Below are 71,807 nucleotides of genomic sequence, written 5' to 3' on the forward strand. Positions count from 1 at the left end.
CGGAACACATTTGCAAATTCTACACTAAAGGAATATGCAAATGTGGAAAATTAGGAGCAAAATGCCATTTTCTGCATCCTCGAAAATGCAGGAACATGTTGGCGAGGGGTACATGCCGTTTTGGAACAGGGTGTAGATACTTCCACCCTAAATTATGTCAATTTTCAATTAGGGACAAGAAATGCTACAATCTTCAGTGTCCGGAATTCCATGTGAGAGGTACACAGTGTTATAGACGGGAAGATCAATATGACACTATTGGAAACATTTTAGAGGAAGGCAGAAACAGAGTAGTAAATATAAGAGAGAGGAACAGTCAGATGGAACCACTACAGGATTACAAAGGGGAAGGGAGATACCCACAAGACTGGAATACAAATTATCAACACGCACAAAGGTACTACACCACACACCACCCGTCCTACTACCAAAACTGGACGAAATCACTTCCAAAACAACACACCCTGGAGGAAAACACAGTGGCCTCCTTACCAGAGCCTCAGATATTAACACTAAGTAAGGCTTCCAGCACTTCCACTAACACGATAACATCATTTATATTTGCCAACATCCAGGGTATAAAAACACGCAAATCCAACAAAGTCCACTTTATAGATGGTCTCCTTCATGAGGCAAATGCAGTGTTTGCAGCCCTAACGAAACCCACACAAAGGACTACCATGATGGTGAAATATGGATCTCAGAGTACAATCTTTTCAGATGTGATAGGAAACACCGGCTTCAGGGTGGGGTCAGCCTCTACATCAAAGACACACTCATCTGTACTGAGCTGCTAAACACCTTAAATGATATGGTGGAAGTGCTGATAATCAAAATAGAGATCCTAAATGTAGTTATTGTCCTTGTATATAAGTCACCGGAGGCAAACCCTCGGCAGTTTAAAGACCAACTAATGTAAATAGAACACTGCTTGGAAAGCCTCACAAATCCAGCTCCGAACATCATCCTGCTTGGGGACTTCAACCTACGGCACCTGAAATGGAAGCACCTGGCTAATACAGTAATATCAGAAAGAATACCAGGAAGTAGCTTAAATGAACAGGCACATGCAAATGACCTGCTACGGATGTGCGACAGGTTTGCCTTAAACCAGCAAATAGTAGAACCAACTAGGAAGGAGAACACGCTGGACCTCATTTTCACTAATAATGATGAATTGATCAGGAACATAATGATTACAAATACCTGTTACTCAGATCACAACTTAATTGGAGTTATGACAAGCATGGGGAGTAGACCTTCAAAACCAGTCCCGATTCCCTGAGGAGGAGATTTCAGCAAATTCAACTTCAATAATAAACAGATAAACTGGGAGCAAATAATCCAGGACTTCACAGAAATAAACTGGGAAGAATAGCTAGAAAATGCAAACCTGAACCAGTGCCTGGAAAAAATAAGCTCAGTAGCACTAGAAATATGTTCAAACCGCATACCCCTAAGAAAAATGAGGAGATGCAGATTGGAACGGGAACGTCGTTCCTTATATAGGCGAAGAAAATGAACCGGAGAACAACTTGAGAGTCGCACCCTATCTCAAGAACGGCGAAGAAGGTTAGGTAGAGAAATAGAAACAATTGAACGCAAGCTACAAGAATCATACAAAACCCAGGAGAGGCAAAGAGAGCACACGGCCATCAGTGAAATAGAGAGAAATCGGAAATATTTTTTCTCCCATGCAAAATCAAGATCAAAAACCACATCTAGTATCAGGCCCCTGCGAAAGGGAGATGGAACTTTCACCGATGACAACAAAGAAATGAGCGAGCTACTGAGGAAGCAGTACGACTCTGTTTTCAGCGAGCCATTAAGCACACTAAAGATTGATAGCCCCAATGAATTTTTCGTGGATATGATACCAACATCAAATCATATATCAGACGTCACCCTATCCCCACTGGATTTTGAAGAAGCCATAAACAGTATGCCTATGCACTCTACACCAGGCCTGAATTCTTGGAACTTCATATTAATCAAGAACTGTAAAAAACACTATCGCAGGCCCTCCACATTCTGTGGAGACAAAGCCTAGATACTGGCGTTATCCCTGATATACTAAAATCAGCAGAGATAGCACCACTTCATAAAGGAGGAAATAAAGCAGAGGCAAAAAATTACAGACCGATAGCACTAACATCGCACATTATAAAAGTTTTTGAGAGAGTGCTAAGAAGTAAGATCACAAAATACATGGAATCACAGCATCTCCATAACCCCGGACAACATGGTTTCAGAACAGGGCGCTCTTGCCTGTCACAGTTGCTGGACCACTATGATATGGCATTAGATGCTATGGAAGACAAACAAAACGCTGATGAAATTTACACAGATTTCGCAAAAGCTTTTGATAAATGTGACCATGGTGTTATTGCACATAAAATGCGTTCAAAAGGAATTACCGGAAAAATAGGCAGATGGATCTACAATTTCCTGACCAACAGAACCCAATGTGTAATAGTCAACAAAATAAAATCCAGCCCATCAACCGTGAAGAGCTCAGTCCCCCAGGGTACTGTGCTTGCTCCAGTACTTTTTCTCCTCATATCGGACATAGACAAGAACACAACCTATAGCACTGTATCATCCTTTGCAGATGACACTAGGATCTTCATGAGAGTAGGCAACATAGACGACACGGCAAACCTCCAGTCAGATGTAGATCAGGTCTTTCAATGGGCTACAGAAAATAATATGGTGTTTAACGAAGATAAGTTCCAGCTCATGCGCTATGGAAAAAATGAAAATATAAAAACGGAAACCACGTACAAAACTCAGTCAAATCATAACATAGAACGAAAAGGCATTGTAAAGGATCTGGGTGTACTCATGTCGGAAGACCTTACCTTTAAAGAACACAATAAAGTAGCCGTCAAAACTGCAAGAAAAATGACAGGTTGGATAACAAGAACTTTTCACACTAGAGATGCTATACCGATGATGACACTTTTCAAAATGCTTGTGCTCTCTAGAGTGGAGTACTGCTGCACAATGACAGCCCCTTTCAAAGCTGGAGAAATTGCTGACCTGGAGAGCGTGCAGAGATCCTTTACTGCTAGAATCCACTCGGTAAAACTTCTAAACTATTGGGACCGACTAAAGAGTCTAAATCTGTACTCCCTTGAGCGCAGGCGGGAGAGATACATAATAATTTACACATGGAAAATATTAGAGGGGCTGGTCCCAAACCTGCACACAGAAATAACATCACATGAGACCAGAAGACATGGTAGGATGTGCAGAATACCCCCGTTGAAGAGCAGAGGTGCAACAGGTACTCTGAGAGAGAACTCTATCAACATCAGAGGCCCGAAACTGTTCAACTCGCTTCCGCTACACATAAGGGGCATAACTTGCAATCCCCTCACAGTGTTCAAGAGAGAACTGGATAAGCACCTCCAAAGGATACCTGATCAACCAGGCTGTGACTCATACGTCAGGCTGTGAGCAGCCGCGTCCAACAGCCTGGTTGATCAGTCCAGCAACCAGGAGGCCTGGTCGACGACCGGGCCGCGGGGACGCTAAACCCCGGAAGCACCTCAAGGTAACCTCAAGGTAAGGTACCTCCTGCGTGACCCGGGTTATGCCTCTATTAAAGATCCATCTTTCTTCAGTTTTGGGTCTTCGTCTCCATACTGGGTTCATTATGAAGTTCCGGAGTTGTCCTGGCTAACGGACTGCCCTATGTTTTCGCTGGATGCTTGGGACATCTTCTGTCGTACCTGTACACTTGAGTGGCGTGAGGTGTTGACTGTGTTCCAGGTTTACCTGCGGGTGATTTTGCACACCTTAATGAGTGCCTTTTCGCTCCGGCTCTTCTGCGGGATGTTGGCGTGGTCTTTAGCTTCATGTGCAAGTCCCCTTGCACATGAAGACTTGCGCACACGGGTCTCAATGGTTTCGGTCCTTCGTTCCTTTTCCTTCCTTGAGCTGTCTTCGGATTGCCTTATGGAGGATGTAGAGGTGCTTGGGGCCTTTCTGGGTCTAGCGCCTTTGCCTCACTGCTCGTGCATCGTTTGCACTTTTGAGGCTGTTTGCGCTGATCCTGCGTGATGCGCTGTTGTGGTTTCTCGCTGCACGCCTCACGTGTCGGCAGGTGGTGCTCGCTTCCTCCTTGGAATCTGCTTGGGCCCTGGCTCTTAGATTGTCTTTGCCCTTCTGTCCGTTGTTGTTTGCTGCTTCTGCAGTCGAACAGTATATGCAGGCGGCCTCTTCCAGCTGCCGCCCGATGTCCGATCTGTTGGTTCTCCGGCGGTCGAGGGTGGGTTCCTTCTGGAAGGGTCATGCAGGGCCTGCGGTTCCGCCCATCGAGGTGGGCCACAGGTGGCACTTTGAGAACCGGAGCACCCTTTGGTCCCGTCTGTGTGTGGTCGGTGCACAGAGCGAGCACTGTGCACAGGCCCAGTTCTCGTAAGGGGCACCGGCCCTTTCGCAATTCGCCCTATTGACGGTGCGATGGGGGGGCGGGAGGCTTGCTCTGTTCGCTCATGCCTAGTCCCACAATTTGTGGGCTTTTTGGGTCGTTTCTCGCAGCCTTTGGTGGCATTGGGTGGCTCCTCCTCCTTTGGGGGGGGGGGCTCGAGGCTGATAAGGCAGGCTTCTTTTCATGTGCTCTGTCAGGTCGTCTTGGAGTGGGTGCACTTGGGCGTGGTCGAAACGTCGTTGTCCCTCAGGTGGGCTTCCCGCTAGTTTCCAATTCCGAAACAGGACTGTGCGGACCTGCGGTTCATTTTGAACTTGTCCCGTGTGAACCCCTGGGCTTTTTGCCCCTCCTTTCAGAGGACCACTCTGTCCCAGGTCCGGCTTCTGTTGGAGCTGGGTACTTGAATGGTGTCCCTGGAGCTCAAGGACGCATATTGGCATGTCCTGATTCATCCCGGGTTCAGGGACCAGGCTCGGTTTTGTTATGGGGTATCAGAGTTACAGCTTTCATTGTCTCCTGTCCAGGATGAACCTGGCACCTCGCGTGTTCACACGTCTTACCCGGGTCGTGGTGGCCCATCTGCGTCTGTTAGGTGTTCGGGTATTAGCTTACCTCGATGACTGACTGGTTTGGGCTTCCAGTCGGTCCGTGTGTCTTCTTGCGAGGGGTTTAGTGCTTTCCCAGCTAGCGGAGTTCGGGTTCCTGGTGAACTGGCGGAAGTCGCATTTGGTTCCTTCCCAGGTTCGGACTTGGCTGGGCCTTGTGTGGGACTCTCGTACCGCTTCCTTGTCTCTTCCTCTGGAGTCTTTCATTTGGCTGCTGTCCTGCATGCGCTTCTTTCTGGGGGCTCCTGGGTCACCTGGGCTCAAGGGTCTGTGCGGGAGCCTGAACATTGTGATGATGGTCTACCCGCCGGGTCGGGTTTGGCTTCATCATCTGTTCTGGTTCCTTCGGGAACATTCCCTCTGCCTCTCTCGCGATCACTGGGTTCGACTCTCCGGGGACCTTACGTCGGCTGCTGCGTCGCCCTCTTCCTCTTCGGGTTTTACAGGGTTCAGTGCCTTGGCGCCTACCCGAACCCTCGCTCGATACGTTCATGAACGCGTTGTCTCTGGGCTGGGGCTTTGTGACCTGTGCTCACCAGGCCGGCCAAGGGCTGTGGGGTCCGTCCTTCCGTCGGGCCTACAGCACAGTGTGGGAGTTTGCGGTGGTGGGGTCCGTCCTTCTGTTTGGCCCACAGTACAGTGCGGGAGTTCGCGACAGTGGGGTCTGTTTTTTCATCGGGCCCACAGCACGGTACGTAGTTCACGGCTGTGTGGTTTGTGCTTCGGAGGGTTTGGGTCACCCGTGGGTCAACGATCAGGCTCTATTCAGACTGCTGTCGGTGCTTCGTTGCCTGAACCAAGGGGGGTTCGATGCGGTCTTTGGCACTTTGGGCTTCAGGTGACTTGCCTGCTGAGTTCTCGGGGTTTGTCTTTTTCTGCGGTTCACGTCCGGGGGGGTGGGCCAACATCCTGGCGGACGTCCTGTCCCTGTTCGTTTCCCTGTCCACAGAATGGACAGTCGATGCCGACTTACTCAGTTGGTTATGCCAGGCGTTTGGCCAGACCTCTTCACGTCAGCACGGTCGAGGCATCTTCCGGTATATGTGGCGCTTTTCCCCGACCGCGAGGCTTTCGGGATCGATGCCTTTCGGCAGGACTGGTTGAGGTGGGGTTTCCTGTACCTCTTTCCCTGGTTCAGCTGATGCTCCAGGTCCTGGCTCGCTTGGAGACTTACCCAGGGCGAGTAGTCCTGTCGGCCCCGTGATGGCCGGCCCAGCTATGGTTTGAAGCGCTGCTTGCCCAGTGTCCTAACCCAGAGGTTTTTCCGCAGCTCCGCCTCTTTGAGAAACTCGCCCCAGTCCGTTATGAGACTGGTTCGTTCTTCTCTTTGAGTCTTTGCGTTTGGCATTTTTTACTCGAGTTTATCACCATTTGTATGGTGATCAGGTGGCTTCATTGTTGGTATCCCACTGACGGGCTTCGTCTCGGCGGCAGTATGAAGTTTCCTGATGGTCCTTCGGTTTCTTTTTGACTCTTCGTCGTCGTACTTCACTTTCGGTTAGGGTGGTGTTTTCCTTTCTCTCGTGGTTGTTCCTGGACAGTCATCTTATGCCGAATACTGTCACTTCGTATCGTGCGGCACTGGCAGAGCCGCTTCAGCTGTCTTTTGGTATAGCTGTTACTTCTGCAATGTTTTGTGAGTTGTCTCGTGCGTTGTTTTATCTCCGGCCCGCTCATGTACCGCCTGAGCCATCCTGGTCTTTATAGAGTGCTCGCCTACCTCTCTTCTCCTCGGTTTGTTGTGGCCCCTTCAGTTCAGGATTGTTTTTCAAAGGCTCTTTTCCTGTTGGCATTGGCCTCTGAGGGTTGGGTTGGGGAGCTTCATACTCTCCTCCGGCACAAGGGTTTCTGCTCTCTCAGTCATGGAGATAGGTTTGTTTGTTTGCAGCCTTCTCCTTCTTTTCTGGGGAAGAATGAGACAGCTGCTCTCTGGAGGGGTCCTTGGGTTGTTGATGCTTGGTTGGTCTGACTGGGGGTGCATCATGTGTTGTGTCCGGTTGCAGCCCTCTGCCGTTATTTGCCCACCACGGCTTCTGTGTCCAGCGACGTGCTTTGGGTTAATCCAGGTTCCCTTCTTTCCTGTTTACGGGTCGTCCGTAGGGTTATTAAGGCTAGCCAGCCTGTGGTCTATCCCCATCCGCATGGCGTTTGTAAGTTCACTGCTCTTACTGCTGTCTTTTGGAATATGTCCTGGGCTGATATTCAGGCATGGGGTTTTTGGCGGTCGAACAGGGTCCTGGCTGCATGCTACCTCGTTAACGTTCCTGGGTCTTGTTGGGTCTGTGTCGCTTTCGGTTAGTGGCTGCAGCCCGTCTCGACTTCGAGTTGAGGTTTGGAACACGGACCACCTCCCGGGTCCTCTTCTTATCTTAGTCTTTGATGAAGTAGCTCTGGGGAGCCATAAGGGCTTCACCCAGAAAACCAGCGTTGAATGTAATGAAACTCCGTTTTCTGGGTGAATCCCCGAGGCTGTCCGGCAACCCTCCCTCCCTCCAGTCGGCGGTTTTCGCGTCTTTTGATATCCAGCCTTGGAACTGAGGTGTGGATCGCCGGTGCGGAAGTCTTGGGACCCCCCCTTTTCCCCCTCCCGGGGAGGGGAGAACTGTGCAGACATGAGGGGCAGTTTGTGTGACGTCATGCTCATTTGCTCGTTTTCAATTGAGGGAGTTCTGTCCACTTGCTCTATTATTTTCATTGGTTTCTCCAGAATAGCGGTTTGTTTTGAGGCACTTACCTTTCTGAGTGCCTGTCCAGGTTGATGGCAGATATAGAATGCTCCAAAATCACATATGCATTTCTATGCGCAATAGGACATTGGAGTATTTCTATAGCCTGGATATCTCAGCCTGGATAGCTCCGGGGAGGCTCCAAGACTCGCCCAGAAAATGGTGTTTCATTACATTGATTACTGGTTTTTAAGAAAACTCTACTGTATATGTTACTGATTATTATAAAATTTGTATTATAGTCCATATTGATCAAAATTACTCATGCAAGTGCTCGTTTGATAACTTGGATCAAGCAACTTGTTTCTTGAATTACCTTTGCTACTGTTTGTTCCTTCTATAATTTTTCTTGCTCTGTATATTTAACATTTACTAACTGACATTTGCCTGTAGCAGTTAGTAAATGCAATTTTTATTTTATTTACTGATAAGAATTGTCATTTTTATTCTTCAGAATACAAGAAATTTATTTTCTCTGCAGATACATTTGACAGTGTGGGTCGATATCTAGATCAAGCAGAAACGCCAATGTTCCAGGCAGACGAGGCTAAAATGTGCCTAATCGGTCTTGCAAGAGATATTCGTGGATTAGCTTCTTCATTTAGTTCAAAGCCATCCTACATGATGCTGTTTGACTGGTTGTATCCTTTAAAAAAGTCAACAACAAGAAGTTTATTATATAACCCCAGTAGGGAGACACTTTATAACGTAGTTGTGTTTATTTACTTTATACTTTCTATTGAATTTGAGTCGTATCTTTCCCTGGTAGGTTTTAGAACCCGTTCAAATTGTTGGTAGGAAGAGTTGCCTCTTCACTGTTGACACCCAATAAGTATTAATGCACTTATTTAAAATGCAACTACAGGGATCCTTTGTTGACTAGGTAAGGTGCAATTCATTGAGGTAGTTTAGAGATACAAATTGAGTATTTCAGAATTGTTTAGCCCTGCGGTCACCATGTGTGGATCGCCTTGGGTAATGTGTTCATCATCTTATGATGATTTACCTTTTGCATCAATAGCTTCAACAGCTTACTGGTGTTTCCCAACAGACTTGGAATTATTTAGTAGGGCACATTTTGTCTTCTGGTCCCCAATCTTACAGATGCAGCACTTTCCTGGGTTAACTTTAATTTCGATATTCTTTTTACTTTTGCATTCAGATAACTTGCTTTTCAATATATTTCATATTTCATATGGTCTATAAACAAAAAATATTTTGTTTTGGTCTTGACTCCTATCACATTATTATTATTTTATTTTATTTTATTTTATTTTATTTTATTTTATTTTATTTTATTTATTTATATACAAGAAGGTACATTGGGTTTGTGAGAATACATAGCATAGTACAGTATTTACACTCTTGTAAAGCCACTAGTACGCGCAGCGTTTCAAGCAGGTCCTTAATCTAACAGATAATTTTAAGTAGGTAAATTCTAGCAGAATTAATAAAATGATAACAAATACATTGAAAGAAAAAAAATGAGATGAGAGAGATTAGTAAGTATATTAAAAGCACATTGGTATATTAAAGCTCTGATTGATTACATTGACAGCTTGATTGGTAATTTAAACAAGATTAATAGACACCATACAGCAGATTGACAGCACATATAAGAAGACAGCAATGATCACAATGAAAACATGAAAGATATTATGACGGGAAATGGGAACAAACCCATTATTTGTATTAGTGCAGGGGGTAATGATGTTGGGCGAGTTAGGAGTGAGGAACTAATACAGAGATTCTGGACAGCCATTGAATTAGTTAGGAACAAGGGAGGAATCCCGATCATATGTGGCATTCTTCCAAGAAAGGGAGTGGGAAATGAATGGATGTCGAGGGAACTTGGTGTCAATTGCCGGCTGGAAAGATATTGCAAATCTAATGCAATATCTTTCATAGACAACTGGGGACACTTCTATGGAAGAAATGAAATGTATGGTTGGGATGGGGTGCATCTATCGAGGGCTGGGGTTGTTGCTGTTGCAAACTCGTTGGAACCAGTGGTTAGAGGCGTTTGTTTGGGTTTAAACTGTTAGTAGATAGTGGTATGGGAATTGATTTGGAGGAAGGAGGTAATAAAAGTATGTGTTTGAGGGAGAAAGGAATTGGCAAAATGATCAGGGAAATTGAAAGACCTCAAAATAACAATTCACTTATGGTATATTACACTAACAGTAGAAGTCTAAGAAATAAAATAAACGATTTAAATGCTCTTGTCTGCACAGAAAAAATAGATATTATCGCTCTAACCGAAACGTGGATGAATGTAGAAAATAGAGAACTATTAGCTGAATATTAAATAAATGGATTTTAACTATTTCACACAGATAGATATATTAGACGAGGAGGGGGAGTAGCCATATATGTTAGGGACAATTTGAAATGTAGTCTCAAAGAGGGAATCAAAACTGAGCCACACACAGAAACTATTTGGATAGAATTAAACGGAAAAGCAAATAATAGTATAATAGGAGTTATATATAGGCCACCAAATTTAGACAGAATTGAAGCAAAGCATCTATGGGATGAAATATCTAGAGCATCTAGATCTAACAGTATTTATGTCATGGGAGACTTTAATTTTAGTGCAATAAACTGGTTGAACAAAACAGGGAATAATGAAGCAGAAGATTTTCTAGAATTAATTGACGATTGCTTTCTTACGCAACACATAAAGGAACAAACGTGGGAAAATAATATTTTAGATTTACTGTTAACTAACAGGGAAACACAAATTAAGGGCATCGAAATAGGGAGTGAGCTAGGGAACAGTGATCATAAAGAAATCAGATTTAGCATAGAATGGAATAGATCTGTAGGAGAAAATTTTGTTAAAGTACCTAATTTTCGAAAAGCTAATTTCAATAACCTAAGAAATTTATTGGGTCAAATAGATTGGAAAGTCTTGGGTATGGGGTGTGGGCCGGTCTTGGAGTTAGACGTGAACCCAGCGATAGGTGACGTAAAAGGGGTTTTCGATGTGGACTCAAAATATAACCTATTTAAAAATATTCTAAGCGAAGCCCAGGAACGTAGTATACCATATAAATTGAATAGATCAAATACTAATGATCCAAAGTGGATAACAAAGGATCTGAAGAACCTTATAGGTAAAAAGAGAGCGTGGTACAAAAGGATTAAGAATGGGGAAGTCATTTTAGAACAGGAATTCGTACAACTGGTTAGAAATACTAAAAAAGAGATAAGGAAAGCAAAAAGAAACTATGAAGTTCGCATAGCAAAGCAAGCAAAGACAAATCCTAAAGGTTTTTTCCAGTTATACCGGACAAAGATTAGGGAAAGGATAGGTCCATTAAAAACTGAGACAGGTCAAATAACAGATAATGATGAAGAGATTAGTAGTATTTTTAATAAATATTTTATATCTGTATTTACTAAAGAGGAGCTTAACAATATGCCTTCAGCTGAACAAGTCTATGTGGGTGGGGACGAGGACAGGTTGACTAGTTTAGCAGTTAGCAGGGAGGATGTAATTAAACAAATAGTTAAACTCAAACCAAACAAATCCCCAGGGCCGGATGAAGTGTTTGCCAGGGTGCTTAAAGAATGCAAAGAGGAGCTTTCCGAGCCACTGTCTACCATATTTAATAAATCAATAGAGTTAGGCAGAGTTATGGAAAGTTGCTAATGTGATACCAATTTTTAAGAAAGGAGATAGATCACTTGCGTCAAACTATCGACCATTTAGCCTAATGTCTATTGTGGGAAAGTTACTTGAATCGATAATTGCAAATAAAATTCGTCTTCATCTTGAAAAACACAAATTAATAAATGAGTCGCAACATGGTCTTACAAATGGCCGTTCATGTTTAACAAATTTGCTATCTTTTTATTCCAGCATAGTTGAGGCAGTTGATAGTGGTAAGGATTGTGATATCGTGTACCTTGACTTTAGCAAAGCTTTTGATACAGTGCCACATGAAAGACTGATTAAAAAAATAGAGGCTCATGGTATTGGAGGTGCTATATTAAGTTGGATTAGGGCATGGCTATTCCAAAGGAAACAGAGAGTTAGTATAAATGGGGTTAAGTCAGAGTGGGAAAATGTTGTAAGTGGAGTGCCTCAGAACTCTGTCTTGGGACCTCTGTTGTTTATAATATATATCAATGATTTAGATTCAGGTTTGAGTAGCAACATTTACAAATTTGCCGATGATACAAAAATCGGCAGGGAAATTAACATGGAAGAAGACTCACTATCACCTCACTATCACCTTCCTCTGTGGGTAGTTAGCTCCGGGGAGCCGATGGGGCTTCCCCCAGAAAACCAGTGTTGAATGTAATGAAACGCCATTTTCTGGATGAGACCCGGAGGCTCCCTGGCAACCCTCCCTCCCTCCAGTCGGCGGTTTTTCGCGTGTTTTGACATCCAGCCTCAGAACTGATGGGTGGATAGCCGGCGTGGGAGGTCTGGAGCTCCCCCTTCCCTCGTGGGGGGGGGAGCTTCGCAGACAGCGGCGCGGTGACGTATGACGTCATACTAGTTTGCTTGTTTTCTGTTGAGGAGTTCTATTCACTAGTTCAGGTTTAGTTAGCAATTTTCACCAGAATAGGGGTTTGTTTTGGAATGCTTACCTTTCTGGACGCTTGACCCGGTCGATGGCAGACATAGAATGCTTCCTACCACACGGGGGTTTCTATAGGCCATTGCTCCCCTTGCCTCTCTGAGGGGGCCAGGTTCTGGCCATGGTCCCCAGTAGGCCCTAGAACTCCATACACATGACTGATGCCAAAGTCTGACATTAGCATATCAGCCTGGTAAAGCTCTGGGGAGCCTCCGGGTCTCACCCAGAAAATGGTGTTTCATTTCATTCAAATCTGGTTTTTTAGTTCATTATTAACAGTATTTAGTGTATGTGGGTTGGGGTTAGAGTAGATGAGGGTAGTATCATCAGCAAACAAAATAGGTTTCAGAATGTTAGAGACATTAGGCAGATCATTGATGTACTGTATATAAGAAATAGGAGAGGTCCCAAAATGCTGCCCTGTGGCACTCCAACGGTTATTGGTAGAGTGGAAGAGGTTATATTATTGATGGCTACACATTGGTGTCTATCACTAAGATAGGATTGGATATAGTCCAGTGTATGGCCTCGGATTCCATAATGATGGAGTTTATGTAAGAGGTAATTGTGATTAACAGTATCAAAGGCCTTTCTCAGGTCAATGAAGAGCCCAATCGGAAACTCATTTTTGTCAAGGGCTGAGTAAATTATATCAAGGAGACTAATAATTGCATCGTTGGTACTCTTTTGGGAGCGGAAGCCAAACTGACAGGGGCTAAGAATGTCGAATTTTACGAGGTAGGAGTAGAGCTGCTTACAGATAATTTTTTCAAATATTTTTGATAGTATGGGTAGGGTTGATATTGGTCTATAATTGTCTATGTCTGCCGGATTACCTCCTTTATGAACTGGCATTACTCTTGCTTTTTTAAGGATATCAGGGAAGGTATGACACTCAAGGGATTTGTTGAACAGCAGAGCTATAGGTGGGGCAAGGGCATGGGAGGAGCTCTTGTATACAATGGATGGTATTTTAATGATGTACCCAGCTTTGGTTTTTAGTGAGTGTATGATGGACACAATATCTGTCGGGTTGTCTGGTGAAAGGAGAAGATAGTTTGGATAGCTGCCTGAGAGATATGTGTTGATATGTGTCTGAGGGATTTTACTGGCAAGGTTAGCACCAACCGATGAAAAGAAGCTATTAAATTCATTAGCCATTTCTAAATCAGATGACGGTGTAAGGCCATCCTTAGAGAGTGTTATCTGGTTGTGGGAGTGTTGTTTAGTTCCTAGGATATTAGAGATGGTTTTCCATGTGCTTTTCATGTTGCCTCTTGCTTCTTTGAATCTAGTCTCATAATATGAAAGTTTTGCTTTTCTTATGATACTGGTAAGCACTGATGAGTACCTCTTAACTACTTCCTTTGTAACTAGGCCAATCCTAAATTTCTTTTCATATTCATGTTTTTTGTTGATTGATTTGATTATGCCACTTGTGAGCCACGGGTTATTTTTTCTTTTATCAGTTACTTGTTTGGTAAGGAGGGGGCAGTGTGTGTTGTAGAGGCTTAGAGTTTTGGAGAGAAAGAGGTTAGTTAATGAGTTTATATCCTGTGTATTATTAAATTCAGATTCCCAGTTAATATTGTGAAGTGCATTAGAAAGATTGCCTAAAGCTGATTCACTGTGTAGCCTGAATGAGAGTTTTTTGCTTTCTGGTGGTGCTGTGTCCATGTTTGCTATGAGGAAGGTAGGATAGTGGTCAGTTGTTCTGTCATAGATTACCCCAGATGTAAGGGGAGCTGTTATATTAGTCCATAGGTGATCCAGGGTAGTGGCAGATGTTTGAGTGACTCGGGTGGGCTTGGTGATTGTGGTGATTAGCATACAGGAGTGCATGCTGTTACGGAAATGGTCAACTTGAGGGTTGTTTTGAAGACCCAGGTCAATATTGAAATCACCTCCCAGAATGATGTGATTTTTGTTGAGATTGTTATTTATGATAAGATTCCTTACATTGTCTGAGAATAAAGCTATGTTGGTATTAGGAAATCTATAGATGGCACCGATAGTCAGAGAGGATTTAAGGGATTTACTGGAGAACTTGGCAAAGGTATATTCACAATAGTCGCCTCTATCACTGATGACACTATTGCAGATGAAGGTATCTTTGTAATATATTGCTGTACCACCACCTTTTTTATTAGGCCTGCAGTTATGAATGGCTTTATAACCAGCTAAATTGTAGAGTTGGGTATAGTCATTACTTAGCCAGGTTTCTGTTAAAATGATGAAAGATAATTTAGTACCTAGAGCTGTGAGTAGTGCATTTATATCATCAAAATGTTCACCAAGTGACCTAACATTTTGGTTGTAAACTGATAAGCAAGTGCTATTTAGGAGTTTGTTTTTTGCAAGATTTGCTGTGTAATACCTGCAATAATGATGATCAATGTGCTGATTTGTGTGGGTATGGGACAGAAGATTTCGATCAGGATCAATATCAGTAAGCATATAGATAAGATAATGTCACGATACAATAAGATAAGCAATTACAGGAACAGTTAAATACTAAAACTGCTGTAAATAGAAAGTAATTGTAGCAAAACACAACAATAAATGTAGGTACACAAAAAATAGAAATAATTAGAAGTAGAGTAAAGATCCCCGTAGATAGCCAGGAAGGATACAGTAGTTAGGTTAAGAGAGAAGAAAAAGACAGTAGACTGACAAGAATAATATATAGCAAAAAATAAAGAGACAAATAATAATCGTAAAGTAAAGATAATCTTAAAAATCAAATATTTAATATAGCTTAGTTGTGAACCTATAATTAGTATGAACTTAAGAAAAAAAAATGAGCTCAGTAATTAATTACAATAAATGATGTATAAATCAAATTACAATTAAATTTAACAATTAAAAACAAAAACAAAAATAACAGGGTAAGATTATATTTATGAGCCAGATTTTACTAAGACACTGAGGTAAATGCTTACATAAATACAAAGTCTGCTATAATTAGAGAATAATTATAGCAAAACACAACAATAAATGCAAGTAAACAAAAGAATTGAAACAATTAGAAGTAGAATAAAGGTCACTAGATAGCCATGGAGGATACACAAGTTTGGTGGAGAGAACAAAAAATCAGTAGAGACTGTCAAGATGAATATATAAAAAATTTGACAAATGATAATTGTAAAGTAAAATAATCTTAAAGATAATAAATTTTATTTAGCTTAGTTTTTTAACCTATAATTAGTATGAACCTAATTAAGAGAACAAAATGAGATGAATAGTTAATTTCAATAAATGACATAAATCAGAACAATTAAATTTAAAATTTAAAAAAGAATAAGCTAAGATTAGATTTAAGAGTAAAATTTTACAATTATACTGAGGTAGATGCTTGCATAAGTGCATGGAGACTTGACTGATTACTGAGAAATTATATGAATGAGAGAACATTAGGTAAATGGTAAGGCAGAGACAACACCTTGGACAAAGTTAGATTAAGTTAGGTTAGACTCAGGCACTCAAAGAGATATTTAAGTATTGGTATTGGTCGGGTTCAGGTTTTCAGATATACCACAATCACTAAAGAAGGATAGTAGTTGTTGGTCACACTATTTCATATCTTTTTCCTGCACTTTCCTTCATTGCAATGATCGTTCCATTCCTAGTGTAGCACTGCTTGATAAGACCAGGGTTTTGTTTGCGAATTGTACGCAGCCTGAAGAGGAGGGATCCACGCTGCTTTGTAAGGCACTCATTTATATAGAGGTTGGTTTTATGCTTAGCAGCTGATTGTATGAGGTCGAACTTAACAGAGGGATTTGCAAGTTTGATGAGCATTCTCCTACTGCTACGGGAACTGTTTTTATCTATCCTGATATCTGATTTGATATCAACATTGACTTTGATCTTTGAATTGATTAAGCTGTGGGCTATGTTACAACAATTCTCACCTTGTTGTTCATCAGGTAGATCAGTAGAGCTAATTATCAGGGAGTCATGAAGTTGTTGCTGCTCTTGGTCATCTTCGGAAGCCGCCTGGTGAATCTGAAGGAGATTGATCTGTTTTTCCAGCTTTTGAAGAAAGTCACTTTGAGCTGAGTGGGTTTCCTCAGCCTGAATCTTTTGTATTTGATCCCTTGCGTCATTTGTAACAGTTTATAAGTTGAGAATTTCTTGGTTGTTGTTCGTCGACGATTCAAGGAGGCAGTCTATGGTTTGTTGTTGTCGGGTGACTGGCTTGGAGGGCCAAAATTGCTTCAGATTGCAGGAGCACAAGGTTGTGCAGTTTCTGCAGCCATGGGTTACTCCTCAGAGGTTTGAAGTTTAGACAGGGAGCCATAGATTGAATGAATTCTAGAGCTTGAGATTCGAGTTGAGTTGAAGGGGGGGAGTGAGGAGGGGGAGCGGATGCTGTGTTTACCAACATCGGCGAGGATTGCAGCGTTGCCAGTGTTCGATTCAGATCTGTAGGAGTTATGGATGAAGAGCGAGAGGCACCCCTACCTTGCTTGTTGCTATGTTTGGGGATGTTTTCGGCGATAGATTCTTGGTAGTGTTTCTAGAGGTAGATACTTGGAGAATTATGGTGGGGATAGGCATAGTGAACGCTTGGCAGAAGTGTCGTCGATAGACAGGCGAAAATTGGTTAATTTTGGTTGATTACTGTTGAGGTTCACTGTGAGTTATGGCATATTAAGTCTCCATGCACTTAACTCATGCTGGGCAGCAGTTAGGCCATGCAGCGTTGAGTGGAGACGAAATTACCACAAACTTTTTGCATCAGTGCCAGTGCTGGTATTCTAATGAATACTAGTAAGAATGTAAACCATTCACTACCCAGGCCAGATTGAGGATAGACAATTTTCTGGGGGGGAGCCCCTTTGGCTCCCCGGAGCTTATCCAGGCTGATATGCTAATGTCAGACTTTGGTATCAGTCATGTGTATGGAGTTCTGAGGGCCTACCGGGGACCACGAGCCAGAACCTGGGACAACAACGGGTCAACTGTACAGCCTCTGGGACCCTCACCCTCGACCGTGCGATAAGTACTGACCATACAGTAGGACAAATAAACATTTATGTTATTACAAATATACGATATACATATAATATTATAAATATATAGATATATACAACAATACAAGGCAGAATGGGAGTAAACAAATAAATTTGTGGCCACTGTAACAACTCCTTAAAGTCGAAGGCAACGGGAATTGAATGTTATATCTGTAAGAATAGATTTCATTCGGCTTGTACAGGAGTGAGTAGCACCACAGGACTGAGAGCTGGCCGCTTGCTCTGGGTGTGTAAAATTGACCTGCCAGCTTGGAATATCCTAAAAAACCTTCTAGATAACATGATGCATGACTGGAAAACATTGTTCATTGAAAGCCTACTAGCCATCCAGAAAGAGTGGGAAAGGAACAACAATAAATCTAATATACCAGGGGCAGAGGCTATAGTCAGGGATGAAACTGAAGCAGAAACTCAGGAAGTTGCGAATTCTGACTCAGTATGCCCGGATGTAGATGACAGTAAACTAGAAAGTGTTACAGACAGCACTGACAGCTCGATAGATACAGACACTACAATGGTCCCCGATAGAGCGAGTCAGACCAGAAGGACAGACTTATGCAAAGGGCATATGCAGACATAGATATGCTGGTAATAAGAAAGGATTAGAATGCAGTTACCAACATCCCAAAAAATGTTTAAATATGCTTAGGAAAGGTGAGTGTCGATTTGGCTGACTTTCAAATCCAGGGATCCCATCACAATGGTTGTACTCTTCAAGTCACTTGTGTTGTCCCGTGTTGAGTACTGCTCAGTACTCACTTCCCCCTTCAGAGCAGGAGAGATTGCTGAAATAGAGGGAATACAGAGAACATATACGGCACGCATAGACGCGATAAAGCACCTAAATTATTGGGATCGTCTCAAAGCTCTTCAAATGTACTCACTAGAAAGGAGATGAGAGTGATATCAAATAATATACACATTGGAAGATACTGGAGGGCCAAGTACCAAATCTACACAGTAAAATAACAACGTACTGGAGTGAATGATATGGAAGAAAATGCAGAATAGAACCAGTGAAGAGTAGGGGTGCCATAGGCACAATCAGAGAACATTGTATAAACATCAGAGGTCCACGGTTGTTCAACACCCTCCCAGCGAGCATAAGAAATATTGCCGGAACAACAGTGGACATCTTCAAGAGGAAACTAGATTGTTTCCTCCAAGAAGTGCCGGACCAACCGGGCTGTGGTGGATATGTGGGCCTGCGGGTCGCTCGAGGCAACAGCCTAGTGGACCAAACTCTCACAAGTAAGTCAAGCCTGGCCTTGGGCCGGGCTTGGGGGGTAGAAGAACTCCCAGAACCCCATCAACTAGGTATCAACCTGGTTTAACCAGGCACCCAGAAAGGTAAGCATCCCAAAACAAACCCCTATTCTGGTGAAAATATTGCTACCAAAAACCGAACAAGTGGATAGAACTTCCCTAAAAGAAACGAGCAAACGAGCATGACGTCACACATCACCTCGCCGCTGCCTGCGCAGCTTCCCCATTCCCGGGAGGAGGAAGGGGAAGCCCCAGACCTCTCATGCCGGCTATCCACCCTTCAGTTCTGAGGCTGATGCTATAGGCAACGGTCGTGTGCTCTGGCATCAGTGGTTGTTTCAGCACTGTACCTAGTATGTTGTGACTGTCATCTAGGTGGTGCGTGTGCTGGGAGTGATTCCCCAGTACTCGGGCTGCATGCGCCTAGGGTTTCCTTCCCTAGGTGCCCTGTAAGTACTGCCCTTGGGGCTTGGGGCTACCTTCCCCAAGTTCCTTGGGTTCTGCCTCTGCTAGGCCATTTACTGCTTGGCTTTCGGCCGCCCTTTGTGTGCTGGGGTGTTTTATCTCCCTTGATCGTCTTAGGGTGAGAGGCAGTTTTCCGCTGGCTGGGGCGCAGGGTACTGTGCAGCTTGTTTTCACTAATCATAGCAGCTGGCTCTGTTCTGCCTGGGTACGTTGTCCTCTTGCGGGGTTTTCTTTTTGTTTTTGTTTATTTGCCGGTTGGGGGGTCTGCCTTGGTTCTTGCCCCCTGTGTACTAAGTATTCTTCCTTCTTCCGGTGGTTTCCCTGCTAGGTCCCCATGAGTGTACACGTCCCGGGGGTTCAGTTCTTCTAAGGTTGTTTGATAGACTTTGGGCACCGGTTAGCAGTACCCTGCCTAGGATTACCTGGGCGAGTTCCGTAACACTCAGGACCCTGGGAATCCCCTAAGGGGCCACTTGGGTTTGTTGGATGTGACCCCGGAGCCTCCCCCCCCTTGCTTTGTGCGAGTTCGAGGGTCGCTCTGTCCCCTTGTCTCAGGGTGAGTCCTACTGTCTTTGCCTCCATCTGCTGTCTGTGGGGTCAGCGGCACCTTTGGCTCGGAGTCCTTCGAGTGTTGTTAGTTTGTGACTCGGTTACCCTGTCTTATGCGGACTATGCGGGGTATAGGCAGTACTGGCATTGCATGTTGCGTTTCGCTAGTGGCAATGCACTAGATAGTTTGCTCCCTGGAAGCCCCGAGGCTGCCCCGTTTTGGTTGGTGTGACGGGGCTTGGGGGTGTTGGTTGCTTCAGTTTTGTTTCCATCCGCGCCCGCTTGCTCTTTCCCCTGTTGTGGTCTTGAGACTCTGGTGGTCTTAGGGAATTCCCCTTCCGGGGTAGTGACGGGGGCATTTGAGCCTGTTCCTCCAGCCGTGTTGTATGAGTCTGCCAGTGGGCTCCCCTTCCTTAGTACTTGTCCGACTCCCCTGACTTTTCTTGTGAGGCTGAGGCTTTGGGGGAACAGCTGAATCCCGGGACCTGCCTTGTGGGTTTTTGGGCCTGGTGAGGGGTTGACGTTGGACCATGCCTGAGTTTTTCTACTCTCTAGGTCTTGCGGTTACTAGGAGTGGGGTTTTTCTTCCCCCTCTCTGTACATGTTTTTGGGAGTCTGCCCCTCCCCAGGATCAGTTCCTTGTCCCTTGGATCTGTCGGGTCCATCCTGTCGGTGGGTACGTTTCTCCACCTCCACCCTTCTTCTTGAGACTGGCCTTCACCGTCATGTTCCCCTCTTTTCGACGTGTCACACAACTCGGTGTTGTTGGCGTGGCTTGTTGGGACATGACCAGTGGCTGTGTGTGTTATTGGTCGTGTCTCTTTCATTCCAGTTTGCTACTTGCCTTCTTCATTCCTCATCTTCCTTCTGCGCTCTTGTCCCTGGCCGTTGGTGCTGGGGTTTTTCTTCTGGTCTTTTTCTTGTGGTTTTTCGTTTTCTCATTTTATCCTACACATTGTTGTGTGATTTGTTTGTGCTTTTTTGGCTTTCCTATTGCCAGGTTTGGGTTCCTGGTTTCCTGGCTTACCCAGCCTGTTGCCATTTTCACGGTCTCTCTGTGTTCCTTCTCTAGAGTCTCGCATCGGGACTGCCATCTCTGATCTCCTGGCGAGCTCGCAGGCATTGGGATGTTTTTCTGTACGGCGGACGTTCCATCTCCTCTTTTGCCGGCTTGGGTTTTTCGGCTCTGCTGGCTCCGTGGTCGCACCTGAGATCTTCCCGCGGCTCCGCCTCTTCCTAGGCTCGATTAGCCCATGGCGGGGCTGGTTCGGTACTGCCTCATGTCTCTCGCCTTCTGTTGGTGGTCGGGTGGCTTCGTTGATGGTGTCCCACCTGCGTGCTTCTTCTTGGTCGCAGTGTGGTTTTTTTTGGCGGTCATTCCTTATCCTTTTGTCCATCCTCTGGTAGCTGCATTTGTTGGCGTGGTCTTGTCCTTCTCCTGTGGAGATTTGGGGCCGTCATTTTGCCCCATACTGTCGCCTCATATCGTGCGGTGCTGGCGGAGCCGCTTTGGCTTGCTTTTGGTATTGATGTTTCTTCTGTGCCGTTTGGCAAGCTGTCTCGTGCATTGTTTCACCTCCGGCCGGCTCATGCGCTGCGTGAGCCGTCCTGGTCATTGGACAGAGTGCTCTCTTTTCTTTCTTCTCTTTGGTTTGTTGTGGCCCCTTTGGTTCAGGATTGTTTCTCTGAGGCTCTTTTTCTGTTGGCATTGGCCTCTGGGGGTCAGGTTGGGGAGCTTCGTGTTCTCCGCCGGCTCAGGGGTTTCTGCTCTTTCGGTCTTTGTGTTGGTTTTGTTTGTCTGCAGCCATCTCCTCCTTTTCTGGTGAAGAATGAGACTGCTGCTTTCCGGAGGGGTCCAACACAGGGCTTAGTCGGGCCTGTGTCGTTTTGGGTCGGCGGTTGCAGCCAGTTGTTTTGACTTCAAGTAGTGGAGAGAGCAACGACCACCTCCCGGTAAGTCCCAAAGTTTTTCCCCTATGGGTAGTTAACTCCAGGGAGCCAAAGGGGCTCCTCCCAGAAAACCAGCGTTGAAGGTAATGAGATGCAATTTTCTGCATGAGACCTGGAGGCTCCCTGGCAACCCTCCCTCCCTCCGGTCGGCATTTTTTTGCGTGTTTTGACATCCAGCCTCAGAACTGAAGGGTGGATAGCCGGCGCGAGGGGTCTGGGGCTCCCCCTTCTGGGGAGAGGGGAGCTGCCCAGACAGCGGTGCTGCAACGTGTGACGTCATGATTGTTTGCTCGTTTCTTTTAGGAGAGTTTTATCTACTTGTTTGGCTTTTGGTAGCAATATTTTCACCAGAATTAGGGGTTTGTTTTGGGATGCTAACCTCTCTGGGTGCCTGACTCAGTTGATGGCAGACATAGAAGGCTTCCAACCCCATTGGGGTTTCTATAGGTCATTGCTCCTCGTGCCTCTCTGAGGGGGCCAGGATCTGGCTTGTGGTCCCCGGTAGGCCTAAGAACTCAATACACAAGACTGATGCCAAAGTCTGACAATAGCAATATCAGCCTGGATAGCTCCAGGGAGCCTCCTAGTCTCACCCAGAAAATGGCGTTTCATTACATTCAACGCTGGTTTTTTTCATTTCCAATGAGAAAATAATGCTCTTTCATATTTACCATTGATCATTTTAACACTCATAATGGTGATTGAGTCTTGAACAGTACATTAGTTAATTATTCTTGGTGGATTTTAGATGTGCCTCATAAAATTATATTATCATATATATCACCATGAAAATGTGTGTGTCTGCCAAGGCAAAACTACTGTTAAAAGGGCAAATGTTGGTGTGAACTTTTCACAATATTGAAACTATTCTTTCTGCTCAACTATAATAAGTGAGTTATAATAATATGTTTTTGGTGTGCGTTTATATAATTGTATATACAATAATGTGTGTATTTTTCAAATGTTTTAAATATAGATAGGTTATTGTTGAACAATTTTAATAGTTGAATGATGAAAAATTAATAATGTGCATTGTAGTGCTACCAAAGTTCATATAGGTTCTTGAACCTATGTGAATTTATAGGTTCAAGGTTTGAACTTATAGATTCAAGGTTATAGGTTTGTAATCTTTCCCCTCCCCTCCATGCTTGTCTTAATCCATTCTCTAAGTGCTAATATAATTATTATAGTCTCCTTGACTAGCTTGTAGATACCCAAAATATACTGGTATTCTCGTGAAAGGGGTGGAAATTTGGAGTCATGACCCTCAGGTCACCACGCCCATTCTCAAACTCTATGAAGAGTTGGTTCAGAATAAATCTCAGAGACTTCAGTTTGGTGTCTCATCAACCAGTGGTATCCTGCTTTTCCGAGAGACGAGCAAAGTCATCTGTACCTATGGTAAGCTATCTAACGTATAATGTATGGAATACTTTGTTGCATGTCTTATACAATATATTATTGTGTGTGTGTGTAATTACCTAAGTTTAATTACCTAAGTGTAGTTACAGGATGAGAGCTACGCTCGTGGTGTCCCGTCTTCCCAGCACTCTTTGTCATACAGTATATCGCTTTGAAACTACTGACGGTCTTGGCCTCCACCACCTTCTCACCTAACTTGTTCCAACCGTCTACCACTGTTTGCGAAAGTAAATTTTCTTATACAGTGGTACCTCGCATAATGATGCCCAAAAGACGAACATTTTGGGTAACGAATGGCCCGATCGGCGTCAAATCGTCTTGTATGGGAACGCTGGTTTGAGTAACGTCAACACCACATGGTGGGGTCGCGCTGCTTCTTGCACATTCTTAGACGCCTCCGACGATGCACATAAATTATGTTGTTCTTGTTTAAAGATGCTAATGATGCTGGGATATAAAGGGGTGACTGCTGAGATGTTGCAAAGTATTGATGTTTTTGTAGAAAAAAAGAAATGAAATTTCTGATATATAACAAATGTCAAAAAGGTTCGTTCGGTGTTTGGCAGGTAGGCTGCTCCATTATAACAATCTTTCTTTGTTTCAAATGTGTTCCATTTGTTTTGTATTTGTCATTTATGTCTCAATAATGGAGCAGCCTACCTTACATACACTCAACAAACCATTAGGATATTTTCCTTTCTTCAAATGTGTTCGATATTTATTTTTCATTTGTCTTATAGCAAAAGGTTTGTTCACTGGTCGGCAGGTAGGCTGCTTCATGTTTCTTACATAAAAAAAAATTAAAGAATTTTGAAAACAAGAATAAATGTCAAAATGGTTTGTTCGGTGGTAGGCTGCTTCATGTTTCTTAACCTTTAACTGCTCAGCCTATAAATATGACACCCCCACCCCCAGTGCACAGGAAATAAATTCTCTTGAAAAAATTCTTATGTTTTTAAAGTGTCAAAAACCCCAGTATGGGTATATCAAAAAAATTTCGAACTTGTACTTACTTTGGCTGCTATGCGGTCCGTAAGTTGGCGCGTGACGTCATCATTCCCCGTTCACCCGTGCAGTAAGCTCCCAGGGCCGGTGGGCGCTCGGGGCGGGGCGCGAGTTGCCGCGAATATATTTTTGTTCATTTTTTGCGCACAGTTACAAATACATTGTTTTTACGTGCTAATCCTATGTATAATGAACACGTACACTATATTATGGCAGTAATACATCCGTACTGTCTAAGGACACTGTGTTACGTGCATGACACTTGTGTACACATATGTATCACATATTTACCATGTATCATGCTAATTTATTTATATATACATTCTATTTACAGACTATACACTGTCACACTATATACATTCACCATCAACACAGTCAGAACACCGCGAGTGTGAGCAGCCACACTCAGCCAGCCCTCCCTCACTCCTCCAACATCTTACTTGCCAACATTCCTCCTCCCACCATACTGTTATTGTATTTATTACATGATTTACACATGTTATATATACCTATCTACATGTTTTATTTACCAGAACTATGCAAGTAAGCCGGTATTGTGTCCAAGCAGTACAATGGCCACCATACACTGCATGACAAATCACACAGCAGACAGCAGACGACGCTACGATTACGACGTCACGTCCCTCACCAAAATAGCTCCTCACAACATACTCCTGGTGCTATTATTACACTATTCACACACACTGTATATACCCATGTACATGTGTGTTCCCCATAGCGAACCAGGAAGCTAGTACGGTGAGCAAAACAAGAGTGGCTGCCACACAGTGAGGCTACCTCAATTCTCTCCCTTCCTCCCTCCCTTACCAAAATTCCTCCTTCCTACGCACAATGCTCATTATAACCACAATCCCCTGTGTAAATGAATAATTGACCACAAGTTTATTTTGAAAAGGAACCTAAAAAGTCGTTTGAAGGTTCCTAGATGGACGAAATAATGCTGTGGTGCTGTGGCTAGCGCTGTGAACATCGTGAACAGCATTGAATCACTGATATTTGAACACTGTACCCAGTCATTATCACACTCGGGCTCTTCTATAATACTATCATGGCTAAATAAAACAGATTATATATATATTTTGACAATATTAGGCGATGCTGTGGTCACACACTGAACAGCAGTGCTGTGCGCTCATGCTGCGAGCACCAGCCTTGGTTGCTCACTCACTACTGAGGCTCTGACACCCGGCAATGTGGACCATGATTTTTTTTTAAGATGACGTCTGTTTACAAGAGCCTTGAGAAGCTGATGTGAACCCCATGTAGCCGGGGAGTTTTGAATGGAACGTGAAAAATAAAAACATCCGGAGGCGCGTTGCGCACCCGAAGCCTGGGCCAGCAGGTGCCTTGCGCAGTTAAAGGGTTAAATAAAAAAAAACGAAAAATAAAAGAACTTGAAACAATTTGAAAAATGAACAAATGCCATAAAGGTTCGTTCAGTGTTTGTCGGGTAGGCTGCTCCATATTGAGAAGTGACAAATACAAAACAAATGGAACACATTTGAAACAAAGAAAAATTGTCATAATGGAGCAGCCTACCCGACAAACACTGAACGAAGCTTTTGCTATAACAAATAAGAAAGTAGGGCTGCTGGCTGGGTTAGTAGTGCGTGAGCAACCATTTGTGGCACACGTGCCTCTGGCTCCCAAACACATGTCCGACACCGTGTTGAAAGATTGCGCTCAGTCGGTGAAATTCAGACTTTATTGTTTGAAGAACATAAGGGTCATAATATTGGTGAAGTTAGATGCAATAAGGACTTAACACAATGGTCGGATGCAAGTGATACAGCACCTATGAGATTGATACAGCGAGCGTATCCAGTTGTAGCTCTGAGCCCCACCCTTGCCATCTCCAATTTATATAGATGATACATAGATGAATCGTTTTCTGCGTTCCAGTGATGATGCATCTGATACAAGTAGCATAGATGAACAGTGTTAGCGGCTTCCATGGTGGTGTTTTCTATAAATATTTTCAAGAATACCTGAATCTCTTCCTGACTGACGGACACTCTTTGAGGCTGGCTGAATCTCTTCCTGTGTGGGACCTTACAAAGCGATCTTTTCAAGACTACCTTACAAATTGAGCTTTTCCTATAATCGTTTCAATACTACCTTATGCTTTACAAGCTTGGCTACATACCACTTACAAGTACTAAAGCCAAGGGTGCACGCGAGTGCGTTATTTGCAAGCACACAGAACGATGAAACAGGAAGCAAAAATCTATCTGTAGCTGGTGCAAGGAGAGCAAAGTCGTACTGTGTACCATGGACTATTTCGTTGATTATTATGCACCTCCAAAGTACTGAGTGTGTAATACAGTGTGTTACTGTGTAAATAGTATGTGAAACTGTACATTTTGTAATTGTAGTGAATTTTTACCACGTAATATTGTGACAATAAACATTTATTGTGGACACATTACTGACACATGTATCACAGTTCCATGGAAAATTATGAACATTCTACTTTATACAAATTGTAAAGGTCATAAATATGCATCATATACGATAAAAGAAACAAATAAAACCGCATTGGAAATACAAAGAAAAAAATATTTGAAAATATATTTGTGGCAACACGCGGTGCTTGAATGGCCTGAGCGACCGTGTCTGGGAGCTTCACACACGGGCGACCAGCCCCTGATGACGTCACAGCACACCTTGTCCACGTCCTCACAGCCAAAGTAAGTAGAATTTGGTAATAATTTTACATGACATGTTCAGGGAAGGTAATTTATCATTTTACAAAGAAAAAAGATTTTTAGGGAACATTTGATGTCAAGCACTGGGGGAATTTCACAATAAGCACAGTGCATCACAGTGGTTACATGGGGACATTCGTTTTGTATGACGTCCGTTTCACATGACGAACATGGAACGGATTAAATTCGTTATTCGAGGTACCACTGTATTTCTTCGGCAGCTGTGTTTAGCTAGTTTAAATCTATGTCCTCTTGTTCTTAAAATTCCAGGTCTCAGGAAATCTTCCCTGTACAGGTTGCTGAGCCTATTGGGTTCTATCATATCTACACTTGAAACTGTGTATGGAGTCAGCCTCCACCACATCACTGCCTAATGCATTCCATTTGTCAACCACTCTGACACTAAAAAAGTTCTTTCTAATATCTCTGTGGCTTATTTGGGCACTCAGTTTCCACCTGTGTCCCCTAGTGCGTGTGCCCCTTGTGTTAAATAGCCCTGTCGATTTCCTTGAGAATCTTGAATGTGGTGATCATGTCCCCCCCTAACTCTTCTGTCTTCCAACGAAGTGAGGCTTAATTCCCATAGTCTCTCCTCGTAGCTCATACCTCTCAGCTCGGGTACTAGTCTGGTGGCAAACCTTTGAACCTTTTCCAGTTTAGTCTTATGCTTGACTAGATATGGACTTCATGCTGGAGCTGCATACTCCAGGATTGGTCTGACATATGTGGTATATAATGTTCTGAAAGATTCCTTACACAAGTTTCTAAAGGCCATTCTTATGTTAGGCAACCTGGCATATGCTGCTGATGTTATCCTCTTGATATGAGCTTCAGGGGACAGGTCTGGTGTGATATCAACCCAAGGTCTTTCTCTCTCTCTCTCTGACTCTTGAAGTATTTCATCTCCCAAATGATACCTTGTATCTGGTCTCCTCCTTCCTACCCCTATCTTCATTACATTACATTTGCTTGGGTTAAACTCTAACAACCATTTGTTTGATCATTCCTGCAGATTGGTCAGGTCTTCTTGAAGCCTCAAGCTGTCCTCCTCTTGTCTTAATCCGTCTCATAATTTTGGTGTCGTCAGCAAACATTGAGAGGAATGAGTCTATACCCTCTGGGAGATCATTTACGTATATTAGAAACAGGATAGGTCCGAGTACAGAGCCCTGTGGGACTCCACTGGTGACTTCATGCCAATCTGAGGTCTCACCCCCACTGTAACTCTCTGCTTCCTATTGCTTAGGTACTCCCTTATCCACTGGAGCGCCCTACCAGTTACTCCTTCCTGTTTCTCCAGCATATGCATCAGCCTTTTATGGGGTACTGTGTCAAAGGCTTTCCAACAGTCCAAAAAAATGCAGTCCGCCCATCCTTCTCTTTCTTGCTTAATCTTTGTCACCTGATCGTAGACTATTAAGCCTGTAAGGCAAGATTTACCCTCCCTGAACCCTTGTTGGTGGGTTATCACGAAGTTGCTTCTCTCCAGATGTGTTACTAGGTTTTTTCTCACAATCTTCTCCATCACCTTGCATGGTATACAAGTTAAGGACACTGGCAATATATAATGCCCAATATACATATAGCATATACGTATATACTGTCTGATATACGTATAGCAACTGGTTCTGTTCCCCTGGAGACATTGTGCTTCTGTGGGTTTTTTTTGTTTTGTTTTGTTTTGCCTGGTGTGGGGTCAGCCTGGTGTGGCTGTAGGAATACTTGTATGATTTTGGAGGCCCTCCGCCAGGTCCCCGTGATTGCACGCATTACAGGAGTTCAACTTTTAGTTTGTTTGCTTGTTAGCTTTAGGATAACTGGTTAGCAGTACCTTGCCTGGGCTGGCTGCAACCTGCGACCCAAAGGTTGCGACCCTTTTCCTTCTTCCCACAGAAAACCAGCGTTCCAGGGCTCGGGTCTCCCAGGTCGTCTATAAGGTTATTAAGTCTAGCCAGCCTGTGGTTTATTCTCGTGCCCATGACGTTAGGAAGTTTGCTGCATTGGCTGCCGTGTTTGGCAACATGTCCTGGACTGATATTGAGGCGTGGGGATTTTGGAGGTCGAACAGGGTCCTGACTGCCCGTTATTTGGTAAATGTTCCTGCTCCTGGTTGTTCCTGTGTTGCTTTGGACTGCAGGGTTATCTTGAGATGATTTCAGGGCTTAGCATTCCTGCGGCCTGGTCCTCGACTAGGCTTCCTTTTTTGTTACACACCCCTCAAGAAGCAGTTCGTAGCAGCTGTCTAACTCCCAGGTACCTATTTACTGCTAGGTAACAGGGGCATCAGGGTGGAATAATTTTTTGCCCATTTGATTCTGCCTGCATTGGGGATCGAACCCGGAACCTCAGGACTACGAATCTGATGTGCTGTCCACTTAGCTGTCAGGTGCCCTTGGTGCAGCCAGTTGTCTCGACTTCATGTTGAGGAGTGTGTGGTGGCTTCTGTGGGTTGCCTCCTTGGTAATTCCCTCTTTTTTCCTTTGGGTATGTAGCTCCAGAGTGCTGTAGGGGCTTCCCACAGAAAACCAGTGTTGAATGTAATGAAACTCCATTTTTTGGGTGAGCCCCAGAGGCTCCCTGGCAACCCTCCTTCCCTCCGGTCGGAGATTTTTCGTGTGTTTCGATGCTTAGCTTCCAAACTGGAGTGCTAGGTAGCTGGCGCGGGGAGAGAGAGCTGTACGGATGAGCGGCGCTGCAGTATTGTATGATGTGTGCTTGTTTCTTTAGGTTCTGGGGAGTTCTGCCTCTCATTTCTGTTTTTGTTGTAATTTTCTCACCATGTTGGGTTGGTTTTGTTGTGCCTACCTTTCTGAGTTCCTAACCCTGGTCAATGGCAGATAAGGAAACACCAACCACAGAGGGGTTTTCCAGGTCATTGCTCCCTGAAACATCTCTGATGGGACCAGGTTTTGGCTCGTGATCCCCAGTAGGCTGACCCCCATTGGCTAATGCCCATGTCTAATATATCACACATTAGCCCGATAGCCAGGGAGCCTCTAGGACGCACTCAGAAAATGACGTTTCATTACATTCAATACTTTTTCTGGGGGAGCCCCGTCGGCTCCCCGGTGCTATCCAGGCTGAATGGATATGTACAACTTTCTGGCATCAGTCAAAGTGCTAGAAGTTCTTGCCTACCGGGGACCACGAGCCAGACCTGGCCCCCTCAGAGAGGCATGAGGAGCAATGGCCTATAGAAACCCCCTTGTGATTGGGAGCATTCTATGTCTGCCATCGACCGGACAGGCACCCAGAAAGGTAGGCGCCCCAAAACAAACCCCTATTCTGGTGAAATTATTGCTACCGAAAGCCGAACGAGTGGACAGAACTCCCCAAACAAAATTATCAAACTAGCATGACGTCATCACGTCGCCGCGCCACCGTCTGCGCAACCCCCCCCCCCCTCCTCCCCGAGAGGGGGAAGGGGGAGCCCCAGACCCTCCACCAGCGATCCAACTGGCAGTTCTTGGCTGATGGAATTGCTGGCTGGTCTAGTGCCTCTGGCTCCAGTTTTTGTTTCAGTTCTGTGCCTTGTGGTGTGGACTGTCTCTACCGGTGGGGTGTGAGCCAGGAGTAAGATTCCACAGTACTCGGCTGCATGTGCCTAGGGCTATCTTCCCTAGGTGCCCTGTAAGTACTGCCCTTGGGGCCACCTTCCACAAGTCTGCCTTGTGGAAGGGTTCTGGGTTCTGTCTCCGCTGTGTCCTTTACTGCTCGGTTCTGGGCCGCTCTTGGAGTCGGCTGGGGTTTTGTTGCCCTGGTTTGTCTCTGGGTAGGTGGTAGTTTTCGTCACTGGTAGGAGCGCGGGGTACTGTACAGCTAATTTCACCATTAACAGCGGCCGGCTCTGTTGCGCCTGGGTACGTTGTCCTCTTGCGGGGTTTTTCTTTTGTTTTTGCCTGGTGGGGGTCTGCTTTTACTATGGTCCCCCTTTCCTGTTCTAGATGAATTTCTTTCGAATTCTTCTGTTGGCGGTACTCCCCGCTTGGCCCCCGTGAGTGGACACGTCCTGGGGGTTCAGCTTTAGCAGTTTGTTGGTAGATTTGGGCGCCGGTTCACGGTACCCTGCCTGGGCTTCCCTTAGCGTGTACCCAAGGCTAAGGGCCCTGGGAAACCCCACGGGGGCTCCGTGGTCCCCTAGATGTGTCCCCGGAGTCCCCCTCGCATCCTGCGAGTTTGAAGGTTGATCTGTCCCCTTGTCTCCGGGTGACACTCACCTGTTGTGCCTCCGCCATGCTGCCTTTTGGGTCTTGTTCTTGTGACCCGGAGTCGTCCGATGTTTGTTGTCGGTACGCTCTCCTTCACCCAGGCCACTGATCTTGATAATCGGGTGCAGGCGGCTGCGGCGTTGCTTGCTGGGTGTGTGTTGCTGCAACGCTCTTGGTTTGCGGCCCCGGATGCCCCGAGGCTGCCCCGTTTTGGTGGTTGGGGTCTGGACTTGGGGGTGGGGGTCGCTTCGGCTTTGGCTCCTTCCGCTTCTTGTTCCTCCCCTTCTGTTCTACTCACTTCCTCCCTTGCTTCCTGCTCCGAACCTTAGGAGGGTTTCGGGGTTGGGGTGGGGTCTGGTTGGGTTGAGACTCTGGCGGTCTCGGGGGTTTTCCTCTTCCGGGGTGGCGGCGGAGGCATTCGAGTCGGTTCCTCCAGCCGTGCCGTATGGGTCTGACCAGTGGGCTTCCTTCATTAGTGTTTGCACGGCTGCCCCGACTTTTCCTTGTTAAGCTGGGGCTTTGGGGGTGCGGCTCGGCCCTGGGTCATGCCGTAGAGGTTCCGGGGTTAGGGAGGGGTTACCTGAGGGGCCTCGGCCCCGTTTGCCCCTCTTGGGTTCTTGTACCTTTGGTGTGGGGCTGGCAGTTCCTCAGAGTGGGGTTGTTCCTTCCCTGTGTTCCTGTTGTTTCAGGTATACCCCTCCCTGGGTTCGTTTCCGTGTTCCTTCGGGTTCGTCGGTCCCGTCGTTCATGGGGGTGTGTTTCACCCCATTTTCCTTACCCTTTTCGCACTTATGTCGTGATGCTGTTCACGAAAAAAAAAATAAAGTGTTCAGGTAAGGTACATCCATACAAGGTGTGTAACAAACATTGATGGATTTCTATCTTGGCCTAGTACGCAGGGCCTCAACCGTTTCGTATCATTGTATCTGCAAGTTCCTTGGTCAGGGGTGCTTGTCAGGGTTCTAAATAAATGATAAATATAAATGTTTATTTAGGTAAGGTACGTACGTCCAAGAGATTTTACAAAGAATGATGGATTTATAGATAGGGCTAGTACATACATTGCCTATAGCCACTATTATGCAAAGTGTTTCGGGCATTCGTTTCGGGCAAAGCGTTCTCGTTGGTTCACGAGTCTCTTCGCACCTTTCAATATTATTGGAACGTCTGTTGATTTTCGATGTGGTTTCCATCGGGTCTTTTGTCGGCCTTGTTGGTTCCCTTCCACATCTGTTTTCTTTTGCTTCGTTTTCGCGTCGTCTCTACTTCCAGTTTCGGCGTTCTTTGTCTTCGTTCCGCACACCTTCCTGGTGTTTGTACGATGTCTGTACGTTGTGTGTACGATTTGTGTGTCCGCCTGGTGTACGAGCCACGCCTCCCTGTGGACGGGTGGTGCGTTTCGTACCTCGTGTGCTGGGGCCGCGGTGTGCGTTTTGTTTACGGGTGGTATGCTCGTGTGTTCGCGCCGTTTCTCGTGGTTTTCTACGGCTTCTTGCTCGTTTCTCCCTCCGGTCGTGGCCCTCTGGATGCTGAGGGTGTTTTGAATTTGTCGGGGGATGTCACTTTGTTCTCCCTTTGTCCTGCTTCGTCTTCTGCAGGGCGCGCACCTCTGGCCGTATTCTCCTTCGACCTCGCATTTTATTCAGGTAAGGGTACATACTATGCCTACTGCCTCGAGTATGCATGGCTTTCGGGCACGCCTTTAGCGCTGCTCCTGGTGTGTTACTTGGCTCGCCTGTGTTGTGGCACGGTTGTGTGTCTGCTCTGCAGGTGAGGTTGTCTTGTCTGGCGCTTCTGTCGGCCTAGTGCTGGTTCTCACTTTTGGTGGGGTGCTTGCCTAGTAGTGCTTGCGGGGGTTGAGCTCTGGCTCTTGGGCCCCGCCTCTCCTGTCAGTTGACGGTTGCGCAGTTTCCTGAGCCTTCTGGGCTCTGTCTTCTTGTTTGCTCCTGTGGGTGGTGTCTGCCTCCTCCACATGGCATTTTGGTGCTTTTGGCTTCCTTTCCCTCTGCCATTACTCGGGTTCTTTTTAGTGTCTGTGGCTCCTTTGGGTGCTCACTACCTCCGGTGTCCCTTGTGCTTACCTGCATTTGGACATAAGCACAATGGCCCTGTGGAGGGCCTCTTGGCCCGTGCGAGGCAGCTACTAATTTAAATTAAATTTTGCTCCGAGGGGCGAGTTTCTTGGGCTGCGCCACTCATCTTGTGAGTAGACACACCAACATAGCAGCATGTACAACACTCCCCGATAGGAGGAATACCTGCTGGGTTGTTCATCCTGTCACTTGTACCCAGACACAGCTGGGATTTGCGTAACTGTCTCCAGTGAACAGCTCCTCAAACAAGAAGATTATCATACATTCCCACTCACTTACATGTCCAACCCGCCCTTGCACCAATAGTGGGGCCCCACCACCACGTTACGTGGTACTTGGTTCCGCACATCACCGGGCCTGTTACTGTGCCGGTCATTCCTCCGGTCTTTCCTGATTCTGAGCTTATCCCTTTTATGCCCATTGTTTCGTGCCCACAATGTGCCGCACGGGTGGCATGTGCCACTATCCCAGTTTCTATTGTTTCGTGGAGATTGGTCAATAAACACAAACACTAAGGGACTACTTATCTTTTGTTGCATATACAGTAGTTGTGGGTGATCATTGGCGGGCAATGGTGTTGGTTGGGTGCACTGAGTGTCGGTACGGTGTCTCGCATGTCTGTTCTAGACCACACTTGCCGGTAGACTAGTTATTAATCGCTACTCTGCTGGTTATATGCTTGGGCGCCGCCTCAGTTCCCCACAGGTTGGCAAGACTTTTTGTTGGACGTACGGAACGGTTTGAGTTCCGTCGTTGGTACTTTGTGGAGCTTTGCTTCTCTCGTTAGGCTCATGCGTTTTGAGCGAGTATCTTCTTGGGATCCTCTACTCCTTCTGCCACCCTTGTTCACTGTTCCATCCTTGTTTACTCTTCCCCGCTTGGCGGGATTGCGTCGATGGCTCCTGACTGGGGTGTTGGGTGTGGTGTTTGGTCACCTTGCGTGCGTCTTTAGTGCTTTTTGTCCATCTTTTGTTCTTTGTTGTCCTGTGGGGCTCTGCCCCACATTTCGGTGCTTTTGTTTTCGTTGTAGACCCCTGGGTCTTTTCCCTGTCTGGACACTTACCTTGCCTATCTTCGGTGCCTGACTGCACCCTCACATAGCTGAGGGAGAATCTTCTCAAGAACCTCAAGATAACCCTGCTGTCCGTAAGGTCCCTCAGGTATGTACGCGCTCCTCTACACATTTTGTGGTTGGTCGTGTGCATTACTTCCCGGCCGCTCCTTGAGCCGTATTCGTGGTTTTCCTTACCTAATGCAGTTTTCCTCCCCCATGCTACACTTTCTGGGGGGAGCCCCGTCGGCTCCCCGGAGCTATCCCAGGCTGATATGCTAATGTCAGACTTTGGCATCAGTCATGTGTATGGAGTTCTTAGGCCTACCGGGGACCACGGCCAGAACCGGGCCCCCTCAGAGAGGCAAGGGGAGCAATGGCCTATAGAAGCCCCCGTGTAGTTGGAAGCATTCTATGTCTGCCATCGACCGGAACAGGCACCCAGAAAGGTAAGCGCCCCAAAACAAACCCCTATTCTGGTTAAAATTGCTACCTAAAACCGAACTAGTGGATAGAACTCCCCAACCGAAAACAAGCAAACTAGTGTGACGTCACACACTGCCGCGCCGCTGTCTGCGCAGCTCCCCCTCCCCGGGAGGGGGAAGGGGGAGCCCCAGACCCCCCGCGCCGGCTACCCACACCTCAGTTCTTGAGGCTGATGCTATAGGCGATGGTCGTGTGCTCTGGCTCCGGTGTCGCTACTGCACTGTGCTTTGCGTGTGGTGTTAGTTTTGTGGGTGCGAGAGCCAGGAGTTATCTTCAGTACTCGGCTGCATGCGCCTAGGGCTGCCTTCCCTAGGTGCCCTGTAAGTACTGCCCTTGGGGCTTGGGGCCACCTTCCACAGGCTCCTCGGGGTCTGCCTCTGCTGGTCCGTTTTACCTTTCGGTTTTTCGGCCGCCTGTTGGGCTCTTGGGTGTTCTGTTCTCCCTTGTTACCGGCAGGTAAGAGGCAGTTTGCACTGGTAGGGGCGCAGGGTGCTGCTCAGCTTGTATTTCCCGACATCGCGGCCGGCTCTGTTCCTTGGGGTTCGCTGTCCTCTTGCGGGGTTTTGTTTTTCTTTTTGTTTTTGCCTGGTGGGGGTTCTGTCATTTTATTCAGTTTGTTTTTGCCCTTCCACTGTTCTCCTCGGTGGCGCCCCCTGCTAGGTCCCCGTGAGTGTACACGTCCCTGGGGTTCAGCTTTAGAAGTTTGCTTGGTAGTTTTGGGCGCCGGTTTGCAGCACCCTGCCTGGGACTACCTGAGCGCGAGTCCTCTTAAAGTAAACGCTCAGGACCCTGGGAATCCCCTAGGGGGCGCGTGGGTCCGATGGATGTGACCCCGGAGTCCCCACTCGCTGTGTGCGAGTTTGAGGGTTGCTCGGTCCCCTTGTCTCAGGGTGACCCTCATTGTTTTTGCCTCTGCCACGCTGCCTGTTGGGTCGGTGATACTTTCGACCCTGAGTCCTGTGAGTGTTGCTGCTTGCTTGTGACTCAATTTACCCAATCCTCTGATGATTCTATTCAGGTACGGGCGGCACGTGCGTTGCAGTCTAGGTTTCGTCTGTTGCAACGCGCTCGGTTGGTTGCTTCCCCGGATGCCCCGGGGCTGCCCCGCTTTGCTTTTCGAGACCTGGACTTGGGGGTGGGGGTCGCTTCGATCCTGGTTCAGTCCGCACCTCCTCGTCCTTCCCCTTCTGTTCGTTCTGGTCCCCCGCCCCTGCTTCCGGCCCCGAAGCGTCTGAGGGTTTCGGGGTCGGAGCAGGGGTTACTTGATCTCGAGACTCGGGCAGCTTCGGGGGTTGCCCCTTCCGGGGGGGCGGCAGAGGCATTCGAGTCTTGTCTCCCGGCCGAAGCTTCAGGGTCTGACCAGTGAGCCCCCCTTCCTCCAGCTTTTCCGGCTGCTCCGTCCTTGTCTTGTGGGGTCGGGGCTTGGGGAGAGGACTCGGCCTCGGGTCCTGTGGTGACGGACCTCGAGGCTGGGGAGGGGCTGACTTGGGGGCCTTGGGCCCCGCTGGACCCCGCCTGGGTTTTTCTTCCCACTGAGCGGGGCTTATTGTTACAAGGAGTGGGGTTTTCTTTTCCCCCCTCTGCGTACAAGTTGGATTTGGTGTCGGCCCCTCCCCGGGTTCGGTTCCGTGTTCCCCCGGGTACGTCGGTTCCGTCCTTCCGGAGGTTTTCGGCTTATCGCATCCAACCTGGTGTGGTGCGAGCGGCCTTTGCAGCTTACCTCCTGCGTGACCCGGATTATGCCTCGGAAATGGATCCGTCCACGTTCAGGTTTGGGACTTCGTTCCCTTTCTGGCTCCGTTACGAGGTTCCGGAGTCGTCCTGGCTAGCAGACTGCCCCTTGTTTGGTCTGGATTCCTGGCATTCCTTCTGTCGTTCCCGCACGCTGGAGTGGCGGGAAGCTTCCACAGTGCTTCAGGTTTTCCTGGGGGGTGAACTTGAGTATCTGAATGAGTGCTTGTTTGCCCCTGATCTTCCCCGCGATGTGGGCGTTATTCGGCTCCATGTGCAGGTTCCCTCCCTTTCGGCGGCGCTCGTGGCGGAGGACTTGCGCGGCCGGGGCCTTTTGTGTTCGGCCTTGCGGTTCTTTTCCCTCCTGGAGCTGTCTTCGGATTGGCTCGTGGAGGATGTGGGGACGCTTGGGTCCGTCCCGGGGTCCGGCACCTTGTCCTCGGCTGCGCGTTCGTCGGCTGCCTTGTTGAAGCTGTTCACGCCGATTTTGCGGGATGCGGTTTTCCCTGTTCTATGCTTCCCGTCTCGCGTGTCGGCAGGCGGTGCTGGGTTCCTCCGTGGAATCTGCTTGGGCTCTGGCTCTTAGGCGTTCTTCACCTTTTTGCCCTCTCCTGTTTGGGGAGTCGGCCGTGGCGCAGTTTATTCAGGCTGCGTCGGCGGCTTGTCGTCCGATGTCGGACTTGTTGGTTTTCCGGGGGTCCCAGGGTGGGTCTTCCCGGAAAGGTCGTGCCAGGGCTCGGGGTTCCTCTCGTCGTGGTAGGCCTCTGGTGTCAGGTTTGGGGTCGGCTCCTCCTGCGGACCCTCCCTCATCTGGTCGGCGCGGTGTTCGCGCTGTGCGGGGCTCTGGGTCTCGTAAGGGTCGCCGGCCCTTTCGTGGTTTGCCCCCTTGACAGGGCAATGGGGGGGCGGCTTGCGCTGTTCGCCCGCGCCTGGTCCCACGATTCGTGGGCCTTTCGGGTCGTGTCTCGCGGCCTGCGGTGGCGTTGGGTGGCCCCTCCCCCCTTTGGGGGGTCGGGGCTGGCAGGGCAGGCTTCTTCCCCTGCGCTCTGTCGAGTCGTCTTGGAGTGGGTACGCTTGGGCGTCGTCGAAACGACGTTGTCCCTCAGATGGGTTTCCCGTCTGTTTCCGGTTCCGAAACGGGACTGCGCGGACCTGCGGTTCATTCTGGACTTGTCCCGTCTGAACCCCTGGGTTCATTGCCCCTCCTTTCGGATGACTACGCTGTCTCAGGTTCGGCTCCTCTTGGAGCCGGGAGCTTGGATGGTGTCCCTGGACCTCCGGGACGCTTATTGGCATGTCCCGATTCATCCGCGGTTCAGGGACTGCTTGGTTTTGTAGTGGGGCGTCTGAGTTACCGCTTTCGTTGTCTCCCGTTCGGGTTGAACCTGGCACCTCGCGTGTTCACACGCCTTACACGGGTTGTGGTGGCTCGTTTGCGTCTCCTAGGTGTTCGGGTGTTGGCCTACCTCGACGACTGGCTGGTTTGGGCTCCCAGCCAGTCAGCTTGCTTGCTAGCCAGGGATTTGGTTCTTTCCCAGCTCGCCGCGTTCAGGTTCTTGGTGAACTGGAGGAAGTCCCATCTGGTTCCCTCTCAGGTTCGGACTTGGCTGGGTCTCGTGTGGGACTCTCGCACCGCCTCCTTGTCTCTCCCTCCGGAGTCTCTCCTGCGGCTGCGGTCCCGCCTTCGTCTGTTTCTGGAGGGCCCTCGGGTCACCCGGCGGTTGCTCGAGGGGCTGTGCGGGAGCCTGAACTTCGCGATGGTGGTCTACCCGCCGGGTCGGGTTTGGCTTCGACATCTGTTCTGGTTCCTTCGGGGTTCCCCCTTCCGCCTCTCTCGCGATCGCAGAGTTCGACCCCCGGGGGACTTGCGTCGGTTGCTGCGTCACCGGCTTCCTCTTCGGGTTTTTCGGGGTTCAGTGCCTTGGCGCCTACCCGAGCCCTCGCTCGATGTGTACACGGATGCGTCGTCTCTCGGCTGGGGTTTTGTGACCAGTGCTCACCAGGCCGGCCAGGGGCGTTGGGATCCGTCCTTCCGTCGAGCTCACAGTACGATGCGGGAGTTCGCGGCGGTGTGGTTTGCTCTGGGGAGGATTCGGGTGGCCCGCGGATCGACGATTCGGCTCCATTCGGACTGCTCTCCGGTGGTTCATTGCCTGAACCGCAGGGGTTCGATGCGGTCCTTGTCTCTTTGGGGTTGGTCGCTTCGGGTGACTCGTCTGCTGAGTTCTCGGGGTTTGGCTCTCCTGGCGGTTCACATACGGGGCGTGTCCAACGTCTTGGCCGACGCCCTGTCTCGCTTTGTTCCCCTCTCCACGGAGTGGACGGTCGACGACGAGTCCTTCCGTTGGCTTTGCCAGACGTTCGGGCGCCCCGAAGTGGACCTCTTCGCGTCGGCGTGGTCGCGGCGTCTTCCCGTTTATGCGGCGCCCTTCCCCGATTGCGAGGCCGTCGGGGTCGATGCCTTTCGGCTAGACTGGTCGAGGTGGGGGGTTCCTGTACCTCTTTCCCCCGGTTCGGGTGTTGCTCCAGGTCCTGACTCGCTTAGAGACTTACCGGGGGAGAGTTGTCCTTCTGGCCCCTTGGTGGCCGGCCCAGCCTTGGTTTCAGGCGCTGGTTGCTCGGTGTCCGAACCCGAGGGTTTTCCCGCGGCTCCGCCTCTTTCAGCAGATCGGGCCGGTACGTCATGTAGCTGGTTCGATCTTCTCCTCGAGTCTTCGCGTATGGTTTTTTTGACTCGGGTCTATCATCATCTCTATGGTGATCAGGTGGCCTCCTTGTTGGTGTCCCACCTGAGGGCTTCTTCTCGGCGGCAGTATGAAGTTTCCTGGCGGTCCTTCCGTTTCTTTTTGCGTCTTCGTCGTGTTAGCTCCTTGTCTGTTCGGGTGGTCTTGTCCTTCCTCTCGTGGTTGTTTCAGGACCGTCATCTTATGCCTAACACTGTCGCTTCGTATCGTGCGGCGCTGGCGGAGCCGCTTCAGCTTGCTTTCGGTATCGATGTTACGTCTGCGCCGTTTCGCAAGCTGTCTCGTGCATTGTTTCACCTCCGGCCTGCTCATGCGTCGCCTGAGCCGTCCTGGTCTTTGGACAGAGTGCTCGCTTTCCTTTCATCTCCTCGTTTCGTTGTGGCCCCTTCGGTCCAGGATTGTTTTTCCAAGGCACTTTTCTTGTTGGCTTTGGCCTCTGGGGGTCGGGTAGGGGAGCTTCATGCTCTCCTCCGGCGCAGAGGTTTCTGCTCTTTTGGTCGTGGTGATAGTTTTGTTCGTTTGCAGCCGTCTCCTTTTCTGGCGAAGAATGAGACTGCTGCGTTCCGGAGGGGTCCATGGGTGGTTGATGCTTGGTTGGTCAGGCCGGGGGTGCATCATGTTTTGTGTCCGGTTGCGGCGCTTCGCCGTTATTTGCGCGCCACAGCTTCTGTGTCCGGGGACGCGCTGTGGGTTGATCCGGTTTCCCTTCTTCCCTGTTCGCGGGTTCGGGTCTCTCAGGTCGTCCGCTGGGTTATTAGGTCCAGCCAGCCTGCGGTCTATCCCCATGCCCATGACGTTCGTAAGTTCGCGGCTCTTGCTGCCGTCTTTGGGAATATGTCTTGGTCTGATATTCGGGCGCGGGAATTTTGGCGGTCGAACAGGGTCCTGGCTGCTCGTTACCTTGTGAATGTCCCTGGGCCTCATCGGGCCTGTGTTGCTTTGGGTCGGCGGTTGCAGCCGGTTGTCTCGGCTTCGAGTTGAGGGGTGAGCGACGACCGCCTCCCGGGTAAGTCCCTCTTTTTCTGTCTGTGGGTAGTTAGCTCCGGGGAGCCGACGGGGCTCCCCCCAGAAAACCAGCGTTGAATGTAATGAAACGCCATTTTCTGGGTGAGTCCCGGAGGCTCCCCGGCATCCCTCCCTCCCTCCGGTCGGCGGTTTTTCGCGTTTTTGACATCCAGCCTCAAGAACTGAGGTGTGGGTAGCCGGCACGGGGGGTCTGGGGCTCCCCCTTCCCCCTCCCGGGGAGGGGGGAGCTGCGCAGACAGCGGCGCGGCAGTGTGTGACGTCACACTAGTTGCTTGTTTTCGGTTGGGGAGTTCTATCCACTAGTTCGGTTTTAGGTAGCAATTTTAACCAGAATAGGGGTTTGTTTTGGGGTGCTTACCTTTCTGGGTGCCTGTTCCGGTTGATGGCAGACATAGAATGCTTCCAACTACACGGGGGCTTCTATAGGCCATTGCTCCCCTTGCCTCTCTGAGGGGGCCTGGTTCTGGCCGTGGTCCCCGGTAGGCCTAAGAACTCCATACACATGACTGATGCCAAAGTCTGACATTAGCATATCAGCCTGGGATAGCTCCGGGGAGCCTCCGGGACTCACCCAGAAAATGGCGTTTCATTACATTCAACGCTGGTTTTTTGTGTATCTGAGTCAGTGCTTCTTGATTATCCTGTTTGGTGCTCCGGTGGACCTCTGTCCATGTTCCACGTCCTGCTTTTGGACTTCTCCGGTGTTCCGTTTTGGTACCGAGTTCCTGCGATTTCTGTGTGGTTTTCTGCAGGCTTCGGGTTGCACTGTCTGTGCGGGGGGGGGGTGGACTTTTCGGTCTGCCGCTCCTGCCTTCCTGGTTCCTTTTCTTGGAACCGGGTTTGCTGGGTTCCGGTCCTGGTGTCGGTTTTCCTTGTTCCTTTTCCGGACCGGGTGTGTTTGTTTTCCTGCGGTTCTCATCCTCGGTGGTTCTCCTCTTGGATGCCTCGGGATGCGTGTATCATTCTTCCCTGCTGGAGCTGGTTCTGTTGCTCCTTTGGGTTGCGGGGTCGCTGTTTTTAGATTCGCGTTTTGCACTTTCGATCGTGGTGTTCGTTTCTCGTCGTTTGTGTCGGCACAGGTGGGTTCGTTATTGGTCTCCCACCTGCATGTTTTGTCTAGGGGGCGGTGTTTGGTTTTCCTATCGCTGCGAAGGGTCCTTCGGTCTTTGATAGGGTTGGTTTGTCTTCCCTTCGGGGTTGTACTGGGACCGTTGTCTGAGATTGTCCTGTCACCTCATGTTGGGTGGTGCTGGCAGAGCCGCTCCTGCTTACGTTCAGTGTTGAGATTCCTTCTGCTCCAATCCACTTGCTGTCCTGGGCGTTGTTCCCCTCTGGCCTGCTCTTGAGTTTTGGGGCCGTCCTGGTCGTTGGCCTGGGTGGTGTTTTTCTTCTCGTTTTGGTCTTTTTGTTTCTGGTTTTGGTTGTTCAGTTAGGACGTGTGGTATCCGCCTCCCGGTTTCTTCCCTGTTTTACTTGTCTTTTGGTAAGGTAGCTTCTGGTAGCCCCAGAAAACCAGCGTTGAATATAATGAAACGCCATTTTCTGGGTGAGTCCCGGAGGCTCCCCGGCATCCCTCCCTCCCTCCGGTCATCGGCGTTTTCGTGTCTTTTTGACATCCAGCCTAAGAACTGCCAGTTGGATCGCCGGCATGGAGGGTCTGGGGCTCCCCCTTCTCCCTCTCGGGGAGGGGGGGTTGCGCAGACGGTGGCGCGGCGACGTGATGACGTCATGCTAGTTTGATAGTTTTGTTTGGGGAGTTCTGTCCACTCGTTTGGCTTTCGGTAGCAATAATTTCACCAGAATAGGGGTTTGTTTTGGGGCGCCTACCTTTCTGGTGCCTGTCCCAGTCGATGGCAGACATAGAATGCTCCCAATCACAAGGGGGTTTCTATAGGCCATTGCTCCTCGGGCCTCTCTGAGGGGGCCAGGTTCTGACTCGTGGTCCCCGGTAGGCAAGAACTTCTAGCACTTTGACTGATGCCAGAAAGTTATACATATCCATTCAGCCTGGATAGCTCCGGGGAGCCTCCGGGACTCACCCAGAAAATGGTGTTTCATTACATTCAACGCTGGGTTTTTTTTTTTTAAGTTTTTATATTAAAGAAACATAATTTTAGCGTATGAATGGTGTAGAATTGAAGTTAAGATAAAATATTAGATATTTGTTTTTCCATTTCAGGTTCAAGAATTTTGTCCGAAGAAGGCAACATTCCAAAGGATCAAAAATACCCTATGAGACTGAAAGGCATCAGTATCTGTTTCTCAATGATGAAGGCAGCTTTATGTGGCAACTACGTCAACTTTGGAGTCTTTCGCCTATACGGTGATGATGCCTTGGAGTCTGCATTACACACTTTGGTTAAGCTGCTGCTGTCAATTCCTCAGTCAGATCTCTTGGTTAGTAGTGTTTTGTGTGTGTAATTTTGGGAAATATAGAAATAATAAAAAAGTTGGCTTTACTTAATTGTTCACAAATTACATGTAGTAAATGAATGAAACCTTTTAGCACTGAAACATTGTCAAGCTTGAGAGGAGTGTAAGTTAGCTAGCAAACTGCCAACAGTCAGTTTGTTCCACATACACATAATATTCCTTACTTACCTAAGAGCTGAAGCTCAACCCTTGGAAGCACAGATAGGCGAGTACCCGGAGTTTAAAAAAAAATGAATTATTGACAGTTTTGTTCATGTTTGAGACTGTATCTGTCCTATTTTTATAAGAATTGATATAACCCTGAAAATTAATTAATCTTATTGGATTTTTTATATAATGTACTGGGAGTTGAGTTCAGTTTATTTTTGCAATATCTTGATTGAAAAGAACACTTGATTATGGATCTTCCAGGTTCTCATTCATTCATATATATATATATATATATATATATATATATATATATATATATATATATATATATATATATATTTATTTATTTATTTATTTATTTATTTTGGTAGCAGTCTTTCCTGTAGACATATATTATTAAATATGACCGAAAAAGTAAGATTAATAATTCTAACACGAATTTTCTCAATCTTTCGTACATTTCGTTTCACTGTTGGAGGTAAATCAAAAATCAATTCTCCAAAATTCATTTTTATTTCTAGTCTGACGCGACACGAGCGCGTTTCGTAAAACTTATTACATTTTCAAAGACTTTAGTTCACAAATACACAACTGAATGTAACTTACGCATCTCCGATTTTATATCTACATTTGAGTGAGGTGGAAGGGGTGATGTGGCATTAACACAAGACAGAACAAGATGTGGTATTAATAGGGTATTAATTTCATCAACACAAGACAGAACAAGAGTATTAATAGGGTATTAATTTCATCAACACAAGACAGAACACGAAACAATGGATATTGAATAGAAGTGTTTGTAGAAAGCCTATTGGTCCATATTTCTTGATGCTTCAATATTGGAGCGGAGTCTTGAGGTGGGTAGAATATAGTTGTGCAATAATTGGCTGTTGATTGCTGGTGTTGACTTCTTGATGTGTAGTGCCTCGCAAACGTCAAGCCGCCTGCTATCGCTGTATCTATCGATGATTTCTGTGTTGTTTACTAGGATTTCTCTGGCGATGGTTTGGTTGTGGGAAGAGATTATATGTTCCTTAATGGAGCCCTGTTGCTTATGCATCGTTAAACGCCTAGAAAGAGATGTTGTTGTCTTGCCTATATACTGGGTTTTTGGAGCTTACAGTCCCCAAGAGGGCATTTGAAGGCATAGACGACGTTAGTCTCTTTTAAAGCGTTCTGTTTTGTGTCTGGAGAGTTTCTCATGAGTAGGCTGGCCGTTTTTCTGGTTTTATAGTAAATCGTCAGTTGTATCCTCTGATTTTTGTCTGTAGGGATAACGTTTCTATTAACAATATCTTTCAGGACCCTTTCCTCCGTTTTATGAGCTGTGGAAAAGAAGTTCCTGTAAAATAGTCTAATAGGGGGTATAGGTGTTGTGTTAGTTATCTCTTCAGAGGTTGCATGACTTTTCACTTTCCTTCTTATGATGTCTTCGACGAAACCATTGGAGAAGCCGTTATTGACTAGGACCTGCCTTACCCTACAGAGTTCTTCGTCGACTTGCTTCCATTCTGAGCTGTGGCTGAGAGCACGGTCGACATATGCGTTAACAACACTCCTCTTGTACCTGTCTGGGCAGTCGCTGTTGGCATTTAGGCACATTCCTATGTTTGTTTCCTTAGTGTAGACTGCAGTATGGAAACCTCCGCCCTTTTCCATGACTGTTACATCTAGAAAGGGCAGCTTCCCATTCTTTTCCATCTCGTAAGTGAAACGCAGCACGGAACTCTGCTCAAATGCCTCCTTCAGCTCCTGCAGATGTCTGACATCAGGTACCTGTGTAAAAATGTCGTCAACATACCTGCAGTATATGGCCGGTTTCAAGTTCATGTCGACTAAGACTTTTTGCTCGATGGTACCCATGTAGAAGTTTGCAAACAGGACACCTAGGGGAGAACCCATGGCGACCCCATCTACTTGCTTATACATGTGCCCATCCGGGCTCAAGAAGGGTGCCTCTTTAGTACAAGCTTGGAGTAGTTTCCTCAGAATATTTTCTGGTATGTCAAGAGGAGTACAGGCTGGATCACGATACACTCTGTCGGCTATCATTCCGATTGTCTCGTCCACAGGTACGTTGGTAAACAGCGATTCTACGTCCAACGAGGCTCTTATCCCTGTGGCCCGTGTGCCCCGCAGTAAGTCAACAAATTCCTTTGGAGACTTCAGGCTGAAGGCGCAAGGAACATAAGGAGTCAGCAGGCCGTTGAGTCGCTTCGCCAGTCTGTACGTGGGTGTGGGTATCTGGCTAATGATTGGCCGAAGTGGGTTTCCAGGCTTGTGCGTCATGACATTTCCATACGCATATCCAGGTTTATATTCCCCAATGATCTTTGGCAGGTGGAGTCCGGATTTCTTGGCGTTCACAGTTTCGATCAGTTTGTTGACCTTTGCTTTTAACTAAGTTCTAAGTTTAACTGACCAAACTAAGTTCCAAAGGGTAACGAAGGACACTACAGCCGAATTAAAAGCAAAGGTCAACAAACTGATCGAAACTGTGAACGCCAAGAAATCCGGACTCCACCTGCCAAAGATCATTGGGGAATATAAACCTGGATATGCGTATGGAAATGTCATGACGCACAAGCCTGGAAACCCACTTCGGCCAATCATTAGCCAGATACCCACACCCACGTACAGACTGGCGAAGCGACTCAACGGCCTGCTGACTCCTTATGTTCCTTGCGCCTTCAGCCTGAAGTCTCCAAAGGAATTTGTTGACTTACTGCGGGGCACACGGGCCACAGGGATAAGAGCCTCGTTGGACGTAGAATCGCTGTTTACCAACGTACCTGTGGACGAGACAATCGGAATGATAGCCGACAGAGTGTATCGTGATCCAGCCTGTACTCCTCTTGACATACCAGAAAATATTCTGAGGAAACTACTCCAAGCTTGTACTAAAGAGGCACCCTTCTTGAGCCCGGATGGGCACATGTATAAGCAAGTAGATGGGGTCGCCATGGGTTCTCCCCTAGGTGTCCTGTTTGCAAACTTCTACATGGGTACCATCGAGCAAAAAGTCTTAGTCGACATGAACTTGAAACCGGCCATATACTGCAGGTATGTTGACGACATTTTTACACAGGTACCTGATGTCAGACATCTGCAGGAGCTGAAGGAGGCATTTGAGCAGAGTTCCGTGCTGCGTTTCACTTACGAGATGGAAAAGGATGGGAAGCTGCCCTTTCTAGATGTAACAGTCATGGAAAAGGGCGGAGGTTTCCACACTGCAGTCTACACTAAGGAAACAAACATAGGAATGTGCCTAAATGCCAACAGCGACTGCCCAGACAGGTACAAGAGGAGTGTTGTTAACGCATATGTCGACCGTGCTCTCAGCCACAGCTCAGAATGGAAGCAAGTCGACGAAGAACTCTGTAGGGTAAGGCAGGTCCTAGTCAATAACGGCTTCTCCAATGGTTTCGTCGAAGACATCATAAGAAGGAAAGTGAAAAGTCATGCAACCTCTGAAGAGACAACTAACACAACACCTATACCCCCTATTAGACTATTTTACAGGAACTTCTTTTCCACAGCTCATAAAACGGAGGAAAGGGTCCTGAAAGATATTGTTAATAGAAACGTTATCCCTACAGACAAAAATCAGAGGATACAACTGACGATTTACTATAAAACCAGAAAAACGGCCAGCCTACTCATGAGAACTCTCCAGACACAAAACATGGGGGGGTTGGACAAAATGTGACCCACCTCTGCTCTCAGTAATTGGCATTTTTCGGTACAAAAGGTCCTAATTTCAAACTGCGAATACCTGCTGAGAGCCAGAATTTGGCTCCAAAATATGGCTCAAGTTTCGAATTTGGGATGTTTGGGATTATTTGAAAACTGCAGGGGGGGGGGGTTGGACAAAATGTGACCCACCTCTGCTCTCAGTAATTGGCATATTTTCGGTACAAAAAGTCCTAATTTCAAACTGCGAATACGTGCTGAGAGCCAGAATTTGGCTCAAAAATATGGCTCAAGCGTTGATTTTGGGATCTCTGGGATATTTTGAAAACTGCAGGGAGGGTTTGGGCAAAAGGTAATCCATCGCTGCTCTCAGTAATTGGCATATTTCCCGTATAAAAGTCGTAATTTCAAACTGCAAATACGTGCAGAGAGCAAGAATTTGGCTCCAAAATATGGCTCAAGCGTTGAATTTGGGATCTCTGGGATATTTTGAAAACTGCAGGGAGGGTTTGGGCAAAATGTGATCCATCGCCGCTTTTAGTAATTGGCATATTTTCGGTAAAAAAAAGTCGTAATTTCAAACTGCGATTACGTGCAGAGAGCCTGAATTTGGCTCCAAAATATGGCTCAAGGGTCGAATTTGGGATGTTTGATTTAATTTGAAAACTGCAGGGGGCCTTGGGAAAAATGTGACCCAACGCCGCTCTTAGTAATTGGCGTATTTTCAGTATAAAGAGTCGTAGTTTCAAACTGCGAATCCATGTAGAGAGCCAGATGTTGGCTCCAAATTATGGCTCAAGCATCGAAATTGGAATATTTGGGATATTTTGAAAACTGCAGGGAGGGTTTGGGCAAAATGTGATCCATTTCCGCTTTCAGTAATTAGCATATTTTCGTTATAAAAAGTCGTATATCAAACTGCGAATACGTGCAGAGAGCAAAAATTTGGCTCCCAAAAATGGCTCAAGGGTCGAATTTGGGATTTTTGGGATGTTGAAAACTGCAGGTGGGTTTGAGCAAAATGTGACCTATCGCGGCTCACCGATATTAGCGTATTTTCGGTATAAAAAGTCGTAACTTCAAACTACTAACACGTGCAGAGAGTCAAAATTTGGCTCAAACATATGGCTCAAGAGTCGAATTTGGGATATTTGGGATATTTTGAAAACTGCAGGAGGGAGGGGTTAGGGGAAAATGTGACCCATCGGTGCTCTCAGTAACTGGCATATTTTCGGTATAAAAAGTCGTAATGTCGAATTGCAAATGCGTGCAGAGATTCAGAATTTGGCTCCAAAATATGGCTCAAGCGTCGAATTTGGGATGTTTGGGATATTTTGTAAACTGCAGGGAGGGGTTGGGTCAAAATGTGATCCACCGCTGCTTTCAATAATTGGCATATTTTCCGTATAAAAATTCGTAATTTAAAACTGCTAATACGTGCAGAAAGCCAGAATTTGGCTCCAAAATATTGCTCAAGGCTCGAGTTTGGGATGTTTCGGGATATTTTGAAAACTGCTGAGGATGTTTGGGAAAAATGTGACCCATCGCCGTTCCCAGTAATTGGCATACTTTCGATACAAAAATTCGTAGTTTCAAACAGCGAATACGTGCAGAGAGCCAGAATTTGGCTCCAAAATATGGCTCAAGGGTCGAGTTTGGGATGTTTGGGTTATTTTGAAAACTACAGGGGGGTTTGGGCTAAATGTGACCCATCGTTGCTCTCAGTAATTGCCATATTTTCGGTATAAAAAGTCGTAATTTCAAACTGCATATACGTGCAGAGAGCCAGAATTTGTCTCCAAAATATAGCTTAAGGGTCGAATTTAGGATGTTTATGATATTTTGAAAACTGCTGGGGAGGGGTTGGACAAAATGTGACCCATCTCTGCTCTCAGTAATTGGCATATTTTCGGTATAAAAAGTCCTAATTTCAAACTGCGAATACGTGTTGAGAGCAAGAATTTGGCTCCAAAACATGGCTCAAGGTTCGAATTTGGGATGTTTGGTATATTTTGAAAACTACAGGGGGGGTTTCGGCAAAATGTGACCCCATAGCCGCTCTCAGTAATTGGCATATTTTCGGTGTAAAAATTCGTATTTCAAACTGCGAATACGTGCAGAGAGCCAGAATTTGGCTCAAAAATATGACTCAAGCATTGAATTTGGGATGTTTGGAATCTTTTGAAAACTGCAGGGGGGTTTTCGGGCAAAATATGACCCATCGCTGCTCTCAGTAATTGGCATATTTTCGGTATAAAAGTTGTAATTCCTAACTGAAAATACGTGCAGAGAGCCAAAATTTAGGTCCAAAATATGGATCAAGCGTCGAATTTGGGATGTTTGGGATATTTTGAGAACTGCAGGGGGGGAGGGTGGGAGGTTTGGGGAAATTGTGACACATCGCTGCTCTCAGTAGTTGGCATATTTTCGGTATAAAAAGTTGTAATTTCAAACTGCGAATACGTGCAAAAAAAAACAAAATTTGACTCCAAATTATGGCTCAAGCGTTGAATTTGGGATGTTTGGGGTATTTTGAAAACATCATGGGAGGGGGGTGGGTTGCAAAATGTGACCCATCGCCGCTCTCATTAAATGACATATATTCGGTATAAAAAGTCGTAATTTCAAACTGCGAATACGTGCTGAGAGAAACAATTTGGCTCCAAAATATGGTTCAAGTGTCGAATTTGGGATGTTTGGGATATTTTGAAAACTGCAGAGGGGTTTGGGCAAAATGTGACCCATCGCCGCTCTCAGTAATTGGCATATTTTCGGTATAAAAAGTCGTAATTTAAAACTGCGAAATACAAGTAGAGAGCCATAACATGGCTCAAAAATATTGTTTAAGGGTCGAATTTGGAGTGTTTGGGATATTTTGAAAACTGCAGGTAGGGTTTGGGCAAAATGTGACCCATTGCCGTTCTCAGTAATTGGCATATTTTCAGTATAAAAAGTCGGAATTTAAACAGCGAATACGTGCAGAGAGCCAGAATTTAGCTCCAAAATATGGCTCAAGCTTCGAATTTGGGATATGTTGGATATTTTGAAAACTGCAGTGAAGGTTTGGGCAAAATGTGACCCATCGCTGCTCTCAGTAATTAGCATATTTTCGGTATAAAATTCGTAATTTTATTCTGTGAATACTTATAGAGAGCCAGAATTTGGCTCCAAAATATGGCTCAAGCGTCGATTTTGGGATGTTTGTGATATTTTGAAAACTGCAGGGAGGGTTTGAGCAAAATGTGATCCATCGCCGCTTTCAGTAATTGGCATATTTTTGGTATAAAAATTCGTAATTTCAAACTGCGAATACGTGCAGAGAGACATAATTTGTCTCCAAAATATGGCTCAAGGGTCGAATTTGGGTTGTTTGGGTTATATTGAAAACTACAGAGGGGGTTTGGGAAAAATGTGACCCATCGTTGCTCTCAGCAATTGGCATATTTTCTGTAAAAAAAATCGTAATTCCAAACTGCATATACGTGCAGAGAGCCAGAATTTGGCTCCAACATATGGCTCAAGCGTTGAATTTGGGATCTTTCGGATATTTTGAAAACTGCAGGGAGGGTTTGGGCAAAATGTGATCCATCGCCGATTTCAGTAATTGGCATATTTTTGGTATAAAAATTCGTAATTTCAAACTGCGAATACGTGCAGAGAGCCAGAATTTGGCTCCAAAATATGGCTCAAGCGTTGAATTTGGGATCTTTGGGATATTTTGAAAACTGCAGGGAGGGTTTCGGCACAAAGTGACCCATCGCCGCTCTCAGTAATTGGTATACTTTCAGTATAAAAAGTCGTAATTTCAAACCTGTGAATACGTGCAGATAGCCAAAATTTAGGTCCAAAATATGGATCAAGCGTCGAATTTGGGATGTTTCTGATATTTTTAAAACTGCAGGTAGGGTTTGGGCAAAATGTGACCCATTGTTGTTCTCAGTAATTGGCATATTTTCAGTATAAAAAGTCGTAATTTCAAATTGCGAATACGTGCAGAGAGCTAGTATTTAGCTCCAAAATATGGCTCAAACGTGGAATTTGGGATGTTTGGGATATTTTGAGAACTGCAGAGAGGGTTTGGGAAAAATGTGACTCATCGCTGCTCTAAGTAATTAGCATATTTTCGCTATAAAAAGTCGTAATTTCATTTTGTGAATACTTATAGAGAGCCAGAATTTGGCTCAAAAATAAGACTCAAGCATCGAATTTGGGATGTTTGGATATATTGAAAACTGCAGGGAGGGTTTGTGCAAAATGTGGTCCATCGCCGCTTTCAGTAATTGGCATATTTTCGGTATAAAAAATCGTAATTTCAAACTGCGAATACGTGCAGAAAGCCAGAATTTGAGTCCAAAATATGGCTTGAGGGTAGAATTTGGGATGTTTTGGATATTTTAAAAACTGCAGGGGGGGTTTGGGCAAAATGTGACCCATCGCTGCACTCAGTAATTGGCATATTTTCGGTATAAAAATTCGTAATTTCAAACTACTAACACGTGCATAGAGCAAGAATTTGGCTCCAAAATATGGCTCAAGCGTCGAATTTGGGATATTTGTGATATTTTGAAATCTGCAGGGAGGGTTTGAGCAAAGTGTGAACCATCGCCGCTTTCAGTAATTGGCATATTTTTGGTATAAAAATTCGTAATTTCAAACTGCGAATACGTGCATAAAGACATAATTTGTCTCCAAAATATGGCTAAAGGGTCGAATTTGGGATGTTTGGGTTATTTTAAAAATTACAGGGGGGGGTTTGGGCAAAATGTGACCCATCGTTGCTCTCAGCAATTGGCATATTTTCGGTAAAAAAAGTCGTAATTACAAACTGCATATACATGCCGAGAGCCAGAATTTGGCTCCAAAATATAGCTTAAGGGTCGAATTTGGGATGTTTGGAATATTTTGAAAACTGCAGAGGGGGGGTTTCGGCAAAATGTGACCCCACAGCTGCTCTTAGTAATTGGCATATTTTCGGTGTAAAAATTCGTATTTTCAAACTGCGAATACGTGCAAAGAGCCAGAATTTGCCTCAAAAATATGACTCAAGCGTTGAATTTGGGATGTTTGGGATATTTTGAAAACTGCAGGGGGGTGTTCCGGCAAAATGTGACCCATCGCTGCTCTCAGTAATTTGCATATTTTCGGTATAAAAGTCGTAATTTCAAACTGCAAATACGTGCAGAGAGCCAGAATTTGGCTCCAAAATATGGCTCAAACGTTGAAATTCGGATCTTTGGGATATTGTGAAAACTGCAGGGAGGGTTTGCGCAAAATGTGATCCATCGCCGATTTCAGTAATTGGCATATTTTCGGTATAAAAATTCGTAATTTCAAACTGCGAATACGTGCAGAGAGCCTGAATTTGGCTCCAAAATGTAGCACAAGGGTCGAATTTAGGATGTTTGGGATATTTTGAAAACTGCAGGGGGGGTTTAAAAAAATGTGACCCACCTCTGCTCTCAGTAATTAGCATATTTTCGGTACAAAAGGTCCTAATTTCAAATTGCGAATACGTGCTGAGAGCCAGAATTTGGCTCCAAAATATGGCTCAAGTTTCGAATTTGGGATGTTTGGGATTATTTGGAAACTGCAGGGGGGGGGGGGGGGGTTCGGCAAAATGTGACCACATAGCCGCTCTCAGTAATTGGCATATTTACGGTGTAAAAATTCGTATTTTCAAACTGCGAATACGTGCAGAGAGCCAGCATTTGGCTCAAAATTATGACTCAAGCGTTGAATTTGGGATGTTTGGGATATTTTGAAAACTGCAGGGGGTGTTCGGGCAAAATGTGACCCATCGATGCTCTCAGTAATTGGCATATTTTCCGTATAAAAGTCGTAATTTCAAACTGCAAATACGTGCAGAGAGCCAGAATTTGGCTCCAAAATATGGCTCAAGCGTTGAATTTGGGATTTTTGGGATATTTTGAAAACTGCAGGGAGGGTTTGGGCAAAATGTGATCCATCGCCGATTTCAGTAATTGGCATATTTTCGGTACAAAAGGTCCTAATTTCAAACTGCGAATACGTGCTGAAAGCCATAATTTGGCTCCAAATTATGGCTCAAGGTTCGAATTTGGGATGTTTGGGAATTTTTGAAAACTGCAGGGGGGGGGGGGGTCGGCAAAATGTGACCACATAGCTGTTGTCAGTAATTGGCATATTTTCGGTTTAAAAATTGGTATTTTCAAACTGCGAATTCGTGCAGAGAGCCAGAATTTGGCTCAAAAATATGACTCAAGCGTTGAATTTGGGATGTTTGGAATATTTTGAAAACTGCAGGGTGTGTTCGGGCAAAATGTGACCCATCGCTGCTCTAAGTAATTAGCATATTATCGGTATAAAAAGTCGTTATTTCATTCTGTGAATACTTATAGAGAGCCAGAATTTGGCTCAAAAATAAGGCTCAAGCATCGAATTTGGGGTGTTTGGGATATATTGAAAACTGCAGGGAGGGTTTCAGCAAAGTGTGATCCATCGCCGCTTTCAGTAATTGGCATATTTTTGGTATAAAAATTCGTAATTTCAAACTGCGAATACGTGCAGAGAGACATAATTTGTCTCCAAAATATGGCTAAAGGGTCGAATTTGGGATGTTGGGGTTATTTTAAAAATTACAGGGGGGGGTTTGGGCAAAATGTGACCCATCGTTGCTCTCAGCAATTGGCATATTTTCGGTAAACAAAATCGTAATTTCAAACTGCATATACGTACAGAGAGCCACAATTTGGCTCCAAAATATAGCTCAAGGGTCGAATTTAGGATGTTTGGGATATTTTGAAAACTGCTGGGGGGGGGGTTGGACAAAATGTGACCCATCTCTGCTCTCAGTAATTGGCATATTTTCGGTATAAAAAGTCCTAATTTCAAACTGCGAAGACGGTAAGAGAGCCAGAATTTGGCTCCAAAATATGGCTCAAGGTTCGAATTTGGGATGTTTGTGATATTTTGAAAACTGCAGGGGGGATGGGTCGGCAAAATGTGACTCCATAGCTGCTATCAGTAATTGGCATATTTTCGGTGTAAAAATTCGTATTTTCAAACTGCGAATACGTGCAGAGAGCCAGAATTTGCCTCAAAAATATGACTAAAGCGTTGAATTTGGGATGTTTGGGTTATTTTGAAAACTGCAGGGGGGTGTTCCGTCAAAATGTGACCCATCACTGCTCTCAGTAATTGGCATATTTTCGGTATAAAAGTCGTAATTTCAAACTGCAAATACGCGCAGAGAGCCAGAATATGGCTCCAAAATATGGCTCAAGCGTTGGATTTGGAATCTTTGGGATATTTTGAAAACTGCACGGAAGGTTTGGGCAAAATGTGATCCATCGTCGATTTCAGTAAATAGCATATTTTCGGGATAAAAATTCGAAATTTCAAACTGCGAATACGTGCAGAGAGCCTGAATTTGGCTCCAAAATGTAGCTCAAGGGTCGAATTTAGGATGTTTGGAATATTTTGAAAACTGCTGGGGGGGTTGGACAAAATGTGACCCACCTCTGCTCTCAGTAATTGGCATTTTTCGGTACAAAAGGTCCTAATTTCAAACTGCGAATACCTGCTGAGAGCCAGAATTTGGCTCCAAAATATGGCTCAAGTTTCGAATTTGGGATGTTTGGGATTATTTGAAAACTGCAGGGGGGGGGGTTCGGCAAAATGTGACCACATAGCCGCTCTCAGTAATTGGCATATTTTCGGTGTAAAAATTCGTATTTTCAAACTGCGAATACGTGCAGAGAGCCAGAATTTGCCTCAAAAATATGACTCAAGCGTTGAATTTGGGATGTTTGGGATATTTTGAAAACTGAAGGGGGTGTTCGGGCAAAATGTGACCCATTGCTGCTCTCAGTAATTGGCATATTTTCCGTATAAAAGTCGTAATTTCAAACTGCAAATACGTGCAGAGAGCCTGAATTTGGCTCCAAAATATAGCTCAAGCGTTGAATTTGGGATCTTTGGGATATTTTGAAAATTGCAGGGAGGGTTTGGGCAAAATATGATCCATCGCCGAATTCAGTAATTGGCTTATTTTCGGTGTAAAAAGTCGTAATTTCAAACTGCGAATACGTGCAGATAGCCTGAATTTGGCTCCAAAATATGGCTCAAGGGTCGAATTTGGGATGTTTGATTTAATTTGAAAACTGCACGGGGGTTTGGGAAAAATATGACCCAACGCCGCTCTTAGTAATTGGCGTATTTTCGGTATAAAGAGTCGTAGTTTCAAACTGCGAATCCGTGTAGAGAGCCAGATGTTGGTTCCAAATTATGGCTCAAGCATAGAATTTGGAATGTTTGGGATATTTTGAAAACTGCAGGGAGGGTTTGGGCAAAATGTGACCCATCGCCGCTCCCAGTAATTGGCATATTTTTGATATAAAAATTCGTAGTTTCAAACTGCGAATACGTGCAGAAAGCCAGAATTTGGCTCAAAACTATTGCTCAAGGGCCGAATTTGGGATGTTTTGGGATATTTTGAAAACTGCAAGGGGGGGTTTGGGCAAAATGTGACTCATCGCCGCTCCCAGTAATTGGCATATTTTCGATATAAAAAATTCGTAGTTTCAAACAGCGAATACGTGCAGAGAGCCAGAATTTGGCTCAAAAATATGACTCAAGCATTGAATTTGGGATGTTTGGGATATTTTGAAAACTGCAGGGGGTTTTCGGGCAAAATGTGACCCATCGATGCTCTCAGTAATTGGCATATTTTCCGTATAAAAGTCGTAATTTCAAACTGCGAATACGTGCAGAGAGCCTGAATTTGGCTCCAAAATGTAGCTCAAGGGTCGAATTTAGGATGTTTGGGATATTTTGAAAACTGCTGGGGGGGGGGTCTGCTCTCAGTAATTGGCATATTTTCGGTACAAAAGGTCGTAATGTCGAACTGCAAATGCGTGCAGAGATTCAGAATTTGGCTCCAAAATATGGCTCAAGCGTCGAATTTGGGATGTTTGGGATATTTTGTAAACTGCAGGGAGGGGTTGGGTCAAAATGTGATCCACCGCTGCTTTCAATAATTGGCATATTTTCCGTATAAAAATTCGTAATTTAAAACTGCTAATACGTGCAGAAAGCCAGAATTTGGCTCCAAAATATTGCTCAAGGCTCGAGTTTGGGATGTTTCGGGATATTTTGAAAACTGCTGAGGATGTTTGGGAAAAATGTGACCCATCGCCGTTCCCAGTAATTGGCATACTTTCGATACAAAAATTCGTAGTTTCAAACAGCGAATACGTGCAGAGAGCCAGAATTTGGCTCCAAAATATGGCTCAAGGGTCGAGTTTGGGATGTTTGGGTTATTTTGAAAACTACAGGGGGGTTTGGGCTAAATGTGACCCATCGTTGCTCTCAGTAATTGCCATATTTTCGGTATAAAAAGTCGTAATTTCAAACTGCATATACGTGCAGAGAGCCAGAATTTGTCTCCAAAATATAGCTTAAGGGTCGAATTTAGGATGTTTATGATATTTTGAAAACTGCTGGGGAGGGGTTGGACAAAATGTGACCCATCTCTGCTCTCAGTAATTGGCATATTTTCGGTATAAAAAGTCCTAATTTCAAACTGCGAATACGTGTTGAGAGCAAGAATTTGGCTCCAAAACATGGCTCAAGGTTCGAATTTGGGATGTTTGGTATATTTTGAAAACTACAGGGGGGGTTTCGGCAAAATGTGACCCCATAGCCGCTCTCAGTAATTGGCATATTTTCGGTGTAAAAATTCGTATTTCAAACTGCGAATACGTGCAGAGAGCCAGAATTTGGCTCAAAAATATGACTCAAGCATTGAATTTGGGATGTTTGGAATCTTTTGAAAACTGCAGGGGGGTTTTCGGGCAAAATATGACCCATCGCTGTTCTCAGTAATTGGCATATTTTCGGTATAAAAGTTGTAATTCCTAACTGAAAATACGTGCAGAGAGCCAAAATTTAGGTCCAAAATATGGATCAAGCGTCGAATTTGGGATGTTTGGGATATTTTGAGAACTGCAGGGGGGGAGGGTGGGAGGTTTGGGGAAATTGTGACACATCGCTGCTCTCAGTAGTTGGCATATTTTCGGTATAAAAAGTTGTAATTTCAAACTGCGAATACGTGCAAAAAAAAACAAAATTTGACTCCAAATTATGGCTCAAGCGTTGAATTTGGGATGTTTGGGGTATTTTGAAAACATCATGGGAGGTGGGTGGGTTGCAAAATGTGACCCATCGCCGCTCTCATTAAATGACATATATTCGGTATAAAAAGTCGTAATTTCAAACTGCGAATACGTGCTGAGAGAAACAATTTGGCTCCAAAATATGGTTCAAGTGTCGAATTTGGGATGTTTGGGATATTTTGAAAACTGCAGAGGGGTTTGGGCAAAATGTGACCCATCGCCGCTCTCAGTAATTGGCATATTTTCGGTATAAAAAGTCGTAATTTAAAACTGCGAAATACAAGTAGAGAGCCATAACATGGCTCAAAAATATTGTTTAAGGGTCGAATTTGGAGTGTTTGGGATATTTTGAAAACTGCAGGTAGGGTTTGGGCAAAATGTGACCCATTGCCGTTCTCAGTAATTGGCATATTTTCAGTATAAAAAGTCGGAATTTAAACAGCGAATACGTGCAGAGAGCCAGAATTTAGCTCCAAAATATGGCTCAAGCTTCGAATTTGGGATATGTTGGATATTTTGAAAACTGCAGTGAAGGTTTGGGCAAAATGTGACCCATCGCTGCTCTCAGTAATTAGCATATTTTCGGTATAAAATTCGTAATTTTATTCTGTGAATACTTATAGAGAGCCAGAATTTGGCTCCAAAATATGGCTCAAGCGTCGATTTTGGGATGTTTGTGATATTTTGAAAACTGCAGGGAGGGTTTGAGCAAAATGTGATCCATCGCCGCTTTCAGTAATTGGCATATTTTTGGTATAAAAATTCGTAATTTCAAACTGCGAATACGTGCAGAGAGACATAATTTGTCTCCAAAATATGGCTCAAGGGTCGAATTTGGGTTGTTTGGGTTATATTGAAAACTACAGAGGGGGTTTGGGAAAAATGTGACCCATCGTTGCTCTCAGCAATTGGCATATTTTCTGTAAAAAAAATCGTAATTCCAAACTGCATATACGTGCAGAGAGCCAGAATTTGGCTCCAACATATGGCTCAAGCGTTGAATTTGGGATCTTTCGGATATTTTGAAAACTGCAGGGAGGGTTTGGGCAAAATGTGATCCATCGCCGATTTCAGTAATTGGCATATTTTTGGTATAAAAATTCGTAATTTCAAACTGCGAATACGTGCAGAGAGCCAGAATTTGGCTCCAAAATATGGCTCAAGCGTTGAATTTGGGATCTTTGGGATATTTTGAAAACTGCAGGGAGGGTTTCGGCACAAAGTGACCCATCGCCGCTCTCAGTAATTGGTATACTTTCAGTATAAAAAGTCGTAATTTCAAACCTGTGAATACGTGCAGATAGCCAAAATTTAGGTCCAAAATATGGATCAAGCGTCGAATTTGGGATGTTTCTGATATTTTTAAAACTGCAGGTAGGGTTTGGGCAAAATGTGACCCATTGTTGTTCTCAGTAATTGGCATATTTTCAGTATAAAAAGTCGTAATTTCAAATTGCGAATACGTGCAGAGAGCTAGTATTTAGCTCCAAAATATGGCTCAAACGTGGAATTTGGGATGTTTGGGATATTTTGAGAACTGCAGAGAGGGTTTGGGAAAAATGTGACTCATCGCTGCTCTAAGTAATTAGCATATTTTCGCTATAAAAAGTCGTAATTTCATTTTGTGAATACTTATAGAGAGCCAGAATTTGGCTCAAAAATAAGACTCAAGCATCGAATTTGGGATGTTTGGATATATTGAAAACTGCAGGGAGGGTTTGTGCAAAATGTGGTCCATCGCCGCTTTCAGTAATTGGCATATTTTCGGTATAAAAAATCGTAATTTCAAACTGCGAATACGTGCAGAGAGCCAGAATTTGAGTCCAAAATATGGCTTGAGGGTAGAATTTGGGATGTTTTGGATATTTTAAAAACTGCAGGGGGGGTTTGGGCAAAATGTGACCCATCGCTGCACTCAGTAATTGGCATATTTTCGGTATAAAAATTCGTAATTTCAAACTACTAACACGTGCATAGAGCAAGAATTTGGCTCCAAAATATGGCTCAAGCGTCGAATTTGGGATATTTGTGATATTTTGAAATCTGCAGGGAGGGTTTGAGCAAAGTGTGAACCATCGCCGCTTTCAGTAATTGGCATATTTTTGGTATAAAAATTCGTAATTTCAAACTGCGAATACGTGCATAAAGACATAATTTGTCTCCAAAATATGGCTAAAGGGTCGAATTTGGGATGTTTGGGTTATTTTAAAAATTACAGGGGGGGGTTTGGGCAAAATGTGACCCATCGTTGCTCTCAGCAATTGGCATATTTTCGGTAAAAAAAGTCGTAATTACAAACTGCATATACATGCCGAGAGCCAGAATTTGGCTCCAAAATATAGCTTAAGGGTCGAATTTGGGATGTTTGGAATATTTTGAAAACTGCAGAGGGGGGGTTTCGGCAAAATGTGACCCCACAGCTGCTCTTAGTAATTGGCATATTTTCGGTGTAAAAATTCGTATTTTCAAACTGCGAATACGTGCAAAGAGCCAGAATTTGCCTCAAAAATATGACTCAAGCGTTGAATTTGGGATGTTTGGGATATTTTGAAAACTGCAGGGGGGTGTTCCGGCAAAATGTGACCCATCGCTGCTCTCAGTAATTTGCATATTTTCGGTATAAAAGTCGTAATTTCAAACTGCAAATACGTGCAGAGAGCCAGAATTTGGCTCCAAAATATGGCTCAAACGTTGAAATTCGGATCTTTGGGATATTGTGAAAACTGCAGGGAGGGTTTGCGCAAAATGTGATCCATCGCCGATTTCAGTAATTGGCATATTTTCGGTATAAAAATTCGTAATTTCAAACTGCGAATACGTGCAGAGAGCCTGAATTTGGCTCCAAAATGTAGCACAAGGGTCGAATTTAGGATGTTTGGGATATTTTGAAAACTGCAGGGGGGGTTTAAAAAAATGTGACCCACCTCTGCTCTCAGTAATTAGCATATTTTCGGTACAAAAGGTCCTAATTTCAAATTGCGAATACGTGCTGAGAGCCAGAATTTGGCTCCAAAATATGGCTCAAGTTTCGAATTTGGGATGTTTGGGATTATTTGGAAACTGCAGGGGGGGGGGGGGGTTCGGCAAAATGTGACCACATAGCCGCTCTCAGTAATTGGCATATTTACGGTGTAAAAATTCGTATTTTCAAACTGCGAATACGTGCAGAGAGCCAGCATTTGGCTCAAAATTATGACTCAAGCGTTGAATTTGGGATGTTTGGGATATTTTGAAAACTGCAGGGGGTGTTCGGGCAAAATGTGACCCATCGATGCTCTCAGTAATTGGCATATTTTCCGTATAAAAGTCGTAATTTCAAACTGCAAATACGTGCAGAGAGCCAGAATTTGGCTCCAAAATATGGCTCAAGCGTTGAATTTGGGATTTTTGGGATATTTTGAAAACTGCAGGGAGGGTTTGGGCAAAATGTGATCCATCGCCGATTTCAGTAATTGGCATATTTTCGGTACAAAAGGTCCTAATTTCAAACTGCGAATACGTGCTGAAAGCCATAATTTGGCTCCAAATTATGGCTCAAGGTTCGAATTTGGGATGTTTGGGAATTTTTGAAAACTGCAGGGGGGGGGGGTCGGCAAAATGTGACCACATAGCTGTTGTCAGTAATTGGCATATTTTCGGTTTAAAAATTGGTATTTTCAAACTGCGAATACGTGCAGAGAGCCAGAATTTGGCTCAAAAATATGACTCAAGCGTTGAATTTGGGATGTTTGGAATATTTTGAAAACTGCAGGGTGTGTTCGGGCAAAATGTGACCCATCGCTGCTCTAAGTAATTAGCATTTTATCGGTATAAAAAGTCGTTATTTCATTCTGTGAATACTTATAGAGAGCCAGAATTTGGCTCAAAAATAAGGCTCAAGCATCGAATTTGGGGTGTTTGGGATATATTGAAAACTGCAGGGAGGGTTTCAGCAAAGTGTGATCCATCGCCGCTTTCAGTAATTGGCATATTTTTGGTATAAAAATTCGTAATTTCAAACTGCGAATACGTGCAGAGAGACATAATTTGTCTCCAAAATATGGCTAAAGGGTCGAATTTGGGATGTTGGGGTTATTTTAAAAATTACAGGGGGGGGTTTGGGCAAAATGTGACCCATCGTTGCTCTCAGCAATTGGCATATTTTCGGTAAACAAAATCGTAATTTCAAACTGCATATACGTACAGAGAGCCACAATTTGGCTCCAAAATATAGCTCAAGGGTCGAATTTAGGATGTTTGGGATATTTTGAAAACTGCTGGGGGGGGGGTTGGACAAAATGTGACCCATCTCTGCTCTCAGTAATTGGCATATTTTCGGTATAAAAAGTCCTAATTTCAAACTGCGAAGACGGTAAGAGAGCCAGAATTTGGCTCCAAAATATGGCTCAAGGTTCGAATTTGGGATGTTTGTGATATTTTGAAAACTGCAGGGGGGATGGGTCGGCAAAATGTGACTCCATAGCTGCTATCAGTAATTGGCATATTTTCGGTGTAAAAATTCGTATTTTCAAACTGCGAATACGTGCAGAGAGCCAGAATTTGCCTCAAAAATATGACTAAAGCGTTGAATTTGGGATGTTTGGGTTATTTTGAAAACTGCAGGGGGGTGTTCCGTCAAAATGTGACCCATCACTGCTCTCAGTAATTGGCATATTTTCGGTATAAAAGTCGTAATTTCAAACTGCAAATACGCGCAGAGAGCCAGAATATGGCTCCAAAATATGGCTCAAGCGTTGGATTTGGAATCTTTGGGATATTTTGAAAACTGCACGGAGGGTTTGGGCAAAATGTGATCCATCGTCGATTTCAGTAAATAGCATATTTTCGGGATAAAAATTCGAAATTTCAAACTGCGAATACGTGCAGAGAGCCTGAATTTGGCTCCAAAATGTAGCTCAAGGGTCGAATTTAGGATGTTTGGAATATTTTGAAAACTGCTGGGGGGGTTGGACAAAATGTGACCCACCTCTGCTCTCAGTAATTGGCATTTTTCGGTACAAAAGGTCCTAATTTCAAACTGCGAATACCTGCTGAGAGCCAGAATTTGGCTCCAAAATATGGCTCAAGTTTCGAATTTGGGATGTTTGGGATTATTTGAAAACTGCAGGGGGGGGGGGGGTTCGGCAAAATGTGACCACATAGCCGCTCTCAGTAATTGGCATATTTTCGGTGTAAAAATTCGTATTTTCAAACTGCGAATACGTGCAGAGAGCCAGAATTTGCCTCAAAAATATGACTCAAGCGTTGAATTTGGGATGTTTGGGATATTTTGAAAACTGAAGGGGGTGTTCGGGCAAAATGTGACCCATTGCTGCTCTCAGTAATTGGCATATTTTCCGTATAAAAGTCGTAATTTCAAACTGCAAATACGTGCAGAGAGCCTGAATTTGGCTCCAAAATATAGCTCAAGCGTTGAATTTGGGATCTTTGGGATATTTTGAAAATTGCAGGGAGGGTTTGGGCAAAATATGATCCATCGCCGAATTCAGTAATTGGCTTATTTTCGGTGTAAAAAGTCGTAATTTCAAACTGCGAATACGTGCAGATAGCCTGAATTTGGCTCCAAAATATGGCTCAAGGGTCGAATTTGGGATGTTTGATTTAATTTGAAAACTGCACGGGGGTTTGGGAAAAATATGACCCAACGCCGCTCTTAGTAATTGGCGTATTTTCGGTATAAAGAGTCGTAGTTTCAAACTGCGAATCCGTGTAGAGAGCCAGATGTTGGTTCCAAATTATGGCTCAAGCATAGAATTTGGAATGTTTGGGATATTTTGAAAACTGCAGGGAGGGTTTGGGCAAAATGTGACCCATCGCCGCTCCCAGTAATTGGCATATTTTTGATATAAAAATTCGTAGTTTCAAACTGCGAATACGTGCAGAAAGCCAGAATTTGGCTCAAAACTATTGCTCAAGGGCCGAATTTGGGATGTTTTGGGATATTTTGAAAACTGCAAGGGGGGGTTTGGGCAAAATGTGACTCATCGCCGCTCCCAGTAATTGGCATATTTTCGATATAAAAAATTCGTAGTTTCAAACAGCGAATACGTGCAGAGAGCCAGAATTTGGCTCAAAAATATGACTCAAGCATTGAATTTGGGATGTTTGGGATATTTTGAAAACTGCAGGGGGTTTTCGGGCAAAATGTGACCCATCGATGCTCTCAGTAATTGGCATATTTTCCGTATAAAAGTCGTAATTTCAAACTGCGAATACGTGCAGAGAGCCTGAATTTGGCTCCAAAATGTAGCTCAAGGGTCGAATTTAGGATGTTTGGGATATTTTGAAAACTGCTGGGGGGGGGGGGGTCTGCTCTCAGTAATTGGCATATTTTCGGTACAAAAGGTCCTAATTTCAAACTGCGAATACGTGCTGAGAGTCAGAATTTGGCTCCAAATTATCACTCAAGGTTCGAATTTGGGATGTTTGGGAATTTTTGAAAACTGCAGTGGAGGGGGGGGGGGTTCGTCAAAATGTGACCACATAGCCGTTCTCAGTAATTGGCATATTTTCGGTGTAAAAATTCGTATTTTCAAACTGCGAATACGTGCAGAGAGCCAGAATTTGGCTCAAAAATATGACTCAAGCGTTGAATTTGGGATGTTTGGGATATTTTGAAAACTGCAGGGTGTGTTCGGGCAAAATGTGACCCATCGCTGCTCTAAGAAATTAGCATATTATCGGTATAAAAAGTCGTAATTTCATTCTGTGAATACTTATAGAGAGCCAGAATTTGGCTCAAAAATAAAACTCAAGCATCGAATTTGGGATGTTTGGGATATATTGAAAACTGCAGGGAGGGTTTGTGCAAAATGTGGTCCATCGCCGCTTTCAGTAATTTGCATATTTTTGGTATAAAAAATCGTAATTTGAAACTGCAAATACGTGCAGAGAGCTAGAATTTTGCTCGAAAATATGGCTTGAGGGTCGAATTTTGGATGTTTGGGATATTTTGAAAACTGCAGGGGGGTTTGGGCAAAATGTGATCCATCGCTCTTTCAGTAATTGGCATATTTTTGGTATAAAAATTCGTAATTTCAAACTGCGAATACGTGCAGAGAGACATAATTTGTCTCCAAAATATGGCTCAAGGGTCGAATTTGGGATGTTTGGGTTATTAGGAAAACTACAGGGGGGATGGGGTTTGGGCAAAATGTGACCCATCGTTGCTCTCAGCAATTGGTATATTTTCGGTAAACAAAATCGTAATTTCAAACTGCATATACGTACAGAGAGCCACAATTTGGCTCCAAAATATAGCTCAAGGGTCGAATTTAGGATGTTTGGGATATTTTGAAAACTGCTGGGGGGGTTGGACAAAATGTGACCCATCTCTGCTCTCAGTAATTGGCATATTTTCGGTATAAAAAGTCCTAATTTCAAACTGCGAAGACGGTAAGAGAGCCAGAATTTGGCTCCAAAATATGGCTCAAGGTTCGAATTTGGGATGTTTGGGATATTTTGAAAAGTGCAGAAGGGAGGTGTTAGGGGAAAATGTGATCCATCGCTGCTTTCAGTAATTGGTATATTTTCGGTATAAAAATTCGTAATTTCAAACTGCGAATACGTGCAGAGAGCCTGAATTTGGCTCTAAAATATGCCTCAAGGGTCGAATTTGGGATGTTTGGGATATTTTAAAAACTGCAGGGAGGGTTTGGACAAAATGTGATCCATCGCTGCTTTCAGTAATATGCATATTTTAAATATAAAAAGTCGTAATTTCAAACTGCGATTACGTGCAGGGAGCAAGAATTTGGCTCCAAAAAACGGCTCAAGCGTCGAATTTGAGATGTTTGCGATATTTTGAAAACTGCAAGGAGGGTTTGGGCAAAATATGATCACCGCCTCTTTCAGTAAATGGCATATTTTTGGTATAAAAAGTCGTAACTTCAAACTGCTAATAAGTACAAAAAGCAAGAATTTGGTACCAAAATATGGCTCAAGCGAGGAATTTGGGATGTTTGGGATATTTTGAAAACTGCAGGGGGGTTTGGGCAAAATGTGACCAATCGCGCTCTCTTAGTAATTAGCTTGTTTTCGGTATAAAAAGTCGAAACTTCAAACTGTGAAAAGCCAGAATTTGGCTCCAAAATATGACTCAAGCTTTTAATTTGGGATGTTTGGGACATTTTGAAAACTGCATGGAGGGTTTGACAAAATGTGATCCATCGCCGCTTTCAGTAAATGGCATATTTTCCTTATAAAAATCAAAACTTCAAACTACTAACACGTGCAGAGAGCCAGAATTTGGCTATGAAATTTGCCTCAATCGTCGAATTAGGGATGTTTGGGATATTTTGAAAACTGCAGGGGGGGAGGGGTTTGGGCAGAATGAGACCCATCACCGCTCACAGTAATATGCATATTTTCGGTATAAAAAGGCGTAATTTCCAACTGTGAATACGTGCAGAGTGCCAGAATTTGGCTCCAAAATATGGCTTAAGCGTTGAATTTGGGATGTTTGGGATATTTTTAAAATTGCAGGGGGGTTTGGGCAAAATGTGACCATTCGCTACTCTCAGTAATTGGCATATTTTCGGTATAAAAAGTCGTAATTTCAAACTACTAACACGTGCAGAGAGCCAGAATTTGGCTCCAAAATATGGCTCAAGCGACGAATTTAGGATGTTTGGGATATTTTGAAAACTGCAACGGGGGGGGGGGGGGGGGGCAAAATGTGACCCATCGCTGCTCTCAGTAATTGACATATTTTCGGTATAAAAAGTCGTAATTTCAAACTGCGAATACGTGCAGAGAGCCAGAATTTAGCTCCAAAATATGGTTCATGAGTCGAATTTGAGATGTTTGGGATATTTTTTGAAAACTGCAGGGAGTGTTTAAGCAAAATGTGACCCATCGCCGCTCTCAGTAATTGGCATATTTTCAGTATAAAAAGTCGTAATTTCAAACTGCGAATACGTGCAGAGAGCGAGAATTTGGCTCCAAAATATGGCTCAAGCGTCGAATTTGGGATGTTTAAGATATTTTGAAAACTGCAGAAAGGATTTGGGCAAAAGGTGATCCATCGCCGCTTTCAGTAATTGGCATATTTTCGGTATAAAATTCGTAATTTCACACTGCGAATACGTGCAGAGAGCCAGAATTTGTCTCCAAGATATAGCTGAAGGGTTGAATTTGGGATGTTTGGGTTATTTTGAAAACTGCAGGGGGATTTAGGCAATGTGTGACCCATCGTTGCTCTCAGTAATTGGCTTATTTTCGTCATAAAAAGTCGTAATTTCAAACTGCGAATACGTGCAGAGAGCCAGAATTTGGCTCCAAAATATGGCTCAAGGGGTCAAATTTGGGATGTTTGGGATATTTTGAAAACTGCTGGGGGGTTTGGACCAAATGTTACCCATCTCTGCGCTCAGTAATTGGCATATTTTCAGTTTAAAAATTCCTAATTTCAAACTGCGAATACGTACTGAGAGCCAGAATTTGGCTCCAAAATATGGCTCAAGGGTCGAATTTGGGATGTTTGATTTATTTTGAAAATTGCAGGGGGGCTTGGGAAAAATGTGACCCAACGCCGCTCTTAGTAATTGGCGTATTTTCGGTATAAAAAGTCGTAATTTCAAACTGCGAATACGTGTAGAGAGCCAGAATTTGGCTCCAAAATATGGCTCAAGCTTTTAATTTGGGATGTTTGGGACATTTTGAAAACTGCAGGGAGGGTTTGGACAAAATGTGATCCATCGCCGCTTTCAGTAAGTGGCTTATTTTCGATATAAAAAGTCGTAATTTCAAACTGCGAATACGTACAGATAGCCAGGAATTTGGCTCCAAAATATGACTCAAGCGTCGAATTTGGGATGTTTTGGATATTTTGAAAACTGCAGGAGGGAGGGGTTAGGGGAAAACGTGACCCATCGCCGCTCTCAGTGATTGGCATATTTTCGGTATAAAAATTCGTAATTTTAAACTGCGAATACGTGCAGAGAGCAAGAATTTGGCTCCAAAAAACGGCTCAAGCGTCGAATTTGAGATGTTTGCGATATATTGAAAACTGCGAGAAGGGTTTGGGCAAAATATGATCACCGCCTCTTTCAGTAAATGGCATATTTTTGGTATAAAAAGTCGTAACTTCAAAGTGCTAATAAGTACAAAAAGCAAGAATTTGGTACCAAAATATGGCTCAAGCGAGGAATTTAGGATGTTTGGGATATTTTGAAAACTGCAGGGGGGTTTGGGCAAAATGTGACCAATCGCGCTCTCTTAGTAATTAGCTTGTTTTCGGTATAAAAAGTCGTAACTTCAAACTTTGAATACGTGCAGAGAGCCAGGATTTGGCTCCAAAATATGACTCAAGCTTTTAATTTGGGATGTTTGGGACATTTTGAAAACTGCATGGAGGGTTTGACAAAATGTGATCCATCGCCACTTTCAGTAAATGGCATATTTTCCTTAAAAAAATCGAAACTTCAAACTACTAACACGTGCAGAGAGCCAGAATTTGGCTATGAAATTTGCCTCAATCGTCGAATTGGGGATGTTTGGGATATTTTGAAAACTGCAGGGGGGGAGGGGTTTGGGCAGAATGAGACTATTATAGACTGTGGGTTGGTTGGTGTTGTCGTCGTTGATCCTTCTCTATGGACAACCCAACCCACAACTCGGTAGAGTGCTTATACTAGGAGATCACCCTTGGCGCTTCTGGCTCTTGGAGAGGGGCTCAACGTCACACGTTTAGGGGATGCGGCTCCAACACTTAGCCTCGTTGTCACGTGCACACACCCACTCGAGCCGCTGTGACTCCCCACTCTCTCCTTATGAGATATGATCTCCTCAATCCCCTATGACTTACTAGTATTACCTCCTACCCTGTCCACAGCAGTGGTTCTTGGTTCTTTCTCTCTCTCCTTCTTTACTACCTCCTGGGAAGCCTCACTAGGACAAGGGCAAACACCAGCAAATTGTGATACATTTACTGGACAAAGCACATACACAATACATACACACATATAATAATAATGAATCCTATACTCTATAATATTACAATCAGGTTGCACACCAACACCATCAGAACTCTATCATCAGCTTATCAAGTGGTATCCTATCTCCTGGTTCACCACCTGATACTATCAACCTCCTCAAGTTGATCAAGTCTACATACACTGTTGCACCATCAGCAAGATAATATATATATAGAAAATCAGCATTTGAATGCAATAACATATATCAGTATAAATGTTCATTGATACACAACAATGATCAATCGATCACTGTCAGTCCTGGAACGCATACCTCTGTAGGTAGTCCAGCCTACGACTGTAACTCTAAACTTCAGTATAAAACACTCCTTGACATAAGAATACCAACAATCACTCACCTCTCACTGCGTCTTGCACGCAAATGACAACTAAACACTATCAACTCCCTACAAGTAATCCACCAGAACTTCCCTTCCACATCTGGAAGTTTACTACCCTAATATCTTTAGGTTCTTCCGGGCTTCACTATCAGGATCCTCTGCAGCTCCTCCAGGCTGCTATCATGAAGTTTTCTCGAGCAACTAAGGTGCTCCACCCTTCTGCTAAGTTCCTCCACAGCTCTCTTGGCTGCTACACCATGAAGTTTCCTCGAGCAACTATGGTGCTTCACCACCTCTACAGAAGCATGTGACACTCCTCTTCACTGCTTCTCCTCACAGCTCGAGGTACTCTGCTTCACTACCTTGGAGTCTCATCAATTACCTCATCTAGGCTGGCATTGAAGTTCTCAGCAACTTCTTCCCCAAAGAACAAACCTGCAATCCATCGACACTCCAATAAAATGTTTCCCCTTTAACACATAAACAAAAATATTCACACAATATGTTTGTCTCCAACCTCTATCTGTCCTCTATATACAGTGAGAGTAGACTCCCCCGTTTTGGGCGGGTCCGTACTCCACCTCGCCTGGCGGCGGTCCTCACTCGCTGGGAGGGTCTTCCTCCGTCAGGAGCCGGGCTCCCTCAGTCGCCCGCCAGCGCTCAGAGGGGACGGACGTCGCTCCGTGTTCCTCCCTCTCCACTCTCTTATTTCAGGCCTTCTGCCTTATTAAAACATGTCTAACTTATAAATAAACATTGCTACTGTCGCTGGGCACACGACCAACTACAAGCAATCACTATGAACTGGCGTATATCGTGCTTACCACAGATTAACTGATCGAGGGCGCTTTCCCTCTGACGGCGTCTGGTCAGGGCGCTCCACACAGCCCACGAAAATGCCTCTGAGTAGCTTATTAAACTCTGCTCGTCGACCAGGACTTGAGACCACAACGTTCCCAGCTCGGTTCCACAGCTGGCACGTCTACACACTTCTCTTCTCTTCGAGATATATCACTAGGGGTTCCCTTCTGACGGGAGCTCACGGAGCGCAGCTTTCCCCTGCGATGTCTGGCACTCAAGTGAGGTCAAAGCCCTTCCAGAAGCGAGCCTCACACCTCCAGCAAAATGTCCACATCGCCTAGCCAGTCATTTATCCGTTTTCTTCTTCATTGCCCATAATCTCAAACTGTTATACATATCCAAGCAACTCTTTTACATATGGGTTATCACCTCAATATTTGCTAGACCTTCTAATCAGGTCAGGCTTGATGAATAACTCTCAAGGAGGGAGACTCGTTTCTCCTGTAGGCTGAGATCATAACACTCCCCTCCCATTATTTTTGAGAGTTATTCTAGTGGCTAGGCTCGAGATAATACATCCGCCACCACACTGTCTCGTTCTCCAACCGATTGGTTCTACCGGTCGATCTGCTTACGTACTTTTTTAGGAGTCTACAATTAGTTCGTTGCTCCTTGCAACATCTTGCTCACAACTCGCCAGAAACACGATCTTCTCGTAAACGATTCGACCTCTCTGGCACCTCTTGGCTAGGCTGTCCTCCTTGGACGCCTGCACTCCATCGTTCCACTCTACTTATTGTCTCCTGCACCCTCCGTTTCCTCGTCTTCTTCTCTTCTCGTCCAGAGTCAGACATCTGCTGTCTGTACCTCCTCTGTCGTCTTCATACTTCCATCTACAGCCATTATACTTCCGCCTCCTGTCATCATACTTCACTCCCTCGTCTTCACCGACGATCCTCCCTTTCGTCTCCTCATTTATCCGAGAGCTCATCCTGTTTGACTTCCATCGAGTCCTCGACTTTCTTCTATCCATCCATGCTTGCATCATCATCCTCTTCCCACATTTCTCATCTTTATACAACTCCATTTCTTCTCCTTCAACTCTTCTTCGTTCCTTAAAAGTTTCTTCGAGCACTGCACTATATTATAGACTGTGGGTTGGTTGGTGTTGTCGTTGATTCTTCTCTATGGACAACCCAACCCACACAACTCGGTAGAGTGCTTATACTAGGAGATCACCCTTGGCGCTTCTGGCTCTTGGAGAGGGGCTCAACGTCACACGTTTAGGGGATGCGGCTCCAACACTTAGCCTCGTTGTCACGTGCACACACCCACTCGAGCCGCTGTGACTCCCCACTCTCTCCTTATGAGATATGATCTCCTCAATCCCCTATGATTTACTAGTATTACCTCCAACCCTGTCCACAGCAGTGGTTCTTGGTTCTTTCTCTCTCTCCTTCTTTACTACCTCCTGGGAAGCCTCACTAGGACAAGGGCAAACACCAGCAAATTGGGATACATTTACTGGACAAAGCACATACACGATACATACACACATATAATAATCATGAATCCTATACTCTATAATATTACAATCAGGTTGCTCTCCAACACAACCAGAACTCTACCATCAGCTGATCAAGTGGTATCCTATCTCCTGGTTCACCACCTGATACTATCAACCTCCTCAAGTTGATCAAGTCTACATACACTGTTGCACCATCAGCAAGAGAATATATATATGTATCTATAAATGTGTACAAAGAAAATCAGCATTTGCATGCAATAACATATATCAGTATAAATGTTCATTGATACACAACAATGATCAATCGATCACTCTATCAGTCCTAGAACGCATACATCTGAAGGTAATCCAGCCTACGACTGTAACTCTAAACTTCAGTGTAAAACACTCCTTGACATAAGAATGCAAACAGTCACTCACCTCTCACTGCGTCTTGCACGCTAATGACAACCAAACACTATCAACTCCATATAAGTGATCCACCAGAACTTCCCTTCCACCAGTGGAAGTTCACTACCCTAATATCCTTAGGTTCTTCCGGGCTTCACTACCAGGATCCTCTGCAGCTCCTCCAGGCTGCTATCATGAAGTTTCTTTGAGCAACTACGGTGCTTCACCCTTCTGCTAGGTTCCTCCACAGCTCTCTTGGCTGCTACACCATGAAGTTTTCTCGAGCAAATATGGTGCTTCACCACCTCTTCCGAAGCACGTGACACTCCTCTTCACTGCTTCTCACAGCTCGAGGTCCTCGCCTCCACTATCTTGGAGTCTCATCAGCTACTTCATCTGCTGGCTTCGAAGTTCTCAGCAACTTCTTCCCCAAAGACAAACCTGCAGCCCATCGACACTCCAATAAAATTGTTTCCCCTTTGACACATAAACAAAAATAATCACACAATATGTTTGCCTCCAACCTCTATCTGTTCTCTACATACAGTGAGAGTGGACTTCCCCGTTTTGGGCGGGTCCATACTCCACCTCGCCTGGCGGCGGTCCTCACTCGCTGGGAGGGTCTTCCTCCGTCAGGAGCCAGGCTCCCTCAGTCGCCCGCCAGCACTCAGAGGGGATGGACGTCGCTCCGTGTTCCTCCCTCTCCACTCTCTCATTTCAGGCCTTCTGCCTTATTAAAACATGTCTAACTTATAAATAAACATCGCTACTGTCGCTGGGCACACGACCAACTACAAGCAATCACTATGAACTGGCGTATATCGTGCTTACCACTGATCGTCTGGTCAAGGGCGCTTCTTCCTCTGACGAGACTTGGTCAGGGCGCTCCACGGCCCACAATAATGCCTCCGGGCGGCTTAATATTCACTAATTATCGCCCACGACTTGAGACCACACGTCCCCAGCTCGATTCCACAGCTGGTACGTCTGCACACTTCTCTTCTCTTCGAGATATATCACTAAGGGTTCCCTTCTGACGGGAGCTCAACGGAGCGCGGCTTTTCCCCTGCGATGTCTGGCCTCAAGTGAGGTCAAAGCCCCTCCAGAAGCGAGCCTCACGCCTCCAGCAAAATGTCCACATCTCCTAGCCAGTCATTTATTTGTTTTCTTCCTCATCGCTCATAATCTTAAACTGTTATACATATCCAAGCAACTA

At 45.2% G+C, this 71,807-nt stretch overlaps 1 protein-coding gene across 2 annotated transcripts; it reads left to right on the plus strand.

Annotated features, from left to right (window-relative positions):
• The first annotated feature begins 8,256 nt into the window (after positions 1-8,256).
• On the plus strand, positions 8,257-42,706 carry LOC138358937 (exportin-7-like). 2 transcript variants are annotated; one of them, XR_011225678.1, is made up of 3 exons: positions 8,257-8,410; positions 22,844-23,034; positions 23,139-24,000. XR_011225678.1 is itself a non-coding variant. In XM_069317430.1 (3 exons), the coding sequence occupies exons 1-3, from the start codon at positions 8,298-8,300 to the stop codon at positions 42,547-42,549; spliced, it is 546 nt and encodes a 181-aa protein (XP_069173531.1). In that variant the 5' UTR covers positions 8,257-8,297; the 3' UTR covers positions 42,550-42,706. The 2 variants fall into 2 exon arrangements, 1 of the variants encoding a protein (XP_069173531.1); XM_069317430.1 differs by lacking the exon at positions 23,139-24,000 and adding an exon at positions 42,308-42,706.
• The last annotated feature ends 29,101 nt before the right edge of the window (positions 42,707-71,807 follow it).

Source organism: Procambarus clarkii, chromosome 1, assembly GCF_040958095.1.
Source record: "Procambarus clarkii isolate CNS0578487 chromosome 1, FALCON_Pclarkii_2.0, whole genome shotgun sequence".
NCBI lineage: Eukaryota > Metazoa > Arthropoda > Malacostraca > Decapoda > Cambaridae > Procambarus > Procambarus clarkii.

What these genes read in the sequence shown, in the direction of transcription:
- LOC138358937 (XM_069317430.1), top strand. Translation starts at nt 8,298, where the DNA reads ATGTTCCAGGCAGACGAGGCTAAAATGTGCCTAATCGGTCTTGCAAGA. An exon ending in ATGATGCTGTTTGACTGGTT is followed by an intron (nt 8,411 to 22,843) that starts GTATCCTTTAAA and finishes ACTAGCTTGTAG; the next exon opens with ATACCCAAAATATACTGGTA. An exon ending in CAAAGTCATCTGTACCTATG is followed by an intron (nt 23,035 to 42,307) that starts GTAAGCTATCTA and finishes TTTCCATTTCAG; the next exon opens with GTTCAAGAATTTTGTCCGAA.